The 72,089-nt window shown below is 34.6% G+C and overlaps 1 protein-coding gene and 3 pseudogenes across 1 annotated transcript; 2 read left to right on the top strand and 2 right to left on the bottom strand.

Annotated features, from left to right (window-relative positions):
- LOC100716848 (olfactory receptor 6C6-like) overlaps positions 1 to 580 on the bottom strand; it is a 5,349-nt pseudogene extending 4,769 nt beyond the window's left edge.
- A 28,928-nt stretch (positions 581 to 29,508) lies between these two features.
- LOC100716287 (olfactory receptor 6C1) lies at positions 29,509 to 30,447 on the top strand. The gene has a single exon (XM_003476002.1). It carries the CDS (start codon positions 29,509 to 29,511, stop codon positions 30,445 to 30,447), a length of 939 nt encoding a protein of 312 aa, XP_003476050.1.
- Positions 30,448 to 50,430: 19,983 nt separating this feature from the next.
- On the bottom strand, positions 50,431 to 55,633 carry LOC134477462 (olfactory receptor 6C6-like; annotated as a pseudogene).
- A 206-nt stretch (positions 55,634 to 55,839) lies between these two features.
- On the top strand, positions 55,840 to 59,190 carry LOC111758613 (olfactory receptor 6C3-like; annotated as a pseudogene).
- Positions 59,191 to 72,089: the final 12,899 nt, after the last annotated feature.

Below are 72,089 nucleotides of genomic sequence, written 5' to 3' on the forward strand. Positions count from 1 at the left end.
ATGCTGTCTGGCAGGGCCTGCCATACTCCTGATTAAATAATATAGAAAGGGAGGAGATGTAGGGAGCTGCGCGACAGCCCCATTGCTGCCTCCCTGCCTCTCTCTCACCTATGGGCACAATGCGTCTGCCTACATTAACCATAGTCCTCTCCTGCTTATGTCACATACCCAGATGTGATGATGACACTGTTGTATTCATCCCCATAGCCTCTTCCTGTCCCACCAGCCCGCCCTTTCCCTATAAAAGATGTAATCACTTCCAGAATAAACGGGATCTTAATCAGATTCTGTCTAGACTTGCTTCCATCTCTCTTTGTCTCCCCTATGTCTTTATTTAATCCCCATTCCCCCTCCAGGTACACCCCATGGATTGATCCGCAGGCCGGATCAATTAGTGTCTTAAGGTGAGGATATAATAGAGTGAAAAGAGTAATAACTAAGTTACCCATCTGGCTCAGTGTGTAGTTTAGAAACAGAAATAAGAAAACAATTTGCAAGTGTTGGTCTTCTGTCAATACTAATATGATGAACTCTGTTATTGATTGATTCATCATTTCTCTTTTACGAGTCTAATCAAATCTACAAAAGAGAGGAAGAAAAATTAGAATATATGCACTCATATATGAGTGTATAAAAACAAAAATATATATGCTCAAAGAAACAAGAAAGAAGGCATTAGATTGTATATTATGTAGGATTTATATGTGTGTGTATGTGTACAAGATAGTTACCTATACCAGTAACCTCTGTTAGTTCATCCAAAAAAACAGTTTATGCTTTTATTTTTCATTGTTCCACCATTTTTTCATGCCTCTATTGTAACCTGAACAACTATTTGAAGAGAACTATATGCAGTAGAATAACTAGTGTTAATCTCATATTAATTTGTTTGGAATTCTATATCATCGTTTTTAATCTTTTTCATTTTAAAATAAAAACTATGTATTGGCTGTATGAACTAACAGCCAATTTCTCAAACTGATTTTTTTCTCTCTTCTGTTTGAAAATACTTTCTAGAAGTTACCCAAACAATTTCTGAAACACTTGAGTCTGAAGAGACCATTCTAAGATTCTAGTATTTCAAATTCAAGAGAAGAATGACTCATACTACTTTTCACTCAAAACAACAATTAATTCATTAAGAGAATTAGAGAAAAAAAACCTAAATGCCACATTGTGTGAATAAAACACATATTAACTATATGAAAATAAAAGTAATCTAAAATTAATTTTAACAGATTTGTAAAACATACAAATGAAAAATTTAACTGTAACTTCTTTGAGTTAGATTTAATGATTTGATTAGTTCCTTAGTTTGAAATTAATTTAAATTATAGTAGACTTACCTTATTTGATCTGATATTCACTCTTCCTGTGTGTGTGTAAGACATCTACACTAATACATAATGAAAATGTTTAACTTATTGTTGTGATCTTATTCTATTATTCATTGTGGAAATTTTTACCAGTAATATTTGTGAGGGGAGACATTGTGTACATATTACAGCTATATAAGAATTTCTGTATTACTTTAAGTTCAAGTGGAGTTTGTAAGCTTAGGACTCAAATATCAATAATTGCAATGTATGCCCGTCTTCCACTTTACACATGCTAAATCTTGTAAAATTTTATTGTTACTTTGATAATTTGGCCTTCAAAACATGTAATGGGATATATATTTACTAAAATATAAGAATATTAAATTGGGAAATTAAATATAAAATCCCTGTGGAAGTATAAAAGACCTACCAAGAATGATATCCTGCATAGCCTACTGCAAGCTTATAAGTGCTGCAACTGTATCATCTTCTATCTACTACTAGGTCCAAAGAACCTTTTGAAACACAACAAAAGAAAATCCTCCTGTGGGGATTTAATTTTTGAAAATGAAAGACACCAGTAAGTAAAAGCCAAACAGAATGTATTTCAGAGGAGTAGCATTACATGATTTAGAAAAATGAATGAAATATTTAATAGGAACATCAATAGTACATGGTCTGGGCTAATTCTGGAAAGTACTACACTGGTTCACATAAAGAACTTTGAGTTTTGGATATAAGCAAAAAAGAATTAATTTTTAAAGTGTATAATAAGTGAAAGAAACATACAAAATGGCTTCCTAAGCATACAAAATAAAACAGAATTCGATTTATGTAATTCTGGAAAACTAAACTATAGAGACAGAAATCTGATGAGTGGAACCATGGGCTGAGGCTGAGTGGTGGGTATTGAAACCACAAGTACCATAAAAGAAGCTTTCATGGTTTTAACATAACAAAAATATATTATATTTGATATCAGGAGTGGTTGGACAATTATGGTTTTCATGTTCACTAAAAGTACCATTTAAATAAACTGCAACTTTCTTTCCAACAAAAATATTTGCCTAAAAATTCCCTCCTTTAAATCAGCATTTAGAAGAGAATTTAAGACTCTACTGACTAATAACATGGATACTACCCATATGTGGATATAGACAGACAGATATTTAAAATATTTGAAATAGTACTTTATCAGTCACATTTGACATGCAGTGCTAAATAAAAACCCAATAGATGGAAAGCAATATTTTGTACAATGGGACCTTGAAAACAAGTAAGAGTAGCTATCCTATTATCAGATATAGTGGACTTAGAGCCAAAACTGATGGGAGAGGCAAAAAAGGCCACCACATACTGGCTAAGGGAGCAATTAAACAGATAACTATTAACATATTTACAATAAACAACAGTGCACCCAACTTCCTAAAACTGGACACACAAGATCAGAAAACAAACACACACACACATACACAATTACAGCGAGGGACCTTAATACCCCTCTGTCACAAATAAACAGGTGAACTAGGCACAAATTCACTAAACTATTAAAATTGAAGCAAAATCCAAAGGAACTTAACAGTTATCTGAAGAACAGTGGAGTATGTGAGCATGCAACTTTCTCTAAAACAGATGACATACTAGCCACTGAAGCACGGTTAAGTCAGTATGAAAGAACAAAAAATTATCCCATGGATATTACCTATTGTGACAAAGGCTTTTGCTGTATCTGTTAAATTGGGGGTGTGATTATTTTTATTCTTGATTATATTCATATGTTGCCTCATGTTTACTGATTTATGTATATTGAACCATTGTTTCATCCTTGGGATGAATTCCACTTTTTCATAATGTATAATATTTTAACAACTTGTTGCATACCAGTAGAGAATATCTTGTTGAGGATTTTTGCTTCTGTGATCCCCAAGTATATTGGCCTAGAAATTTCTTTTTTTTTTTTCTTTTCTTTCTTGCTTGCCTGCTTGCTTGCTTGATTTTTTTTTTTTTTTGTTCAATATTTTGCTGCTGTTGTTTGGTGTCCGATTTTGGTGCCAGAAGTAATTTCAGGTGTCATAGAAGTAATTCGGTAGCTTTATTTTCTTCTCACTTTCATGGAAGAACTTCAAAAAGTATTGGTGTCTTTACACTAAAGTTCCAATGAAATTCTGAAGCAGTTTTATTGGGTTCTGGCATCTCCTATTGGGTAGAGGTTTTATTGCTTCTGTCAGTTTTACTGCCTGTTTTAGTCTCTTCAGGGTTTTTATAGCTTCTTAGCTCAATTTTGGCACATAGCAAGTTTTTGAAAACTTATCCATTTCTTCCAAATTCTCCTATCTATTAAAATATTATTATTCAACATAGTACCTTATCATCATCTAGATGTCAGTAGTGTCTCCTCTTGCCTTCTTCAGTCCTAATTGTATTGAGGTGGACCTCTTCTCTTCTTTTAGTACATCTGTTTGCTAAATATTTACCAGTTTTATTTATGTTTTTAAAATATCTACTGTGATTCAGTGATTCTTTGCATTGATTTTTTTTCTCAATTTATATTGATTTCTGTTCTGTTATTTATAATTATTTCCCACATCAGCTTTTGGCTTAGGATTGTTCTTGTTATTCTAGGAATTTGAGATGCACCATTGAATTTTTGTTTTATATTTCTGTTTTTTTTTAATGTGAGCACTCACACTTTTAAATTTGTGTCATGACTGATTTAATTAGTCTTTTTTCCTTTTTTATTTAAAGAAAGAAAGAAAAATAAAATTGAAAAAAGGTAGAATAACATAGAATTCAAAGAAATTAACACTAAGAAATTGCTAGTTGATACATTACATATTGTCATCTTAGAAATAGCTGTTCAAGTTACAAAATCAAAGCATTAAAACTTGGATAGATAATCAAACATTTACAGTACAAACCATTCTATCAATGATCTAAGAAAAATTTAGTAATATGGTCATGTATTTTACACACTTATACATACAGTGATATCCTTTACAGGACTTTCCTTCTAAGAAAAGCCCTCCATTTGTTGTTGTTGTTAGTGGTAGTGGTGCTGGGTTACTTTTTTGTTGTTTGTTTTTTCTTTTTTTTGTACCTGGAACCTCATGCTTGCATGGCAGGTGCTTATACCACTGAGCTAAATCCCCAGCCCCCTAATTAGTCTTAATGGTTGTGATATGTTGTAAGGCCTTTGTTATTTGATTCTACAAGTTTTACGTTTCTTCCTAGATTTCTTCTGTGAACAGTTGGTTTATGAAGAATAACTTGTTTAATATCTATGTATTTGAATAGCTTATATTGCTTTTGAGTTATACTTTTATTTTCTTGTGATCTGAAAGGACATAAGAATTTATTTTAATAATTTTTCATGTATTATGATATGCTTTATAATGAAAGTGATATTCAAATATCATGTGAGGGAAAGTTCTTTGGGGTTCTGGATAAAAGTATTCTGTTGCTCTTGGTAAAATGTTGTATAGATATCTGTTAAGATGACTTTTTAGTGGAAACAGAAATAATAAAATGTCAAATCTTAGTCGATGTATTTATTCATCGCTGAATCTCATGAAAAATGAACACATTAGTCAAAAATGAAACAAAATAAACAGACCCTGATTTTTACTTAGAAGGAAAGTAGTAGGTAATAAAGATTGCAGAAAACATGCATTATCATGGTATTCTTTCAAATGCAAATCTCTACTAACACAGAGTTTGGAGTCTGCAAAACTTCAAAAGTGATGTCTAAAATTTTATGCCTATTGAATTTCAGCTTCCAGGTATTTAAAAAAATATTAAGATGTGAATAAAAGTTTGAGACTAAGTGTTTTGATTATCTTTTAAAAAACAATATGTAATAAATGCTACTGTGATTCACAACATCAATGAATAGCACGTTTTATTTTGAGAATGGTTTGAGTTAATGATAACATATGTATTTCATTGATATAAAAATGAAAACTTTGACTGTGATAGATCCAGGCTAGTGAGCAAGTGTCTGTGCCAAAAAGATCTCTGGATCCATCAGACTGCAACCTGCTTGAACTCATGTGACCTGAATTGCTTCAGAGAATGATGAGGACAAGAAAATAAATTTTCATACTGAAAGTAAAATGACATTCTAAATTTACTTATGCAGTTTAAATCAGGCTTTGACAAGAAGGGATTTATATACCAAAAAAATAAGAAGACGATATGTAATGTATCAACTAGTGATTTTATGATGTTAATTTTTAAATTCCATTTTACTCTATTTTTTCTATTTTGTTTTTTTCTTTAATTTTCTTATCTCTCTTTCTTTAAATAAAAAATATTTCTTCAAATATCTCTCCAAAAAAAGAGAGAGATTAAAATCAGACTTTACAGACACTGAAAAAATTAAATGTCATCTAATCAGATTCCAATATCACATTCCCTTTGTGTCTCTGTCTCTGTTTTTATTTGGTCTCTCTTGCTCTTTCTACCTGATAAACCTCACCTTTCTGGAGATGTGCTGTACCACCAGTGTGGTGCCTCAGATGCTGGTACACCTGCTGATGGAGAACAAGACCATAAATATGAGTGGATGTGCAGTCCCAATATACATATTTACCATCTTGGGACTGACAGATTGCTGCCTGCTGGCAGCCATGACTGTGACCATTTTATAAACTGTTTGTTACCTGCTGCATCACACTTTCTGGATGAGCCCTCCTGTCTGTTTGAAATTGGTTGCATCATCTTGGATCCCTGGGATGGTGGTGGGGTCAGCTCAGATCACCTGCATCTTCACTCTCTATTTCTGAGAGCACAGATGGATCACTTCTTTTGTGATATCATGACAGTGGTGAAAGTGGCTTTACAGATTTTTCTCACCATGGGATTGTGTTTTTTTTTTTCTTTTCTATGATCTTTATTATATTTTCATTTTTGTGATCCTATGTACATATCCTCGTGACCACCTTGAGACTCCCCTCTGCATCTGGCAGATGCAAAACTTTCTCTATGTATTCCTTTAATGTCCTGATTGTTTCTCTGTTCTATGACACAGCCTTGTTCACTTATCTCCAACTTCACAATTCACACATTCCAGAAACAGTCATGGTCATGGCACTTGTGTTCATAGTGGTCACATCTGCTGTGAATCCTGTCATCTATACTTTGAGAAATAAGAAACTGAAGGAAGCCTTTCAACGAGTAACACAGACAAATCCTTTTAGACAGTCAGCATAGTTCAGCCCCAGTAGACAAAACGTTTACTGTAGTGCAGAGGCCTTATCCAAGACTCTATGACTCCTCCAATCCATGTGTCTTGTCACAAATTTTTTATAGACTAGCAACTGAAGGACACTTGGATTTTTCCTTTGATTTCAATGCAAGTAAGCAAAAGGAAATGGGCAGTCAGATTATTTGATTGCTTCACTATTACTCTATTCAGCAAGAGTTAGTAAGCATCTCCTGTGTCATGGTCACTCTTTTAAAAAACACAGGAAAAAGTAAAATCCAGTTTCATGAGGGAAACTACAAAACATAATCCCAAACTTCACTGACCCCTAGATTCATACAATTAAGGAACATATATTCCCTGATCCATAAACTATTGGTTTAAAGTTTATGTTAGGGATTTTTTTTTAAATATCTAAAACAATTATCTTTTTAAGGGCCAACTTCACAAATGCAAATCTATCTTTTAAAAATTAACTAGTGATTAAAAAACAAAATAATATTAATCAAGGATTGACAGTCTTTCACTACAAGGTCTAAGAATATATTCACAGAAGAATGTGTTTAAATGTGATTATTTGTAAAAAAATTATTAGTAAAACCTTTTTACATTTGTAAAAAATTATGAATAAAAAATTATAAGAACTTTTTTCATGACATAAACTTAATAAAATGGATCAGTTTCACTATTTGTGTATTTGTGGGAACTTACTTCTATGACTAAAAATTGAGCATACAAGCATGCGCTTTCAAGAATTTGTTTCCAAAAGCTTACATTATTATAAACATATATGTTTTACACGACTACTACAAAGTTCCTTTTATCTCTTAGGATTAAATAATCCACGAACAAACTCAAGAAACACAAACATGTCAATACTGTACTCGAGCAATTTTAAACATCTTTTAGATTGCATCATACTTTTCTAGATTTTTTTTTGTGCAGTTTCACTGGTTAGAAGTGAGGTTGGTTCATGAACAACAATATAAGAATACAAGCAGCCAAACTGATAAACTTGAAATTTAATTAACTGGACCATTGTATACAGATCCACCCCCCACTTTACAGTCCAAACAAGTGGCACTGACCTGGAAAGTTACAGACTTTTTAAAAGAGAATCACAAACATCTTGTCAGAAACAATTTAGCTAGAATCTTACATTAACTTTTGGTTGAAACTTGTATCCTTCTTTTGTTGAGCAGGTTAATTTTTCTCCTGTGGGTACAGCTCATTCTGCTTTTCTCATGGGACTTATACCCTGAGTAATTTTCCATTTTCCTGAGTACAAGGTACTAGTTAAATGCAGAGTTCAAGATGGCTGTCCCTAATAACTCCTGAATGGTTGGTATAATAGCAACAAGATTTACCAAGGGCTAGGCATAGACCTTCCTATTTTAAGAATAGGTAGTCTAGACCACAGCGGTTCTGAAGAACCATCTCAGCCAGGGGGTTTAGAGACTCCTCCAAGTGACAAACATTATGTTTAAGTGTGCCCAGATCACCATCTGTTTCTTTGCTTAGTATCGGGTAATTTTGGTCTCCCACTATGTGGGCTGTGGTTCTTAGTGCTGCGTAACCAGCTATTCCTAATTCCAAAAGGGCAGGGATTAGGACTGGTGCCCTCTTTTTTCTTGTAAGGTTGTGTAACCCCATATGCTCCCTCCTTCCTTCTCCAGAGTATCAGTACACTTGGGGAAGAACATGAGTTAAGTTACAGAGTTCAGTATTAGGTCCAGTGAAGACAGCCAGATGAATGCAAGGTCATTTGTACAGGCAAACCAAGTTCCCAGAGGGGAGACTAAATGTTTGTTGAAGGAGTAAGACACATATTGTACACACATAGTTGAATTACAATTTGATTCAAAATGTGGAGTGTTTCAAGGGGAAATTTACAGACTGAATACAAAGACTATAGCTCTGAATGTTTCTCAAAGTAAAGGACCTAGGTCCCTGTCCCCACCAGTATGAAGAACTAGAATCAAAGTTTGAGGTGTTTACCATTTGGGTTTGTTATTAGCTATACATATTGTACTTAGCTGGAGTTTCTGGTATTGTTGGCTTGAAGTGGGAATGATTAATCTAATGCTCTTTCTGGCAACCTTGATGGCCATAAGAGTACTCAAGGTGACAATATAGGGTCCTTCTCAGTGGGTGCCTAGGGATGTGGGCCGTATCCTTTTGATGTAGATTTAATCACCAGGTTGAGTGGCCAGGGGTTCATCAGGTATTTCAGAAACTGTCTGGTGGCCCCAGAACAATCAGTGAGTTGACTGCAGAAAGGGTTGAAGAGTCTGTAAGGACTTAACACGTTTCCCATTAGTGACAATAGCCAATTTATCTTCTTGGACATGGGGAATTAAAAGGGGTAGTCAGATGTACATTGCCTCAAAAGGAGTAGAGCCTTGGAGTTAGGGATATATTTTGTACACATAAGGGCAAAAGGAAGGAGGCTTACCCAGTTTTCATCAGTTTCAAGATCCAGTTTTGAAACAGTTTCCTTTATGGTTCTATTTATTCTCTACTTGGCCTGAACTTTGAGGCTGGTAGGCACAATGTAATTTCCAATTTATGTCTAAAGATGCAGCTAAATTTTGAGTGATTTGAACTATGAAAGCTGGGTTACTGTCAGACCTCAGGGTGGTGGACAAGCCAAATTGAGGCACTATCTCATAGAGCAGTTTCTTAGCTATGATGAGAGCTGATTCAATCTGAGTGGTGAATCCTTCAGTCCACCTGGTGAATGTGTCTAACAAGAGATATTTATGTCTCACTCTTCCTGGGCCCATTTCAGTGAGGTTTATCTCCTAGCGGTTTCCAGCAGTAAGCTTTCATTGTTTCTTTCGAGCATCAGTGGGAGCCAGATTGAGGTTCACTTGAAGACATTGTGGCATTTTTGGCTGATCTGTTTAATTTCTACTTGGCCAATTTCATTCCCCCAAGTGAGTGGTCCTATGGGTCTCCTGGATGGTCTGGGGACCCACCAATAAGTCAGCCTTCCAGACAGAGTTGGGCATCTAGACTCTTGGCTGGTCTTAAGTTCTGGATCTGAATAGGATGACTTGAGTAGCATGGGTGGTGGGAGAACTGGGAGGAGCTTTATGGTTTTAGTGCTACCTCACAGAGGGTCCAATAGATCCAATAGATCATTTTCATGATCTATTGGAGTGTCTTGATTTTTGTTCCTGCTGAGGTTAATGGTCTTCTTTCTTGATAAATGGCCCCATGCACGTGGATGGTAGCAAAAGTGTGCCAACTATTTGATCCCATCTTAGGGCTTCAGGGCTATCAGTTCTGCCCCCTGAGCAGAAGTTCCTGAACCTAAAGCTTAGGCCCATATTACCTCAGATTTGATGGTTAGTCTAGCTCTTGCCATTCAAGTACCATGGTGGAGGTAACTGCTGCCCTCAGTAAAAAGGATGGCTTCAGGCTGGGCAAACATGAGTCAGGACATGAGTCAGGTTATCTCACAGGATTGAAACTGAGTCAATAATGTCCATACAGTATTGTATCAACAATGAGGAGTTATCCAGCAGGAAAGTCACTGGATTGAGGACAGAAGTAGACAGGAACTTGATGTGGTCTGGATCCAGTAAAAGGGCTTGGTAGTGAACAATGTAAGCATTGGGAAGCCATCTATCAGGAGACGGCTGCAATAGTGTCTCCATAGCATGTTGGGCCACTATTTGGAGTCTCTGGCCAAGAGTCCACTTAGTGGCTTCCCTGGGGAGTATTGCAGTGGGTGCAGTTGTCCATAGGCAATTTGACCACCCTACAGTTATCTAATCTATGCAAAGAATAGGCAATAGGCCTCTTTTAGGGTCCTAGGTACTGGATCAAGACCGTTTTTTTGTTATCTCATGACTCTTGGACATAGGCAATTGGAAAAGTTTGACTAAGTCAGGGAGAGCAAAGGCTGTTGCATTCATGAGAATCTGTTTTAATATTTCAAAGTTTGTTCTTATAATTCAGTCCAAGTTAAAGGTCTACATGGATTCTCTCCAGTAGAGGTGTAGAGAGGTGTGAGTAGCTGAGCCATTTCAACAAAACTTAGGATCCACAACTGGCCCAAAGCACCTAGAAGTTTTTTAACTTGATGTAGTCTTTGGGGATGGGATTTTTAGGATAGCCTCAATCCTTTATCTGACAAAGTCCATTTTCCTTCTTCTAATACGTGGTCCAGATAAGTGACTTTGGGCAAGCAGCGCTGTGCCTTTTTTGTGGAGACTGGATAGCCCAGTTTGCCTAAGTCTCTCAATAGGGCCTCTGTGGCTTCTAGACAAGAGTACAAGTCTGTAGTGGCCAGTAGTAAATCATCTTCATATTGAAGCACTGTGATAGAGGGATGTTCTGCCTCCAAATTTTGCGGGTCCCTCCTTAGGGCTTCATCAAATAGAGTTGGCATATTTTTAAACCCCTGAAGGAAATGTGTCCAGGTCAATTGCCCTAATTCTCCTGTCTTAGGGTCTGTCCATTCAAAGACAAAGAGAGGTTGGTTGACTTAATAGAGCCAGTGGTAGGGAGAAGAAGGCATCCTTCAGGTCTAATGAGGAGTAGCAGGTGTGCATAGGAAGTAGCAAACTAAGCAAAGTACATGGATTAGGAACAGCAGGGTGTAGAGTCATGACTCTTTTATTTATCTCTCAGAGGTCCTGGACAGGCTGATAGTCTGAAGTCCCAGGCTTTTGGACAGGTAGCAAAAGAATGTTCCAGGCTGACTTATAAGGAACCAGGATATTGGCCTCTTTTAGCCTTTGAATGTGCTTGGAAATTCCTTCTTTGGCTTGTAAACTGAGTGGACATTGGCAAACTGGATCACGCTGGCCCTAGGGATAAGGGTAACTAAATTGGAGGTTGGTTGATTGCAGGCCCCAAGAGTTGGATTTTGTTGAGACATCAGAAATCTCCTTTTGCCATTTTTTGTAGCAACGAAGTTGTAGGGGAGTCTGCCAGGGTGAGTCTACCATAAAGAAGAATCCTTCAGTCACGGGGCAATTAAAAAATAGCAGAAGGAGGAGTGGTGGTCACCTCTGAGTAGTTTTTTGAAGATCTCTAATCGTTCTGTGAAACCCAAGAGTCATCAAGGGGTTCGTACCCTCAAAAGAGATTGAGCCTGTACCTTGTAGAGCAAGTCTCTTCCAATCAGGGGGTAAGGATATTTTGGCATGCTAAGGAAAAATTGAGTGTCTGCTCAAATCCTCTGCTCAAATCTGTAATACTGGCCTGAGTCCATATGTAAGCCTTTGTTCTTCCAGTTGGATCTCCTTTGGGTTTGAGTCAAGGGACCCACTGGCTGTTGTAAGACAGAATAGCTCGCTCCTGCATTGATCAAGAAGCTGACTTTTTGCACCCCTACAGTAAGAGTTAACCGGGGTTCCTGGGGGCTGAAAGAACCCTGACTGGCTCAGTTTTGAATCAAAACCTTCAGAATGGAGGCAATCTTTTCCTGGGGCGCTGGACAGTCCTTTTTTCCTGTGGACCTCTTTTTTACAATAGGCACACTGGCTGGCTAATGGGGCCCTTTTAGAAAAAGAGACATTATGGTAGCAACTGTAGATATCCAGGTCTCTTGTGAAGTGCTGTGTTGCTTGCAATGTTCTGTTCTGATTTGCTTTGTTCTTTTCTCTTTTGTTTTATTCTCTTTAAAATAAAAAAGAGTACATTGCAAAAGCAACAAAAAGCAAAATCAGACTGACCTGATCACATGAATAACACAAATAATAAACAAGAAACTGGAGACAAATAAGATTAACAAAACAGAGACAACAGACTGACACTGAGAACTAGTTTGATCTTATGGCCAACAAGTCCCAGGCAATGTCTTGTCTGGGAAGAATCTTGTAAACTTTAATGTTGCATCCAATGTCTCCAAAGACCCCAAATAGGTACCCCAACAAAAACTAAAACAATCTTACCAGTAAGGATCTGGACTGCCAGCTCTGAATTAGCATCCAGGGGTTTTGGTTTCTCTTTGAAACAAAGAGATTCCTCAGGGGCAAGGAACATCTCTTGGCATCCCCCTGAGGAACAATCACCTCAAACAGAGGTTTGGATCATATAATTCCACCTGAGTCCCCAAATGAGATACGTTTGTGAACAACAGTATAGGAATCCAAGCAGCCAAACTGATAAATTTGAAATTTAATTAACTGAGCTCAGGACCACTTATATACAGACCCACTCACAATTTCACAGTCTAAACAAGTGGCACCTAATAAGAAAGTTTTTAAAGAGAAATTCACAAAAGGCATCCTGTTATTTAGCTAGAATCTTACATTAACTTTTGGTTGACACTTGTATCCTGCTTCTTTTGTTGAGCTGGTTAATTTTTCTCCTGTGGGTATAGCTCATTCTGTTTTCTCATGGGACTTATACCCTGAGTAATTTTCCATTTTCCTGAATACAGGGCACTAGTTAGATGCAGAGATCAAGACGTTGTCAGTTATTCTAAGCTACAACAAGAAATATGTCAATTTTTTTATACGATTGCCAATGCCAAACCTCCCTTTATAATAAACATAAAAGATACTAATAAATCTTCTATGGATTCTTGTTCCAAAACATGATCCAATAACAGATAAACCAATTCTTTTATTTTGGCAATGTTTATTGGTCATGAGCAATGAATGTTTTAGTATTACTAATGATTACCTGGTTCATATCCGGACACTGGTTAGTCACACAATAGCAGAAGTTAATTGCTTCCTTATTTTTCTTTCTTTCTTTCCTTCTTTCATTCTCTGTTTCTTTCTCTTTTTCTTATTTTGGACAGTGTTTTCCTGTGTATCTTAGACTGTCCTTGACTTCACTATGTAGCCTAGGCTGGCCTAGAACTCAGGGTGACCATCCTGCCTCAGCCACTTGAATGTTGTGATTAAAAACATGTGCCACCTTGTCCTTATGCATAGTCACTACATTAATATCAATAATCTTTGATAAAATGAGCATGTTTTAAAGTATTTTGAGGCATTCATCAACACCCCTAGTTAGTTTTTCTTGATGTGAATTTATTGCATGTTTTAGCACAACTGTAATCACAACCATTGGGGTGTGACCTGCATTCCATGGATCCTTCTCCTCAACAAAAGTCAGTTAATTAAAATGTTGATGAAAAGTCATTGTGGCCTGTTGAGCTAAATGTAATGCACTGTTTAAACTCAGAATTCCTAAGGTATGCATTTTACTCTTGTTATAGTTGTAATGCTTATTTAATATACTACTCTCATGAAAAGTCTCCCAACATTTTTAGCATCAATTTCTAAGAAAGGCTAAGAATAAAAGATTTGATGTGAACAGATAGTGAAACAACTACATTTGATATTCAAGAATTGTCTCCATGTTCTAGTAATAATCAAACTGACACATTATTCACCAGTCCTCAATAAATATTCACATAATTGTGTGTGATGGAACCTACACATACACATTTGCTAAACATGAGTAAAAAATGACACTGTGATACAATTTTTTCCCTATTCATTAAATTATGTTAGTTTATTCCAATATTTTTGTCTTCTTCACTGAATGCTAGTTACATTGTTTCATTAAGATGAGTATTCCAATCATATTTTTATAGGGTCCTAGATTTAAAGTAGTGAAAATCCAAACCTGGAATAAAACTTAACACCTGGAGGGATATACCTAGTGATTTTAAACTTAGAGACTAAACATCACTGAAATTAAAACTTGAACAAATATATCCATTTCCTGTCCCATCTTGAAAATGAATGTATTTTCTCCCCTATTTGGAAGAAATGATTACCATTTTATTTGTGATGTTCCTATGCCTTGGGTGAGAGACAGTTCAGAATAGTGGAACGTTGTAAGGCTCTATAAGGCCTGTAATCATAACAGAACTTCATTTCTCCAAATCTATTTCATTGCTATCTCCTACGCACATGCATAGTATTTCACATATACTCAGCCCTCTATACATGTCACATGCATATCCTGCTATTCATGACAGGCATCTGATGTCTTATACTGTTTGCTTTTATATTTAACCATTTATTGCTCTGAAAACTTAGAAAATCTTTGCTGCTCCTTACTAAGCTATAAGGGAATCTATTGGTGAGCCATGAATTAATGTTTCTGGATAATTGCAGATTCCAATCCCAGGAAATTGACCATATTGCTAATTTCTGAAGAATTGTGTCACCTTTAATTATTTTTACTTCAAAGCAATTCTTCTCTACATTAGAAAGTTAACGAGTAATTTCCATACAGATCATTAGCGGGAAATCCATATCAGGTACAGTGGGTTAGAATTTAGAAGATTATGCGTAGGTGCCAAAATGTAACCTCAAGATAAACCCCACCGTTAAAAGTATGTAAGGAAATGCTGATGAATTTTCAGAGGAGTTTAAAGCTGAAGAGCCCATTTCCAAAATGGACTTGATCTTGTTTGAGGTATTGATAATGCTGCTATACTACATGACTTTCTCAGTCTAACATCACTGGTGACACTTGAAAATTAATCTGGGTCAATCACATTCTTATTAAATTAATAGTTGTTTTTTTATACCAATCCAGGTTCCGGCATCAACACTCCTATTATCCTACAAGACTTATAGTAATTATGAGTGTATTTTTATGTCAACTTTCTTTAGCTTCCACATTTAAGAATTATATCACAATATTTGTTGTTTCTGGCTTATGTCACTTAATACAATATCCTCCGGTTTTCTCCATTATGCGGCAAATGGCAAGATTTCATTTGTCATTATGCCTGGATAATAGACCAGTGTATATGTAAGTGTTTTACAACTTTGATTTATTTATCAATCATGAGCACCAAAATTGATTCTGTAGCTAACGTATTTTGTGCACTGGCACAATAAATGTGACACTGCTGGTACAACTTTAGTATTCTGATTTCATTTCCCAAGATATGTATCCAGAAGCAGAATATATGAATCATATACTGAATCTGTTTTAATTTTTTTGAAGAATCTCTAGTGTTCTGCATAATACCTGCACTAATTTACATTCACACTACTAGTGTATAAGAGTTCCATTTTCACAGCAGATGTCTTTCATTATAGCTATTCTTTTTTTTTTTTTTTTGTCTTTTTTGTTTTTATTAGTACCAGGGATCAAACTCATGACTGCCTGCTTGCAAGGCAGGCGCTTATGCCGCTGAGCTAAATATGATGCCCCCCCCTGGGCTTTAGATATACATGTATCCAATACTAATGCTATTGAACATTTTCCACATGTTGTTAGTTCATTTGTATGACTTCCTTTGAAAATATCCTTTCAGATAGCTTGTCATTGTTTAATGAATACTTTGTTTCTATGCTTATTGAGGTTACTTAATGATTCTGAATGTTATTTTCCTTGCCATGCATAATTATTTTAATTTTATATCCCATTTGTTTATTTTTGCTTCTTTCCAGTGTTTTTTGAGACATAATAAAATATTATTCATATGTTGATATTTTAAAATGTTTCTTGTGTTTTTTTTCCTAGTACTTCTATTCTTCAAGTTCTTAAATTTGTTTAGGCTGTAGAATATCCCATATTTAGTTATGTAATAACTTATTTATCCAGCTTGTTTAACTGTGAAATAGATTTTTTAACAATGAATAATAAATATATGTGATTTTCTATATTTCTAATCAATTGTTACGTTACCTAGAAGTTGAAGTGCTTTGTCAGTTGACATGAATATTTTAACACTCTTGAACAAAATTGCATATATTGTATGTCAATATTGTCATTTTATTATATTCTTGTAAATGTAGTAAGTCAACAGTAGTATCTTACTTTGACATTTCCAGAAATGTACTGCTGTGTTATAAGCAGAACTTAGTTTATTAGTATCAAGCTTTTACCGATTTCCTTTAGTACTATTTGGGAATTTTATTCCTGTATACCAGTATTTTTTTCTACTTATTATAAATGTTATGATTTTCTTATTTGTGAATGTTGATGTATTTATTTAAATTGACAAATAATGACTTATTCTAAATACTTATGAGGTATAATATGCTGTTTTGAAATATGTATAGATAATGGAAAGATTAATTAAACTAATATCTATTTCTACAACTTATCCTTTATGTTTATTGAGAGCATTAATATCTATTATTTTAGAAGCTTTTAGTGTACAATGCACTATTATTAACTAGGATTAATGTGCAGTGATACTGATCAATAGAACTTATTCTTCTGTCCAGATGGCACATCACACACTTTTTCAGTATCTTTCCTTTCTCCCATCTCTCCTCCTTATCTTCATTTTTCTGCTAATCACTTTGCATGCCCTGTTTCTAAGAACTTCATTTTTTTAGATTTCACATGAGGTAGTACATTATTGTCTCATTATGCTCAGTGTATTTTAGTAAAGCATTCTCTGTTTGAATCTATGTTGTCACAAATGGTATAATTCTTTTTTTTTTTAATCCGGGTAATATTACATTGTAATACCTAGTGCATTTCCTACATATTCCCATCTGTGGTTGTACACTCAAATTAATTGCATCTTTATCTTATTATAAATAATTCTGAAATGAACATGAATGTGTAGATGTCTCTGTGACATACTGGTATCAATGCCTTTGAATATGTACATAGAAATGGAATTGTTGGTTATATAATAATATTATTTTTAGTTTTAAGAGGAACTTATATACTACTTTACAAAGAATGGCTGCACTATATCACAGCAACTACATACCAGGTTTCTTGTTTCTCTACATGGTTTCAAATATTTATTGTAAGTTATTTTTTTTATAAAAAGCATTTTAACAGTTGTGAGGTCATGTATCATTGTCATTTAGTTAGCATTTCCCTGATGTTGGATATGATTTTCATGAAATATTGTCAATTTTCACATGTGTTTTTTGAGAAATACTTTTTCAAATTTCAGTTTGGTTATTAGTTTTTTTGCCTTTGAGTTGCTTCAGTATTTGACATACTTTATATATTAAGGCCTTATTAATATATGATTTGTAAGTATTTTCTCATCAATCATGTGATGTTTAATCACACTATTTTTATATAGACTGGACGGGTTGTTTTTGGCATAGGTTATTCAGATCCTTATATGTCTCCCATTATTTCCCTAGATTTTTAAAAAATTCTGCTAGTCATCATAAGAGGTGCAGTCCTGGATGCTGCATTGCAAAGAGAAATTGGTTACTACCTACAAGAGTTATTACAGAAACAAAAATTTATTGAGCATAAAGCTTAGAACTTGTTTTAACAGTTAACACTTTATTCTTTCTTAAACCAGAAACAAATAGAGTATTTCAGTTAATTATTATGCAAATATGTAAAAGATGATTGAAGAAGAAAGGAAGAGATTGAAGAAGAAAATAGTTCATAAGGAAAGAAAGAAGAAAAATAAGATAAATAAAAATTGGAAATGAGATGTGAATTTCATGACATTATTAGTAAACCTGTAACCAGAACAGTGCGGTGATTGAGAGGTTAACTGAAGAGGTAGAGACAAAGAGAAGATGGAGAGAAGTTTGATTGATGTCGATTGATGACTGGAGTAACCTTTAAGACAGCAAAACCAATGCATAAAATGGTAGAAACTTATCTTTGAAATCTCTGTACACAATTTTTGGTGGAGGCTGCACCTAATATGATCATGAATGTAAACAAAAGCCCTCGTTAATTATTATGCTCTGTTACACATATACAAAAATTACACACACATGCACATAGATACATGTGTATGTATATATATATATATATATATATATGTGCCTATGTTTATGATGAAAGCAGAAAAATAAAACAAGATAAAGTAGATGAAGGAAAGAAACAAAACACACACACACACACACACACACACACACACACACACACACACATACCTGTATGTGTGAAAAGCTTCCCAGTACCCACCAAGTCAACTTCTGTCTGTAGGCAGAACTCTACCAGGATTCAGCTATATTATTCTCAGTAAGGGTGGCTAAATGTTTTTTTTTTTTTGTTGTTGTTGTTGTTGTTGTTGTTGTTTTGGTCCTCTGATGACACACTTTCTATTGTGTTCTAGGAAGGAAAACAGAGAAGGAGTGATCAAGCACCTGCTCATTCCTTTTGCTCTACTGGTGCTTTCTTGATTCCCATCTCTCTCCATGGCAACCATAGTGTTAGAGAACATTCTCAGAGAATGTTCTGCTCTAACCAGTCACAGTAGGAAGAAAACTAAAACTGGTGGGCACTAGGCACAGAGTGTTCTCACAATGTGCTTGATGTGAATCTCAACTGCTTTATTTAGCTTATTCCCTCTACTTTCTTTAGGAGGTTTGATACTTTTGCAAGATGGATTATGTTCCTGGGTTGATCTGTAAGCATTGCTGGGAATAAGAAGCACTCCTGATACCTGCAATTATCTAGCCAGCTTCTCCATGTCTTCTTCCCATGCCTACGTTTTTTGTTTGCCTCATTTCTGCATAGCGCAGAACCTGGTGAGTGTCCTCTGAGCAATGTCATGAGCACTGCTGTCTCTAATCCTCCATAGTCGGGTCTCCCAAACCAAGATTTGCTTTCAGAGTAAACATTCCAGTTGTTTTCCTTCTCTCTAACTTACGTCTCAATTATTCACTCAACTGGCATATCTAAACAATAAATGAAACACATAACAAGATAGATCAAATTCTAGTCCACAAAATGAATAACTTTAAGGACTAATAATTATACATGCTGAATTTTCAGGCCTTAATAGAGTTGAACTGGCATTCAGTAATAGAAATCTATTTAGATAACCTTCAAATATATGGGGAATAGACAGTACAGTTCTAAATAAGCATAAAATCAAAAGTGTTAAGAAAAATGTAAAAAGATTTAAGCTACATATAATTTTAAATTGTAAGTATTGATCGATTACAATGTTAGCATATTTATTGCTATGCACTTTAATATGATTCACTTATTTTCCAAACACATCAACAGGGCTCTCTATTTTTATATGCCATTTTCAGATATGTTCATGACAATAAGAGTATTTCTAAAAAAAGACTGTTGATATTCATAAAAATAAAAAAAAGCACAAAATCATATTTCTTACTCATCACCTACTGAATCATCTGCTGTTGCTATAGAAACTAAGTACTTACATTATAGACAATGCTGCTGCTCATGGGAAGGAGAGACAAGGACAGATAGAAGCCATAAAGTTTACAGTTTAGACGCTGGCTTCTAAAAATAAATTCTGTGAAAAAAAAAAAAAACTTCTTTATTCTTTACAAGATAGTAAGAAGTTGATTGTATATTTGGCTACATAAATTCACTTGTGACTTCTTTACCTAACAGGAATTTAAGGGCAAAATAATAAACTGAGTATGGTAAAAATTGTTAAACAATGAACAATAAACATCTGCATGTGTGTGTAAATTTTGTATGTACAGCAATATGTTGCAAACTATATTATTAAATTGTGAGCTTTAATTAATTTCTCTGGCCTTGTTTTCTTATCAACAAAGTTAATTTACTATTGTGTACAACCAAGAAATTTTTTTTATTGATTTTCATTGTTTCAACCACATTTTTCCATGATCAGGCTTAGAAGAATATATGAGAAGAAAAAAATTATCATTACTAGTATTAAGCTATTATTGTTTTATCATCAATTTCCACCAATAAATTGTGTAAGTTTTAAAATGGTATCGAAGTAAAAAAAATATACTTCATTTTTAAAATATATAAATTTGAAATTTGTAGAAAAAATCAATATTGTTTTAGAAATCCTTGATTCAAAGCTACATGCATATAAGTAAAGTTTTATTAAATAAAGAGAAATATCAGAACTTTAAAAATGTTTCATGAATGTAAGATTTTTTCATCCATATAAAGGAATAGAAATTGCAAAGTTCTTAAAGATGTAAGGGCCCACATTTTCATTTCACTGGAGATATTTTCTCTTCTATACAAAATTTCAAATCTTTCACATGAAATACAACAAATTTTGCTTCATTTTTCAGCAATAGATATTACTGAAAGAAAAAAATTGACTTGAGAAACACACAAGGATTACTGAATTTGTGCCTTGGGTATATGAGACAACCCAAAACTTCAGATTGTAATTTTTATCTTTTTTTTTATAGTGAACATATTAAGTATCACTGGAAACAGCCATCATTTGCAACTTATTGGATTCGACTCTCATGAACTTCCTCCAAAATTTCTCCTTGCAGGAAATTAAATTTAACAGTGTTTCCATCCCAAGATTTTTGTGTTCAGTAATTATTAAAGTCCAGACCATTTCCTGTAACAACTGTTTAACTCAATTATTTATCTACATCTCCTTGGGCATGTGTGAATTTTTTTTTTTTTCTTTTAAAGACTATACCCTAAGATCGCTATGTGGTCATCTGCAAACCTCTGCACCATAGTACCATGATGAATAAGAAAATCTGATTTTATATTTGGATCTTAGATTCATTTTGACTTTAGTACATGGTGATAGGCATGGGTCTAGTTTCAGCCTTTAACATATGGAGAGCCAATTATTCCAACACCATTTATTAAAGAGGCTATCCTTCTTTCAGGGAACATTTTTAGCCCTTTTGTCAAGTGTCAGGTGGCTTAGTATCTTTGAAGTTGTTTTTGCATTTTCTAATCTGTTACATTGATCTTCAGGTCTATTTCTTTGCCAGTACCATGATGATTTTATCACTGTAGCTTTGTAGTATAGTTTCAGGCCAGGAATTGAGATTTCTCCTTGCCTTGCCTTTGTTGCCCAGAATTGCCTTTGCTATTCTAGGTTTCTTCTGTTTCCAAATGAATTTTAGCAGTGTTTTCTCTAGATATGTAAAGTATGTTAATGGTATGTTGTTTGGGATTGCATTAAATCTGTATAATGGTTTTGGGAGTATGGTCATTTTCACAATGTTGGGTCTTTGTAGCCAAGAGCAAGGAACTCCCTTCCATTTTCTAATGTCCTCTTAAATCTTTTTTAGTGTAGTGCAATTTTCAGCATGTAGAACGTTTAAAATCTTGGTTAGATTTATTAAGTATTTCATTTTTTTTAGATGTTATTGTGAAAGGGATAGTTCCATAATTTATTTCTCAGTGAGTTTTTTTGTTGTTGTTTATGTACAGAAATGCTATTGATTTTTGAGCACTGACTTTCTATCAAGCTACCCTGCAGAATTTGTTTATTACCTTTGCTAGTCTTTTAATGGAGTTTGTTGCGTCTTTATTTAGAGTATCATACAATCTGCAAAATGTGGTAAATTAATTTCTTCCTTTCCTATCTTTATTCCTTTTATTACTCTTTTGTCTGATTGTCTTGGCTAATATTCCAAGAAGTGAACAGGAGTGGTGATAGTGGACATCCTTGTCTTGTTCTTGATTTTAGAGTGAAAGCTTCAGTTTTGTCAATTTAGTATAATGTTGGCTGTTGGTTTGTCTTAGATGGCCTTTATGAGATTGAGGTAGACACTGTGTATTCCGAGTTTCTGAAGGGTGTTTATCATGAACAAGTGTTGGACTTTCTTGCAAGCTTTTTCTGCATATATTGAAATGACCACGTGGTTTCTGTTTTTGGCTCTGTTGATGTGTATTACATTTATTGATTTGCAAATGTTAAATCATCACTGCATTCCTGAAATGAATACCATTTTGGTTGTGATATATAATCTTCTTGATGATTTATTGCATTCTGTTTACCAGTATTTTATTGAAAATCTTTGCATCAATGCTCATTAATGAGATTGGCCTATGGTTCTCCTTTTTGGTTGGGTCTTTCTCTGATTTTGGTATCAGAGTATTACTTGCCTCCAGGAATGATGCAAGGAGGATTGCTTCCCTGTCAATTTCTTTGAAGAGTTTAAGGAGTATTGGCATCAGTTCTTCTCTAAATTTCTTGTAGAATTCAGCCATGACTCCATCAGAAATCTAGGCTTTTTTTTTTTGTTGGTAAGTTCTTAACCACATTTTCAATTTCAACAGCTGCTATTGGGTTATTCAAAATTGCTATATCTTCTTGAATGAGCATTGGTAGTTTATATGTTTCTACAAATCTGTCCATTTCCTCTATTTTCCACTGTATGTGAGTAGAGATTTTCAAAGTAGATATTCATGATATTTTGAATTTCTATGAGATCTGTATTAATTTCTGTCTTTTCAGTTCTTGTTTTAATTTGTGTTTTTCTTTCTTTTATTGACAAGATTAGCTAGAGATTTGTCAATTTTGTTCACTATCTCAAAAAAACCAGCTTTTTGATTCATTAATTCTTTGTATTGCTTTTTTCATTTCAACTGCATTGATTTCTGCTCTAATCTTCTCTGCTTCTGATTTCTTCTCTAATCTTCTATGAGCATTGGATTTTAACTTGCTATTCTTTTTATATAAGCTTGAGATAAAGCATTAGGTTGTCTATTTGTGCTCATTCTGTTTTCTTGATATGACAATTTTTTGCTATATATGTCCCCCTTAAGACAGCTTTCATTGCATCCCACCAATTGCAATACGTCGTTTACATATTTTAATTGAATTGCATGCATTGCTTGGTATTTAGTTCTTGCCTGGCAGGACTTCTGACCATTTTCTCACCACTCATCTTTATCCTCCAGTTGGATTTCTGTGCTTCCAATACTATCAATCATTCTCTTGTGACTACTTCTCAATCTTACAACCCTTGTGTTCAGATACATGGCTTTTGGAGATGACTGGCTTTTATTTTGCCTTTGCTACTGTGCTTTTCACACCGGCACTTATGATTATTTCCTATATATGTATCATTCTGAGAATTCCTTCTGCCAGTCAGAGAAAAAGGTTTTCTCTACCTGTTCTTCTCAGATGATTGTCATCTCCATCTTGTATAAATTTTTCTCGTTTATTTTATGTCAAACTTTTGGCTAATAGAATAGCATCATTGACCCAAGGAGTAGCTGTTCTCAAAACTTCAATTGCTCTCATTTTGAACCCTCTGTTTATACTTTAAGGAATCAGCAGGAGAAAAAACCTTCAGAAACTTTCTTCATAAAGCACTGTCGTATTAAAATAAATGAAATTCACTATTAACAAGAATGAGTGTAACCAGAACGATCAATAGTGGGATGAAGGAATTAAGCTTTCTACTTTCCTCTGCTAGCCATCTCACAATTACCTGCCGTGCTGAGCTCACTGACTTCACCATTCTTAGCAATCTGAAAGGGATGATGATGATGTTTGCTTTTAGAAGCATGCATTGTTTTCATGTAATCATTCATTTTTAATTATAAATAGAAAATTAGTCCATCACTAACACTTTTGATTAATATTAATAATAAAAATATTTTACTGTAATGGCTTATAGAGGTGAACACCATTTAAGAAGCTGACTTGCATTATGTAGTGTCTGTTATAACTACTTGCCTTTAATACTTTATGAGACATAGTAGATACCTATAGCACATATTCCTGCAAGATGTCTATTTGGTTTACTTTTTAATTCTTCATACTCATCTGATGAAATCAGGTCTCTCTACTTAGAATTACAATTTTGTTTTGTACTGGGAATCAAAGGCACTGTGCTTCTGAGCTATATCTTCTACTTTAGAAATGTTTTCCAGTTTATAATATTACATATACTAAGATATACTGGTAACATATGATAAAACATGTGTTAAAACATGTTCTTTTTTTAACTCTATTGTTCACATAAATATGGTAGCCTCTAATACTGTAACATAACTTGGCTATCTCACAGAAATATCCTAAGTAAAAATAGTTTTTGTAAGTGAGAGTGCTCATTATGTGCCACATTACAATTGAATGTATTCTGTGGCATATCTTCTTTAATTTTCACAAAAAATTCTAAAATAAATATTTACACGCTTTGTATATATACATAAAGAGATTTTGGAAAAATCATAAACATTAATATTATTAAGTAACAGTAGTTAAAGTGATATACTAAATTTAGAAAAAAAAACAAAAAAAATTTTCTTATATTTTTGAATTTGCTAATTTTTATCAACAATTTGCAATATTTTATCAGATGCTTTTAGTCACATTAAGTTTTGTCTGGGGGAAAAAAACACCTCCTGATGCTATATATATGTAAATTATATCATCAATCAGCACAATAAGAAACTCATCAACTGTTACTGTTATGTTATTGTTTAGTTAAAAATTGCAAAATGTGAACAGTATTAGAGTAGTAGAATTCTTAATGGAAGTAGATTAAAAATAAAGCAGTTAATGAATGCAATTAATACGATTTAATAGATCTTCAGTTTGAAAATTGTGATGGAATATTTGGGATAGATCTATATTAGGAGTTATAGTTCCATATTTGGCTGGCATCACTGTCTCAAAATAATGTCCAAGTAAAAACTGTGTTGTCATTTGTTATTTTTCTGTCTCATTAGACACTGTAGTGTAGTATAACACATTTTTCCAATTCCATATCAATAAGTGTAATGTATTTTATTCCTTTGTGGCAATTTTGTTTGTATTCTTCTGGCAACTTTAATTCACTGAATTAATCCCTTGAGCTTCTGGTGGAGAAAATTCATAAAATATTAAGAGGCTCATGCTATATAAAATGTAGTGAGAAATGATGCCAAACAATTTTAAAATAATTCAAGACATTATTTGCATTTTATAATAGTCTCTTTTCTCATCTACACAGTGAAAGAAGTATATCCACTGTGTATGAAGAGGACAATTAATACAAAACTTTGTAAGTAAAAATAGCAAACTAGATCAGTTGATAAAAGAGAATGTTCAGTGATGATATTTACATGTAGTTTTATAATACCAGCCATTTTGTTAATTTGTGAAACTATATGAGAAGCAGAAATAAGTCAGGTATATGCAAAACAGTGGAGAACTCCTAAATTTTGGCATTGTTTCAACACTTGACAGTTCACCTTTGGAGTCTCCTACACAGTCTACATTGGGGGAATGTATTCACGCATGATATATGAAAATGTATAAAATGAATACTAGCTTTTTTCATTCTATCAATTTATTTTCTGATGATGAAAAGGAGCAGTACACTATCTTTGTCTGTGTTTGGCAGCTTATGAAGTTCTGTCTTTAATGCAAAACTATAATTTAAGAGGACTGACATTTGCCAGCCCCAGGAAGGAAAGGAAGATAGATGATCTCTGAGAGCTTCAGTTCTTCTTTGGGGAATAAGGATAAAATTCTTTCTCATGTGTTTTAAGAGCTAAGTAAGATATAATATAACAAGTGTTACACAAAGGAAGAAAGATGATGTAAATCATAAAGAGTATGCATGTTCTACTCCAAGTTAAAAAATAATTCCAACTAAAAGAAAAAATAAATTAATATAGCTATGGTTTGAACCTAGATGCCACGTTTATTTAGGGAGGATTTTAATTTTCTAATTTATTTCACTCTCATGAATGCTCTCAAAATTTAAACTGTACTTTAAACAGATAAACTGAAGCTAAAATATAAGCAATTCATCCAAAGTTATAAATCCTTCATATGACCTATTTGCATTTTAATGTTATGTCTTTCTATTGATAAAGCCTGTATGCTTTATATGATACTACGTTGAATTTATGGTGACACAAATAAGAAATTGATCGGGTTTTGACTCTGTAATTTTTTATTAATTTCTTGTTTCTTAATTAAATAAGTGACTAACTAATGAATAAAAATTATGAACATCTGAGGCTCTGTACAAACTCTTGCAAACATATATATTGCTATTTATAAAACTACTATAAGTTTTATTTGATAAGCCTGCTTTTACCTCACTTTGTTTGTATGTACACTAGTATAAACGATGAGGATTGGTATAAATGATACAATAATAAAATTAAACTATTTCTTTCTCTAAACAGAATCACAAATTATAATTACAAAATACAGTAAAAAAGAAACAGTAATAAAATAAGTCTGGTAAGTGGATTCTCCTGAGGAGTCTTTTCTACTTTCAGGCCTGAGACATTCTCGATTGAACACTTATGTCATGAACCAGGGCCCAAAATGCTTGTGCAGTGCCAGACGTATTCATGGGTATAAATAGGAAGCTGACCCACACTTCCTACACATTGCTGTAAATAATTATCCTTTTCTATAATGTATTTAAGGTCCAATAAGCTCTTTAATTTTGTAAGGTAGAAGAAAAATTATGATCCACCCAATAAAGCACCTTTAAGCAGATATGCTTTGTAAAATATCTCTATGATCTTCAAGAGAATTTAACTGAAGATGAGATAATTGAGTAAAACTTGAAAATAAACCTATGTTTTGCAATTACTACTTTATTTAAACATTGTTAAAAACAAAACCAGCATGCATATGAACAACCACACACCACAAATAAATTGAAAGCAAATGCTTTTATCTCACTCTTTCAAAGTGTAGAAGGATCCATTAAATAAATATTTTATCAATTTTTCTTTAAATTTATGTCAATAATTGACATATCATTTGTTTTAAATTTACATTGAAAATTTCAGAGAAAATATGGAAATACCTTTTGTAAAGTGACTAATATGGGAGAAACACATTCCCAAAACAAATATTAAGCTATCTATCTATCATCTATCTTTCAGATGTATTTTATATATTACACACTAAAGAAATATGACTAATGAAAGATGCAACTCAACAACCAACTAAGCACAAATTAATTAAAATGTTTCATTTAAATCTAATATATTATGATATGAACTGAAATATGTTGAAATGGCTTGAAGACCCAGCCCTAATTTTCAAGAATGCACAACATAATAGAGATTTCAGTATAGTCTAAATGTGGTGAGTGGGGAAGAGTATGAGTTTCCTATGCATTTGTTAAGTTAGTAGTTTACACAGTGAAATGTGATTAGGGGAAGAGTGGTTAGAGATGTTATTACAGTGCCCTACTCATAAAACTAATAATAGTCATACATTTTATGTTATTACTGATGTCTATATTATTTTAAAGGTTAAGGGTATTACTAGCGAGGAGCAGAGAAATGATGTGAGCAAGCAATTTTAATGTTCTATGAATATTTACCATGCTTCAAATTCAGTGATCAAATACTAGTTAATGATGGTAGTAGGCAGCGAATGTGTGTGCACACACATATGTGTGTGTGGTAATCAGGCAGAGGAGACAGATATAAAATAGTGGCACAGGTCAGTGCCATTTAGACAAAGTAAAAGAAGGAAAGCTAAATATAATTGTATGAATGTGACACATACTATACAATCAAGTATTCCTATTCTATTTTGGTTTTATGTAAATAATTACTCTTTAGTCCAAAAATTATTTTTAACATAAAAAAATCATACAAATCCCAGAGATTTAGCTCAGTGGTTCGGAACATTTTCTATAAATATACAAACAAATGTATAAAACAAAACTATACAGCTTTCATTAAATGAAAATCATTTTCCTAAATGCTTCACATAAATTAATTTGTTTTATGCATTCAACTATCATATGACATTTACTTCTCTAAGGAAGAAACTTCACAGATAAAAAACCTGAGCACAGAAGATTAAATGATTTCAGACCCAAGAGGTGAAAATTTAAAAATGGACATTATCAATCTTTCATATGAACATAAACAATGGAAAAGTCATTTAAATTTTGTTTTTTTTTTTAAAACAAAACATTATTAAAATTTATTATTCCCTAATTTAAATGAAACTACAAAACATTTTTCTTGAAATATTTTTATCTTTCTCAAATAGCAGTAATGGTAATGTTAGAGTAAACAGAGGAAAACTTTGAATAAGGCTGAGACATAAATTTGAGAGATTAATATCATGAAAATTTGAAAGACATTCGAATGCAATATATATCGTGCTTAAACCCTGCACTTCACATTGTTTTGTATATGTTGCTCCCCTCTATTTCTGATATGTGAGCTGCTCATGATAAGGATTTCAGGATATCTCACTTCTTATATACCAGAAGTCGTAGCTCGAAAAACTGTGTTAGTTTGTAAAAATTAATAGGTCATTAAGGCCAAAGTGATCACTTCTTAAAAGTAATGTATTTTTTTCTATTTTTGATAATTTTCAGTGTAATAAACTTTTACTCAAAGGATTAATGTGTAGAGACTGAAGCAATGACATGAAGATGATTCTATCTGAGAAGAAATCTTAAAGGTAAGAGGTAATATTTGGAGAGCAAAATATATTCTGACACAATTTTGCCTACCGCTTCAAGGTGGAGAATACCAAGGAGTTAAAAAAAAATTAATCATCCACATTTTTGTACAAATTAATAGAGTTTAGTGTGATATTTCCACAGTATGCATTGGTCATATTTAGCTATTTTTCTCCCACCAATCATTCTTAATACCCATTAATCACTGTTTTACTTTCAGGATAATTATTTTAGTTTCCACATGCAAGAGAAAACAAGTAAAACTTGCTTTTTCTGTATCTGGCTTTATCACTGAATATAATGTCCTTCAGTTCCATTCATTTTGTAGCAAATTGCAAAAGTTTTTCATGAATAATACTCCAATTTGTGTATATACCACATTTTCTTTATCCATTCATCTTTTAATAGACACATAAGCTTATTTAATATTTTGGATATGGTTAGTAGTGCTACAAAAAATGTGGGCATACAGATATTTCTTTTCTAGGCTGATTTCATTTCCTTTGGAAATACACAAAGGAATAGGATAACTGTATCATATGGTAGTTCTATTTTTAGTTTTCTTGGGAACTTTTATGGTTTTCTTCATTATGACTGTACAAATTCACACTATAACTAATAATGTCGAAGAGGCAATTTACCTCTAATATTCTGGTCAGAATTTGGTATTTTTCTTTTAAACAATGTATTTTAAAAATGGAGTCAGGTGGTATGGCTTTGGAGTTTTGAAACTAAACTATTCTTCAATGTGCCTTCACTACACAGTTTTACTCTGTAATAACAAAAAGTAAAGGATCATTGTAATTATCAGAAAATGTTTTCATTTGCCTAGAATATGGGCATGATATACTATTTGAGCACAATCCAAGATCCACTCTTGTAAGCTTATCACACTACAAGTCTGTTTTTTCACCTGTAGATTCTGCAAGAGAAAAATAACTACAACTAAAGAATGAGAAACCATTCAGAAATAACAGAGTTTATCCTTTTGGGGTTGTCTGATGACCCGAAGCTCCAGGCTGTCATCTTTGTGTTTCTATTTATCACCTACATGCTCAGCATCACTGGGAACCTGACCATTATCACACTTACCCTGCTGGATCCCCACCTCCAGACTCCCATGTATTTCTTCCTGAGGAATTTCTCCTTAGTAGAAGTTTCATTTACAACTGTCAGCATTCCCAGGTTTCTGGGCACCATAGTTTCAGGAGATAAAACCATTTCCTTTAATGATTGTATAGCTCAATTATTTTTTCTCATTCTGCTGGGAGTCACAGAATTTTATCTTCTGGCTGCCATGTCCTATGATCGTTATATTGCCATCTGCAAGCCTCTGCATTACATGACCATCATGAATCTAAAAGTCTGCACAACACTTGTCTTTGCTTCCTGGCTGATTTCATTCTTGATCATCTTCCCTGCTCTCATGTTGCTCTTAAAACTTGATTACTGTAGATCCAATATTATAGACCATTTTACTTGTGATTATTCTCCCCTCCTACAGCTTTCTTGTTCAGACACAAAATTCCTAGAGACAATGGGATTTTCTTGTGCTGTGTTTACGCTCATGTTCACTTTGACATTAATATTCTTATCCTATATATATATATTCAGAACAATTTTGAAGTTTCCTTCTACTTCTCAGAGGGCAAAGGCCTTCTCTACGTGCTCATCACATATGATTGTCATTTCCATCTCATATGGCAGCTGCATTTTTATGTACATTAAACCTTCCGCAAGAGAAAGGGTATCTTTAAGCAAGGGAGTTGCTGTGTTAAACACGTCTGTAGCACCCATGCTTAACCCCTTTATTTATAGCCTGCGAAATCAGCAAGTCAAGCAAGCCTTTGTGAACATTGTGAGGAAGACTGTATTTTTCTCAAGTGCATAAAATATTGCGGTATCAGGAGTTAGTGTTATGCTGAAGAGAAATTTAAAAAGTAAAAAATAAGCATTTCCAGAAACCCACTCAAGCCAATTTGATCTTTGTCATCCTTGTGTATGTTTAGCTAACAACTTGCAAGCATATTTTTTATACATTTTGCTGCAGTTCACTTTGTATGTGTTCTGACACTCCATTTTTGGGTGCTTACTTCTTACAATCTCTTACACATATACTTTTATAAATAAAACAGTTTCTTGATTTTGTTTGGATAAAAACATTTCTGAAAATAGCAATAATTGTACACAGAAAGAGGAGTTAAATTTTATAAATATTAATATATTTCCCTGACTAAACACAGAAAGCATGATTTTATGACTTTATTTATTTGTTAGAAATATATTTTACTATGTTACAATTGCTCTGGAAACTCATTTTTAAATTGCATATAATTGATTATAATTTATTGGTCACTTAAGAGGGATTGGTAAACAATTTGAGGAGACAATAGTAGGGATGTGAGAAGGCCATCCTCAGAAGCTTAAGCGAAATATCTACAAGGTCAGATCGCAAGAGGAAAAGGCATAATGGAGTGAGGTAACTGCATATTGTAACGCTTATTTTTCCTTCTTAATACCCTATATTTCACTCATACACAAATTCCAGTACTAAGGTGTTGTAGTCAGGGGTTGTGTAGAGAACAATTAGAATCAGGACATGGACTTTATAATATTATCTTTATAATGGTCACCGGGAGTTAACACAAGAAAATGCAGGAAATCTATCCGCACCACCAAACACATAGAATAGTCAAGGGCCTGAATCCCACAACAATGTCCCACATGAGTCCAGATAAAAACCCAGAGCTCATGACAATGCCTCCCACGAGTCCAACTGGAGGTCCAGAGCCCACAAGAAGGACTCAAGCCAGTCTCTTTTACGAATCTGTGCCAGGAAGACCCAAAGGTCAGTGATGTGAAGCCAGAGAGTCTGTGCCAGCAGGATGAAGGAGCTGTGCTGGTGGGATGAGACTTCTATGCTGGGGCTGAGAAGTCACACTCACAACAGACCAGGGATGAAATGCACCACAGCCATGCTTGGCAACACGGAGGCCACGAGCTCCTCTGATGACAATTACAGTCGGGTACGTGCCAGAAGCAGCATGACGAGTTCATCCCAGAGACCAAGCAGCACATGTCTTCCCCTCCGGAGCCAGGAAGCAATGCTGGATGTCTCCAGCAGAACCAGAGGCTCAAACAGCAACCCGTGGGAGAACCCACAATGCCTCAATGCAACAATGCATTAACACCTCAGCACCTTAATACCTCCCTTCTTCTCCACATATTTATCCTGGCAACTTTCCTCAAATGGAGCATATTCGCTCAGTGTCATGCTGATGTAATCCAACTGGCGTTAAGTGGACCACCAGTTTCTAATCCATAACATAAGTCAAAGACTAAGTAAATAGCAGGTTTGCATCATTGTAAATACAATTAGTAATAATTGACTTAAATATTAATAATGCCTTACTGATATTATTAAAACATGAAAATATATGTACTGTGTTTTACTTTATGCATTTACATGGGAATTTTCACTTTTTCAAGTTAAAATGCAGAGAGTAGAGGCATTTTCAAATATCACAGTCCAACAGCTTCACTGTGAAATCTTAGACAGTTAATGACAGTCAGAAATTTCTCTGATTTTTTTCATATAATTATGTGATTTGTAGCTGTAAATTGTTTCTATGAATGGAAGTAGTGCACATTAACTCTTACTTCACAGAAAGACTAAACCTATCTCATTTAGTAAAAGCTACTTTCTTGTCTACTCTGTTATCAGGTTTCCTCTCCCTCCCATACTTTGCTGAACATTAAGCACCATTGAATGGCCAGTATTAACTTAAAAAGCAAACAACAATAACAAAAAAGAAAACATTCAGTACAAATGTCTTTGTCCTGCCTTAACCCAAACTGAATAAAGGAGTAGTTGAGGCATAAATGTATATCAGTTAACAAAATGAAATTTAATTGCTTCTCTAAGATGCTGAATCCAAAGTTGTTGTTGAAATTAAGCAATTGTTATTGCAAAAATAAAGTATTTTTGTTGTCAGCTAATATATATGTATTGAAGAAAAAATTGAAATTTTATGACTCACGGATAGCAACTGATAACATTTTTGGTGGCTTTGTTATCATTTTTCTATCCACATGAATTTCCTTAAATACATGTGGTTAAATGCATATCTTACATATTTACACATTTATGCATATTTGAATTAATTAATAGATTGATTGTATTCCTTCTTTGGAAATTTAATTTATTGTGTTGGAAACTTCTCTGCTAAAATCTTGCAACTCATGGTACTAAAGTTTGAAAAAATGGTTTTGAAATATTATTTTAAGTATTTTGTTTTGGTTCCATATGAATGATTATTATTATCAATAATTCTAGTTTGGTTTCAGATGAATGATCATTATTACCAAAAAATTCTGTGATGCTGATTTGGAACATATATGAGTTTCCATTGCTGTCTAATTTCCTAGTATCAATCCCCAAAATCTGAAACAATATTTGTCGGTGTCACTCCTGGCCGGCAGGAAGGACACACAACAAAGTCTGGCAGTGGACAACCTTTTCTTTTATTTTCCTTCTCCGTACAGCCTGCCCCGGGAATCCTCCCGGCCGAAGCCTCTGTTGGTCCGCTCCCCGCGGCTCCTTGCGTGCTTCTTCTCTACAGTCTGTCCCGAAGCCTCTACCGGTCCGCTCTCCGCGGCTCCTTGCGTGCTTCTTCTGCTTCTTCTGCTTCTTCTTCCGTGGCGGGAGAGGCACTCACTTTTATAGGGTTACAGTGGCCAATCAGTTCAAAGCGCGCGATGCGGGCTGATTGGCTAACATCAGTTGTTGCTAGGCAGACTATCTTACAGCGCGGGTTGTGAAGCAGGAGATCTTACAGGGCGGGTTGTTTACCAAGCAGGAAGCAGGAGATCTTACAGGGCGGGTTGTTTACCAAGCAGGAAGCAGGAGATCTTACAGGGCGGGTTGTTTACCAAGCAGGAAATAAGCGCCATCTTAGCACACTCGATGGGAGGGGTAATCTAGCTCAGGCTTTGCTCTTCCTACAGGCCTCACGTCCGCCAAGTAAGGCGACTGGGCTCGGCCGCGGCTCCCAACAAATATTAGAAAAATAAATTACATTTGCAAATTAAAAAATAATTTATTGAGAGTAAAGAAGAAATACAAATGGCAAATAAAGACATGGAAAAATGTTCGTCATCATTGGTCATTAGAGAAATGCAAATTAAAACCACACTGAGATTCCATCTCACTCCTGAAAGAATGGCTAGGATCAAGAAAATAGACGACAAGTGCTGGAGAGTCTATGGGGAAAAAGGAACTCTCCTATACTGTTGGTGGGAGTGTAGACTGGTATAACCTTTGTAGAGGTCAGTCTGGAGATTTCTCAAAAAACTGGGATTGGAAGTCCTATTTGTTCCAGCTATTCCACTTCTAGGCTATTCCCAGAAGAACTGAAAGCATCACACCACAGTGATATATGTGCACCTATGTTTACAGCAGCACCATTTGTAATCACCAGATCTTGGAAACAACCCAAGTGTCCATCAACTGAGGAATGGATAAAAATGTAGTGGTATTTTTATACAATGGAGTACTACTCAGCTATAAAGAAGGATCACATTGAGATATTTATCAATACATGGGTGCAGCTTGAAACCATACTCATAAGTGAAATAAATCAAAGTCACATCTGTGAACACCGAATAGTTTCCCTAGTGTAGGAAATTATTCAAATATATAAAAGTATGTGGTAACCATGATTCCCCATTATGTGGCCTTGAAGCCTTATAAAGTTTTCACTCATTAATTGGAATGGCTTTATTCTGGGCTGTTCAATATTATGGCCTGTGATGCAATGAACAGATATTTTGAAGAAAACAAGACATCATAATAGCTAGTGTTCATTTAATACCATCTTGTTTTAAAGCCCCACCAAACTACGGCTCTTCTGTCTCCATTGGTTTTATCATGTTATATCTTGCTGGATTTTATCATATGTGGTAGTATAAACAAAAAATTGTTATAGGCAAAGGGACAAAATAGAAACCATTGTTCATTTTTCTGTTAGCTGGTTCTAAATACTCTACAATGCTTTCATCCACTTGAGTGGTGTTACACTGTCTTGATATGTTTGATGCTATAGCATATGAAGTTATATTCAAATATTTCAAGGAAAAAAGACACTATGGTAACTACTGTTAAGTCGGGTTATTTGGTGGTGAAGCAGTAGGTTGCTGAAACTGTCACGTTTGACCTGTATTGTTATGTTGTTATGCCCTCTTTTATCTCAAACTCTCCCTTATTCATTAAAAAATTATTTAATTAAAAATAATAATTTATTGCTTGCTAAAATATACTATTGTCATACAATATTTATATTGATAGTCATAGTCATTAATCATATAACTTAGGTATAGTATTAAATATAGATTTATATTTAGTTCTCAATAATCTCTCAATATACACACAGATAGCATATGCATTGTAGATAATAGTAAAGAAATAGACATTAGATATGAGAGTTTTTTTCTGAAAATCCTTCATACTTTACTTCAAACTAGCACAAAATTTGATAGGGCAATATATTAAAAATCACAAGTGCAATTGTACATATGTTTTCAATGTATTATTCTTATAGGTTTTGAAAATATTATTTCACAAAGGTTTTGCACTAATTTAAAAAATGTATTTATGTTTTCCATAAAATAAAGTTTTCAAGATTTATCATTATGGACAAACCTATGGTTCAAATTCTTAAAATTTTTATTCCATATTCACTATTGAAAACATAAAAGATTTGTCATGTTTAGATAAACAGTACTGTGTGTGCAAAAGAGAAAAAAGAGAAAGAGACAGTGAGACAGAGAGAAAAAAGAAAGACAAGTATAAACAATAATTATGGATGTTAAAAAATGTTCTAAATAACAACCTCTTTTATCAAATAAGTCATTTGCTATAATTGTTATCAGTAGAGCAACATTCTTAAAGATTATCATACACTAAAAAACTAATTTTGAGTTTTGCTGAAAATAAAATGAGTGACATTTGAAAAAGATTCAAAATCATAGATAAATGCTGATTGGCCTATAATTTTCTTCCCTCTTAAATTTAATTCATTGAAAATAATTTTAATTAATTTACTGGTATATAGTTGACAGACTAGAGGCTTTCATAACTTCAAAGAATATAATATATTTTCCTACCCGTGAATTGAGTATGAATAAAATATGAGAGTTGACCACTCCTCCATCCCAAAGACTTCTGCCACTACCTGGATCATCAGTAGCACCTTTTCCTTAAACCTGGAAACCACTGGGTCTGTCAGGATTTTAAGCATCACCTTCTATTTTAACCCAGAGACTTCTGCAGCCCACAGAATCATCTGAAGCTCTGCCCTGTACACAAGGGAGACCATGGACTGGTTGATCATTGTTTGCCACACCTTCTTCACTCCAGGGTTCTTTGGACAGAGAGATCATTGGTCATCAATCTTCTTCATCCTAGAGACCTCAGCAGCCCATGGACAATCAGCCACCATTTCCACCACCTGTAGAAACTAGTGGGCTTGTGGAAGCTTCAGCAATACCTCACCCATGCAGAGAGCTTCAGCGGACCTATGATACTGTTTTGAGTTCTCCCCTGAAATAGAGGACCTCAGTTCAAAGGAAAAGCAGCAAATCCTCCCTGCACTCAAGCTGTAGGACTTTGGTGAGACTGGCAAGAGTGTGGAAGAGTACTTCTTCCATGTGAGAATATTGAGTGGGTTGAGAAGAGTGCCAATAAGAACTTCCCCAACTTGGAGGAAATTGAAAAGGACAAGAAGGTGCCCAAGTGACACAGTAGGGTTCTGAAAGGGTTGCAGGCCCAGACCGGACACTGTAGCCAGAAAAGCCTCAGGTGGAATTAGGGAGCTCCTGCCTCCCCCGCCCCTAGAGATTTACCTGTAACCCTATACCCCCACCCTTTGAAACCTGCCAAACGTGTGCCAATGAAATACCTGTGCATCTCTAATGGCCTTAGGGCACTGCCGTAAGCTTAGGCTACTTATATTCCCCCATGCCACATGTTCCAGGGAGAGATTGCCGGCAGGCCGGGGTGGAGATGCCATGCCCCAGGGGGTCGGGGGTGTCTCTCCCCGCATTCCCAAAATAAAGGTTACTTATATTTTATATTTCTTATCTTTTCAGTCACCAGTCCTCCTCCTCTTCCTCTCCTTTTCACAGTTCTATCAGGTTCCAGCTGAGATGCACAACATAGCCAGGTACATTTGGCAGTGTGGAAAACGTAAAGCCACAGTAACGGTGGAGCTAAGGGTTGGCTTACATAAACACTCCTAGGCTAGTCAGACTAGGGAGAATATAAGACCCACCCAACAGGTTATGCAGGAGGAATTCAGGTAACTGCCCCCCCCCCCGTAATGTAGGACCCAGAAATTGAACAAATATCACCCATACAAGTAGCACCCTAAGACACAAATGATGAACAGCTTATACTACTAGGACTGAAAAGTCCAAAATATTAACCCAAGAGGAAAAAAATGATAAAAGGAAAAGCAAAATGCAATCTCAAACATCCAATTCATCAGTAACAGGTACAGGAGACATTGAAATAGAGGACATTAGATGTCATACACATTAGATTTCCAGAAAGATAGTAAATGAAATAAAGAAACAAATCCATAAGTCTGTAGAGGAAATTAGATTAGAAATAATCTCTCAGGTAAATAAACAAATGACAAATTTAATAAAATAATTGCTCATCATAGTTAGAGAAGACATAGATGTAAAAAAAAAAAAACCCACAGGAACATGGGAAAATGATGGGAACATTGAGTGAACAATTTATGAATAAATAGCATAGATGAAACAAATTCAAATTGATATTCAGGAAACAAAAAATTCCTTTGAAAGCTGGAAAAGCCATTTGAATGAAGCTGACAATAGACGTTCAAACCTCAAAGACAAGAGCACAGCAAATGATCATGAATTTAAAAATACAAGGGAACATGAAATGATAATTTAACAGCTTCAAGATGATGCAGAGAGAAGAAATATATGAATTATAGGCATCAATAAAAATGCAGGATTTGACACAAATGACATAAAAAAGCTATTCACAGAAGTAATAGCAAAAAGTATCCCAAACATGAAAAAGAAAATTTTATATACAGATCAATGAGGCATATACGGCACCATATAGTCATGGCCACAATAAATCTATACTGAGGTATATAACAATGAAGATCCCAGAAATTCATCATAAAAACAGAATTTGAAAAGCTGTTAGAGAAAATACAAAACACACCTATCAAGGAAAGTCCATTAGAATCACAAAAGACTTTTCAGTGCAAACTCTCAGGTTAAGATGACTTGGAGTGAAGTATTTCAAGCCCTGACAGAATACAACTTTCAAACCAGATTGATGATGCTTCAAAACTTTGTTTCAAAATTTATAGAGAAATAGCATATTTCCATGACAAAGAACAACTGAAGAAATTCATGTCTAACAAACCAACCATAGAAAATAACAGAAAGACATACTAGAGAGAGACAAAAAGGACTGCAATTCCCAGAATAACAACAGAAAGAAATCATATGGCAAACACGGGTGAAAAACAGGAAACCAACCACAGGAAAATAAAATGACAAAGTTGAGTCAGTACATATCAATTATATCCATCAATATAAAAGGCCTCAATTCACCAATTAAAAGAAGCAGGGTCAAGAAATGGATCAAGAAACCGGACTTGACAGTATGCTGTTTACAAGAATCACATCTACCTCACTAGGAAATTCACAGCCTAAAGACAAAGGATGAAAAACAGTATTCCACATGACAGGAACCCAGAAAAAGGATGATTAGCTATTCTTCTTGCAGACAATGTGAGCTTCAAACCAAAATGATCAGAAGGATAAAGAAGGTCACTACACACTTGTTGGTGGAATAACTGAAGTGAAAGATCTAACAGTCATATATATACATGTACCAAATAGAGGAGCACCCAATTATGTAAGACAAATTCTAATAGACATGAAAAACCCAATGCACAATAAAACAATTGTAACAGGGGACCTTAATAGTCCACTGCCACAAAGCGATAGATCAGCTAGACAAAAAATCAGTAAAAAACAAAAACAAAAACAAAAACAAAAACAAAACAAAACAAAACAAAAAACAGTGAATTGTTGCGAGTGTCTAGTGCACTCTGAACCCCGGGAAGAGGCACACACACACCAAGTCGGGACACGGGGGGTGCAGCCCGAAGAAAAGAAGCAGCAGAGAGAAACAGCAATTGCAACTGCACACCAAGTCTTTATTTCAGGGCTCTTATATAGTAAACCAAGTCAACTCACAGAGCACAGGCAATTATCTTGAAAAAACATTCTTTGTAACAAGATTTGTGACCAACTACAATGTTTCTCTCTAAGTTAAACAAACAAAAACAGTTCTTAGCCACACTAACCCAGGAGGAATCCCATTAGCCCAAGAATGCTTTTAATTATGTTTGTTCTTTCTAGCCACCTGAAGGTCGGCCACCTCCTCATGACTTTGCAAACAAAGCCAAGTACAGTATGGGCTCAGAGGGGGGAACATGTTCCCTCACTGGGGTCGGGCCTTCCCATCCCGTCTCTGTCCTGCATACCAGGGAGCTATTGTTTATTGCAGGTCACGAGGGGGCCAGAGCCTCAAAGTAACTCTTCATCCTCCACAGTGAATCACATCTGTGAACAAATAGACTTCATAAATGCTTACTGAATGTTCCACCCAAAAACGTGAGTAGACATTCTTTTTAGTTGCACATGGGACATTCTCTAAAATAGACCATATATTAGACCATTAAACATGCTTAAATGAGTACAAAGGGATTGAAACTATCCCATGCATATTATCTGATCATGGTGAACTAAAACTGTAAATTAATAGCAAAGGAAATTGCAAAACTTCTATGCATAATGCATGGAAATTAAATAACAAAACTTTGAACAACCATGAGTTACAGACAAAATTAAAGAAAAAAGTAAACAATACTTAAAATTCAATAAAAATGCAATAACAAACTACTTGAAACTTGTGGGACACAATGAAAGTGGTGCTAAGAAGGAAATATATGGCGATGATTACCAATCAGGAAAACAGCATGAGCACAAATAAACAATCCAAGCCATTCTTCAAATGTCTAGGAAATAAAGAGAAATTCAAACTCAAAGCTCATAGAAGAGAAGAAGTTATGAAGATCAGAGCAGAAATTAATGAAATTGAAAGTATGAAAAGAGTACAAAAAGTAAAGAATGAAAGAGCTGGTCCTCAATTTCATGTAATTAGGAATGAAAAGGGTGAAATTACCACAGATGTCATGGAAATTCAGAAAATCATGAATACCTGTTTTGAAATCTTTACTTACATAGGGTTGAAATCACAGAGGAAGTTATCAGAATCCTAGATATATATTAATTACTAAAATGAAGTAAGAAGATGTAACAACTTTAAATAACCAAATAGCAGCTACTAAAATTAAAAACAATGAAAATTTACCAACATAGAAAAAGTTCAGGTCCTGATGGATTCAGGGCTGAATTCTACAAGAAATTTAGAGATTTAATGCCAGTACTCCACAAAATCCCGAATTAAATTAAAAGGGAAGCAATTGTTGCTAACTCATTTCTGGAGGCAAACATTACTCTGATACAAAATCAGAGAGAGACCCAAACAAAAATGAGAACTATAAGCTATGCTCCCTAATGAGCATTGATGCAAAGATTCTCAATAAAATACTAGCACATATTATGCAGTAAATCAAGATTATACATAATGACCAATTTGCATTTATCCCATAATTCAGGGATGGGTTAACATACAAAAATCAGTAAGTGTAATATACTGCATCAGCAGAGCCAAAGACAAAACTCACATGATCATCTTTATAGATGCAGAAAAATCTTTTAAAGGAGTCCAATACTTCCCTATAAAAGCTGTAGAGAAACTCAGAATAGATGGAATCTATTTCAATCTGAAAAAAATCTGTGACAAACCAACAGCCAACATTATACTACATGGACAAAACTCAAAGCTTTTGCTGTAAAGTCAGGAACAAGACAAGGATGCCACTATTACCATTCCTATTCAATATAGGTTTTGAAACATTAGCCAGAGCACTTAGACTACTGAGAGAAATAAAAGAACAAGGATAGAGAAGAAAGAAGCTAAATTATTGCTATTTGCAGATGACATGATATTCAACATAGAAGATCTTAAAAACTGTAAAAGATTACTAGAGTTAAGCAGATTCAGCAGGGTAGCTGGATACAATGACAACACTCAAAAATCAATAGCATTCCTCTACACAAACAACAAAATTACTGAGAGAGAAATTATGTAAATAATATTTTTGACAATAGCAATTAAGCAATCAAACTAACAAAGGATATAAATAGACATGTGCTGTTAACTATGCTACTCTAATAAGGGAAATAGAAGAGAATTTCAGAAAATGGAAAGACATTCCTTGTTCTTGGATATAAAGAACAAACATTGTGAAAATAGTCATTTTCTCAAAATTGTTATACAGATTTATTACAATTCCATTCAAATTAATATTTATATGTCTCATAGATCTAGATAAATCATTCCTACAATTCATCTGAGTCCAGGAGAGACTTAGAGTAGCAAAGACAATTCTGGCCAACAAAGGCAAGGCAGGAAGCATCACAATCCTTGACTTGAAATTATATTAAAAAGCTACTGTAATAAACTCAGTATGATACAGGGAATAAAACAGACATGAGGATCAAAGGAACAGATTAGAAGATGCAGACACAATTGCCCAGACAGTCATCTTAAATTAGACAAAAGGACTAAATATATTCACTGGAAGAAAAGTAACTTATTTAATAAATGTTGCTTTCCGCATGCCAAAGAGTGAAACTGGACTCATGCCTGTTACCTTGCACTAAACTAAAGTCAAAATGGATCAAACATCTAATTATTAAAACAAAGGCACTAAATCTGCTGGAAGACAAAAAAAAAAAATAGAAATCTGGGAGACACAAGGGTAAGCAAAGTGTTCATGAACAAAATACAAACTGCACAGGAAGTACTTCAAAGAATCAACAGTTAGAATCTCTTATTAAAAACTTTCGAATGAAATCAACAATAGAGTGAAAAGAAATTCCATATAATTGGAAAGAAGTTTAGCCAGCTGTCCTTCAGACAAAGGAATTATATCTAGAACATATAAAGTATTGAAAAATGTCAGGACAGCCAAGTTCAAAGACCCAATCCAAAAAGGCTCATCTGAAGTGAACATGCCCTTCACACATGAAGAAATATGACTGGCAAATAAATACATGAAGACTTGCTCAAAATCACTTGCTCAACATCACTAGTTTCAAGAAATTAAAATTAAAACAACATTGAGATTCCATCTCACTCCAGAAATTATGGCTGTCATCAAACTTCAACTAATATCAAATGTTGGTAGTTAACTAGGTTCATAAACAACATTGAATTCCAAGCAGCCATATTGATCAATTTGGAATTTTATTAGCTGAGCTCAGTGAACACTCACACAGACCCCTGTCTGAGTCCCACCAGGTGGTGGTGAACTGAAGAGTCAAGGCATTTAAAGCAGAAAACCACAAGGCAAGACATGCTGTTGGAAAAAAAAAATCTAGAATCTTACATTAATGTTGCCTGACACCTGTATCCTACTTCTTTGTTGAGCAGGTTTAATTTTCTCTTGCAGGTGGAGCTCATTCTGCTTTTTTAATGGGACTTGGGCTCTGAGAAATATTTCACCCTTTTGGGCCAAATACAGGGAGCAAGATGGCCTCAGTTATGCCAAGCTACAACAGGCAGGGTTATGGGAAAAAGGAACCCTTCTTCACTGTCGGTGTGAGTGTAGACTGGTGCAGCCACTGTGGAAATCAGTGTTGAGATTCTTGAAAAACTAGTACTGCAAGTCCCAGTTAACTCATCTTTTCTCCTTCTGGGTAGAAAAATTGAAATGTCACAGCAATATATGTCTGCCCTTGTTTATAGCAGCACAATTTGCATAGCTAAATCATGGAAACAAGCAAAATCAACTGCAGAATGGATAAAAAGGTGTGGTAGCTTTACACAATGGAATATTACTCAGCTATAAAAATTGATACTCTTGAGGCTTTTGTGAGGAAATTGAGGCAGCTTGAGAATGTAATCATAAGTAAAATAAATCAGACTCACTTTTGTAAATATCGTATAGTCTTCATAGTGTAAAAATAAAGGATAGTAATAAAAATTTAAGCAGTAATAAGATCCAAAATGTATAGTAGATATTGTAATAATAAAAGAGAAAGCAAGTATTCAAAAAGAAAGAACAACTGGGATAGGGGATAGAAGAAATGGAGGAACGTAAAAGATTATATGTATGTAGGTATACACAGATAACTGTATATAGATATATGCGTGCAAGAAAGATAGCTATACTGCTAATACTCTGTTAGTTCATCAAAAAGTAGCCTTTTTTATACCTACATCTTGTAACTTGAACAACTCCTTCTAAGGTAACAATATGCAATATAATAACTAATGTTCATTTCTTATTATTTTTAAAATTCTGTATTATTTCTATCATTTTTCTCTTTTTTAAGTAAAAAAAGAAGAAATAAAAATAAAAGTGAACCTACAATGGACATGACTCAAATCCAGAAGATTATATTATTTGAAATGTATATTCCTATACATTGGATAACCTGGAAAAAATAGATTCACTCCTACACACACTTGAATAACCAAAACTGAACAAAAAGAAAATTTTTAAAAAAGCAATAAATCTGTGTATGGGACATAAAATCAATGCAGTAATAATTTTATTACATGACTTTTACTAAGTAAAAAAATTCAGATATTTTAATGTACTTAACAGAATATTATTCCAGAATGTCAAAAGTATCTGATTCATAAGCTCCTCAATCATTTCCATAAAATTGAGTAGAAAAGAACATTATCAAACATATTCATGACGGCTAGCATTGCCCTGATACTAAAGCAATGTAATGAATTGACATTAAATCAATCAATAAATGAAATAAAACTACAGATCAACCCCAAATTTATATCTCTTAAATAAGATACTAATAAACAAAATACAACTATCTTAGTGATATTTTCTTGAACAACCCCAAATTTATATCTCTTAAATAAGATACTAATAAACAAAATACAACTATCTTAGTGATATTTTCTTTACTGGTACAAAATACTAAATACAAAAAGTTAAAGGAGAAGTGGTTTACTTTGGCTTACAGTTGCAGTCTAAAATCAATTATCTCTACGGTACAAATTCCATAGTGCAAGGTGTTGGCAGAGGAAAATGGTTAAACCATGGCAGTTTGGAAGCAGACTTGAGAGGGAAGAACCAGAGACAAGAATATACCTTACAATTTTTTCCATCAGTGGCCCACATTAAGTAGGCCCCACCTCTTAGTAGAACACTCAGTTACATAAGTCATCAGTGGATAAATCCTTTCATGTTTGTAGCACTAACTTTATCCCACCATTCAATCATCTTCCAAATATATAAGGCTTTAGGAAAAGCCTTATACCTAGAATGCAACAATCCACCCTGATTCCCAAAAGACTCACACTTATATTATGTAAAATGCCTTAGTTTACTGATAAGACCTGCCAAAGTCTCACAACTTCCAATTTTGGTGAAAAATCCAAGTCCAAAGTCTTCAATAATGCATAAGTCAAACTCTTAGCTGTAAGGACATGTAAAACTAAAAAACAAACAAACAAACAAAAGAAACTAATCCTTCAAACACTGAATGGCACAAGAAAAAACATTTCCATTTTAAAAATGATAAAGAGAAGAATACAAAGATTTGGAACCAAAGCAAGTTTAAAAATCAAGCAGGGCAAACCTTTAACTCTGTAATTCCATGTTCATAAACTGTGGCAGGATGTGATGAGATAAGAGTTCCAAAAGGTGTTGGGCTTGCATGGTCCCACCCTTTATGGCATGTTGATTTCAACACTAATGGCCATTTCCTTAATTTGGTGCTGGCCTCCTTAAGATGCTTTATCGCCTTTGTATCTATAGGCAGGTGGGCTCTGTTTCCCTGAGCATCTACAGCAACTGGAAAAGCCTGGAGAAAACGGCCCAGGCCTCCTGGGTCCTCTCTTTTGACTTGATGCCAAAGGTCTTCCTGGAATGTCCCAGGGGATGTCTGGACCCGTTGCGGACAGCTACATAGCTGATGGCAGGGTCTCGGGTAAGCATGATAATATGGCGGGTCAGGAGGTAGAGCCGTAGGTCTTATACGGGGCGGCCCTGGGATCCCGTACTCGCTTTCAGTGACCCATTTACTCTGAGAAATCCTGTGTTGCAGCTCATTTATGGCCTCAGAGTAGGGCCCTCTCGACTGCGTGTGTGTGACTTCCCCTCTTTCGGTGGTGTCTGCATCCACCATTTTGTATACTTCTTCCTCCCCCTCATTATCGGATGAGTCCTCTGTTTCTGGGTTGGGTGCGGTCGCCTCGCCTGCGGCACTGGACTCCCGAGATTGCTCGCAGGAGGATTCTGCCTGATGGTAACCAAGCGCCATGGCGCCAGCCCTAATATGGTCACGACAAGAGGCGTCTGCGAGGCAGCTCCTCACTATTGCCCAAAGTGGTCTGACTCCTGGCTCCAGGAGGCCATTTTCTGCTGCAAAGTCAAGATCTCTCCCTAATTTATCCCTGCTGGGGATGGTAACAGACCCCATGGGACCAAACCAAGGTGCTACCTTATCGACCTGATCGAGGAAGTTTTAAATTTGTTCTCGTTTCATTTTTAATCCCTTTTCTCTCAGTAAGTCGCCCAAAGCGACCGACAGCGGCTGAGTAGCGGTGTTGCCCATGTTAACCGGAATTTCAAGAGTTTCTTTTAATTTTTCTTTTTCTTTTTCCTTTTTCCTTTTTTAAACAGGGACAGCTTAGTCCCCGCTACAGCGCCCCCAAAACCTGCCTCTTTACGGCACCAGGAACTCTCTTTACGAGTTCCTCGACCCTTGCGACGTGTCTGCCCAAGGTTGCCCGATAGCCCCCGCCATCTGGTCTGGCAGCACCCGCTGCCTGTTGCGTAGCACCCGCTACCAACATTGAGCAGTTTAACCTGTCAGCCCCCGCCCGCCGCGTAGCCCCCGCTATTGGGCACTTGACGGTTTTACCTGTTAACGTCTCTATTACGTCGGAGAGAGAGGTTCCCCCGTACTGTCGGAGAGAGGGTCTCAGCACTCCCTGTACTGTTGGAGAGAGGGTCTCAGCGCTCCCCGTATGGGCCACCAGTTGACCAGCGCAGCCCCCCAATGAGACCTGAGATGCTCTTGTGGGCGACAGTTAACTGCTGCTTTATTTACGCGGGCTCTGGTTTACATATTTGGCCGTGACCAATCACAGGCTGCCACGAGGAAGCAGGGCGGGAATGGGACGCAGGCTCTGGCTACTATATCCAGCTGTGGCCAATCAGGAGTTGCCACAGAGTCGGCACGGGGCAAATATGGAGTGAGCACGAAGTGCGCACGGGTTGGCTAATTTAAAGAGGGATGTAGCGCATTGCGGAAGCTGGTGTGGTCCTTAGTCCCGGGTGGGGTATGGTATGTTGAGCGCCTGCACCCAACAGGTTACTTTCTCATAACTGGAACACCCAAAATTTAAAGGAGGAGAGGTTTATTTTTGTTTCAAGCCATGGATGATTGTCTCCAAGGAAGGAGTGTCATGATGAAAGGGCATGGTAGATTAAAGCTCTTTAACTCATGGTAGTCACAAAGCAGTGAGAAAGAGGGGGAGAAGAGAGAGAGAGCGAGAGAGAGAGAGAGAGAGAGAGACAGAGACAGAGAGACAGAGAGAGACAGAGAGAGAGACAAACAGAGAGAGAGAGAGAGAGAGAGAGAGAGAGAGAGAGAGAGACAAATCTGATAACAAGGATAGATTCTTGTATGTCATTATCCCAGTGATCCATCTCCAATGAGGCTTTACTTCACAGCATCACATTTTCAGTGACTGGACTCATTAATGGATAAATCCACTAATAAATGAAGCACAAACATTAAAGGACAACCCAATCAGCTTCCCAACACATGACACCATTGTACAGCATTTTTTATTTAAATCTTTGAAAAGATCATACATCATGCCAAGTTGGCTTCAACCAGGAATACAAGGATGGTTCAACATATTTAAATTAATATATGCAACATATTGCATAAAGGGAAGGATATCAAAGCAACAAAAATATGGATAAAACTCATAATTACACCCAAATACATACAGACACAACCTATCATAAAATCCAATATCTTTAATGAAAAATCTCTGATGAAAATAAGTACATAATGGCAATATATGAAACTGATTTAAGACCCACAGCTGGTATCATACTTAATATGGAAAAACAGAAGTAGTATCCATGAAAATCATAAACAGCATTAGAGAGTCGGTGGCATAGAGAGCTGTGGGTGAGCCAGGAGGAAAACCACTCAGCGTCTCTCAAAATCCAGCCATGTTGGAAAGTAGGGTTCTGAGCAAGAAAGCAACATGCCCACCTTCACGGTAAGCAGTCGAGGTGTGAGGGAACAGCAGGTGAACCAGGAAGAGAACCAGTCGGTGTCTCCTGAGATCCAGCCTTGTTGAAAATTACAGTTGTGCAAGAAAGCAATTTGCCTTCCTTCCTGGTAAGCAGCCCTGGCATAAGCCAGGAAAAGAAGTAGTCAGCATCTTCTGTGAGCCTATAGGCATGTGGGCTGGGAATCAAATATCACATCCCCACTCATTGGCAACCGTGAATCAGAGGTCTGAGCATTTCTTGGGAGGATGACCATATGCAATATACTAAATATGGGAGATTTCCTTCCCTCTGTCCTCTCTTTGAAGGCTAACGTGGTTTCACTGTTTGGCTTTGTTCTGATTAATTGTTTTGCTCTATTCAATATTCTCTTTCAATTGGTTTTATAATTTTCTGATTTTGCTATATCTGATTGAATGGACAACTATTGTGAAGATAACGAGATATACTATGGAACCTATTCCTGTTATTCAGGTACCCTGTTGTGAAGTTCTGTACCACTTTCACTGAATTTGTTTTTTTCTGCTGGTTCTGTGGTATTTTACTAACTTCAGAATTTAAAAAAAAAGATTAAAGTGCCTACTCTGTTACTCCTATTTAATTTAGTTCTCAAAAATTAAGCCAGAGAAGTCATGCAAGAGGAAGAACTAAGTAACACATATAAACAAAGAGGTCAAATTAATCTTATCTACAGATTACACGATCCTTTACATACTAGAACCAGTTAAGTTCTTGAAAATATACTACAACTAATAAAATAAGCACAGTAGCAACATAAAATATTACCACAGAAAAATTAACACTTTCTGCACAACAAAAGAAATAATCAATTAAATGAAGAGATAACATACAGAATGGGAAAATTTCCAGTTATGCCTGGGTATGAGGACTAATGTGAAGAACATATAAAAACATTACAAATGGAAGTCTTAAACTACAAGATGAGAAATTGAAATGTGTAGACACTTCTCAAAAAAAAAACAATTATAAATTGTCATTGGCTACATTAAAAAATGCTCAACATCTTTGCCCATCAAAGCAAAGCTCTCTCTCCCTCCATCTCTCTCTCTCTCTCTCTCTCTCTGTATCTCTCTATATCTATCTATCTATCTATCTATCTATCTATCTATCTATCTATCATCTATCTATTTATCCATCTATCCATCTATCTTTGTGCAGTACTGGTGATTGAACTCATGGTATTTTTTACCTTACCCAGCTTAAATTGTTTTAAAATATATTTTCTCATGTGTGGTAATCTGTTTTCTAACATTTCTCTCCACCAGAAACTGTCTAGGGTATTCTGTTCATGGTTTCCAAAAAAAATTGTCAAACAGTCAGGGTTCACTTAAAGAATATGGATACACTCAATATATTTAAACATACATAATGGCCAGGATATTTAAATAGTCACATATAATGAGTAAAAATTGAACAGAATGATACAGAATGTACCACTTCTATTTAAATCTACATCTAACACTGACATTACTCTGAATAGAACCAAAAATAGAAAGAGTGAAATATAAATTCTGAGACATTGACTTTGGTTATTTGCACAGTCCACACTGAATTTATATTGCAAAGCCAATATAGTATGTAACTTTCCCAGACATTCTTTAAGAGCAGAGGACATACTGGGAGGTTATTTCCAAGTGTCTCTTTTTCAGTAGGATTCTGAATACTACTAATCAAAATGACAACTTTACAAAATTCATAAGTTTGTAGAGCAGTGAATTCTGGTGATCATCAGGTGACTTTGTAGGCAGGCTGAAAGGGAGAAAATGATGTAGAATGATTCTTCATTTCCTCCAGAAACAATTTTGGAAGGTCTCTGCCTAGGAACTGGAAATTGTAGACTAGAGTCCAGATGACATAAGGAGACAATCATTTCCAAAGACAGTTGATTTCAGTAAGAAATAATAGAATATTACATGGTTTCAGTAACTGGGATTTTAATGAACTAGCTTTGCTCACAGATGAAAGTAAATGATGCAGTGTTGTGAAAAACTTCTTCAGGGAATAAAGTGCTAAGTATTGTAATAAGGGAAGTATAACCTTCTCTGGGAAAAAGAAAGCACAAATGTTACTAAATATAATAGCATTAGGAACACACTATGGATGTATGCTATTTATGAAAACATGGAAAACATATTATTGATCAAAAGAAGTTGGATATGAGGTTCAAACTGTGAGATTTCCTATATATGAAATTTTAGAATAGGCAAGACTAATCTATAGTACATAAAGAATTTCAGTAGATATGTGAATTCAATGTTACTTGGAGTTTGGTTAAAAGCGGAGGAATGACTGTCTGGAAGCAAAATAAAACAATTGAAATGATGATCACTAGCTATATAGTTATATAAATGCACATAATTTTTAAACATATTGAATAAAATGACTAGTATTAGATAGGTGAAATGCATAATTAATATGGTAAAATTGACACAAGTAACAGGAAAATTTAGGATACAAGTTATTTTAAGTATATAAAATTTCCTCAAATAAAGATATATATTACACTTTTAATTTTTTAACAAAGTAGTGGGATTTTTATTTATTTATTTACTCTAGGATTCAGAATAAAAAACCATATCCTAATTAGAACCAAACCCAGAGCTTGAACTATTTGTGCCAAATGTTCTAGCTGCTTATATTTATAAATAATTTGCTTATAACTATTATAACACATGTGGAAAAACAATCTGTGGAACATTCTTTATGGTTATGTAATTCTTTTATCTAGTACTGTCTTTACCTATGTATTCATTTTTGTTACCGGGCATGGCACTCATGATCATGCACTTGCCAGGCACGTGCTTAAACCACTGAGCTATATCCCTGGCCTTTAGTACTATCTTTAAAAGTTCATCATAAATGATGATTGCTATTGGAGGGCAAATTTAAACTTTGAAATTACCTACATGTTTACTTATTTTCTATCGCACTATTCATTACATTATAAAATGAATATGATGTTATGTGATTGTTTTTGATAATTCAACAAAAGTCATTAAGGATAGATGTTAAATCATTAACACATACCCTAACTAGTAAACTAAGTATATATAAAACATTTTATAAGATTAAAATATTTAATGCTATGCTTTATTAGAAGTGATCTTTCTAGGTAAAGACAGAATTTAGCATTGTGTATTGAAAGAAGTAATTTTATTCTAGATGCTAGGAAAATCTCAGAAATATGAGCAGAGAGTTGTAAAACACAATATAATGAGATATATAGGCTCAAGCAGAGAAATAGTATATACCAAAATTAATGTAATTGAGCACTTGTTGAATTTGATCATTCATAATTTAACAACATACTATTTATATCTAAATTTGGTCTTACTATTTTGAAAAAAAGAAAACTTATGACACACATACTTGAGGGCTTCTTTTATGTGTTGGTTCTTTTAAATGAAAGGGTTGATTAAAGAAGCAACAGAAGCATTGAGCACAGCTATTCCTTTAGTTAGCATCACACTTTCTTTTGCTGATAGTTTTTTATACAGAAAGATACAATTCCCGTAAGTAATGGTGATGACACCAATATGAGGAAAAAGTGGAAAACGCCTTTCTTTGTTGTTGAACAGATGGAGCTTTTAGAATGGTTTTAAGGATGAATGTGTAGGAGAGGACCACTAATAACAATGTGATAACAAGCATCATCACAGATAAAATAAAAGCCATGAATTCTATGAAATGTGTATCTGTACATGAGATCTGTAGGGTTGGAGAAGTGTCACATAGGAAGCGGTCAATCGTTTTGGAAGCACAGAAATCCAGCCTTAGTCCCATGAGCAAAGGGGAAAGATGACTAAAAGTTCAGTTGCCCTGTAGTGGAGCACAAGTTGCTAGCAGACTTTGCTGTTCATAATGTTTGGGTAATGCAGTTGTTGGCAGGTGGCAACATTGCAGTCATTGGCCATGGAAGCCAGGAAGGTAAAATGCCATAATCGCTAATAGAAAGAAAAAGAATAGCTGAGCTGCACAACCACTGGAGGCAATTGTTCTGTCCCCAGTGAGAATGCTTTTCAAGAATCGTGGAAGGCAATTGTGGTGTAGGAGATTTCTAAGAAGGAGAAATTTCAGAGGAAGTAATACATTGGGGTCTTGAGGTGGGGATCTAGGAGGGAGAGGACAGTGATGATTAAGTTCCCCATCAGGCTCAAGATCTAACTGCAAAAGAAAAACAAGAAAGTTACCATTTGTTTAAAGGGTCATCTGTCAGTCCATGCAGAATGAACTCTATTTTTTTTCTTTTAGTTATGATTTTGAAAAAAAAAATCATGATAAATAATATTGAAAGAAATGTACCATAAAAGAGAAATACAGAAAGGAATGAAGACATCTTATGAGAAACAAAATATACAGTGAAAGGAATGAAAAGATATGGAAGATGAAACAAATTATAATTAACTGAGCTCAAGGAAAAGTTGAAAAAATAAAGGTATAGCAACTAATTTTATAAATATATCACTGAAAAAATAAATGGGAAACCTGTTAAAATAGATTATGCTTCAATTGATAACACATTCTTTTTTAAATATCCTGTTTAGATTAAAGCATAAGTATACTTTAAATCAGCAAGATCCAGAGAATAAAAATACAAAAGCATGTGATACACAGTAGTGTTAGCACTGCAAATGAGACAATTTAGATGTCAAAATAATAATACTTAAATATCAGGCAAACAAGAAGCAAATTTTACATGAATACATATTTTACATGAATACACATATGTTATTAATAAAATATGTTATTCCTAAACTTTACAAATATTACATTGATAAGTGAAATTAAGCCTGAAAATATATACTATGACTTTCAATAAGAGAAGGGAGTCAGATTAAAAGAGGTCATTTTAAGAAATCATGATTTTAAAGTTATATATTTCAATAAAATTGTTGTAGAAACTTTCATGAAAGGTCTACTTTGAAGCCAAACTGTAGATATTTCTTCTGAAAATAATTATTGCTACAAATATGAAAAAGTTCTTAGTTTTTCTTTGACCATCAAAAAAAAGTAATAAAATCCACTTTAAAATGACACTGTCCAGAAGCATGTGATCTAAATTGAGGATTTAACAAAATAATTTCCAACTTCTGAAATTGTTTTTTTAAAACATACATTCTGAATAAATGCATAAAAATAAAAAAAAAACAATGTATATGAGTACTCAAGAAAAGACATACAAAGCAAATGAATCAGTAGAAATTAAAAAAAACAACAGTGACACAAATATGACCTGATTGACAACAATCTTTAGATATCTCCTACTTTGTCATTTCTGCTAAAACTGTATACTATTTGAAAGAAGTGTCCAAATATCTGGAGTCATTTAGTACAATCAGATGATTATAAAACAATAAAATATTTCTCCTTTTTGAAAGCATGGCAAAACTGATAGAAATGTTTATTTAAATATTTAAACTAGAGGTCTTCATGTCAACTGCTGATCTGTTCTGCATTAGCAGTTACTTATATCATCTATTCCATATCATGCACTGTAAGGGAAGGCAAAACAAATCACAGTATGATATTATACAAATAGAGTTCACTTAAAAGAATTATATTTATCCCTCAGAAAGGACTTCTTTCTAGAATATATAAATAATTAAAAAATCAGATACCCAAAATTCAAAGACCCATTCCAAAAATAGGCATCTGAGATGAATATACAGTTCTCAGATGAAGAAATACAAATGGCAGATAAATACATGAAAAAATGCCCAGCATCATTGGTAATTAGAGGAATGCAAATTAAAACAGCACTCCAGAATAAAGATCTCACTCCAGAATAAGGATCCATCTCACTCCAGAAAGAAATACCCAGGATAAAGAAATCTACCAACAACCAATGCTGGAGAGGCTGCGGGGATAAAAGAACTCTATTGCACTGTTGGTGGGTGTGTAGACCGGTGCAACCAGTGTGAAGGTCAGTCTGAAAGTTCCTCAAAAAGCTTGGTTTGGAAGCTCCATTTGACCCAACTATCCCACTTTTGGGCATATTCCCAGAAGAGCTGAAAACATCATACCACAGTGATATATGTGCACCCATGTTTATAGCAGCACAATTTGTAATAGCCAGATCTTGGAAATAACCTAAATGCCCATCAACTGAGGAACTGATAAAAAAAAAAAAAAGATGTGATATTTTTTATATAATGGAGTACTACTCTACTATAAAGAATGATCGCATTGAGATATTTATAAATAAATTGATGCAACTCGAGAACATACTCATAAGTGAAATAAATCAAACTCACATGTCTAAATACCATATAATCTCCCTAGTGTAACAAATGGTAAGAGTATATAAGATACAAAAAACTCAATGATTATAGTGAAAGGATAAGAATCTGCTTAAAAGGTAAAAAAAAAAAATATTTCACGGTAAAAGAGGAAAAAGAAAAAGGAAGGAAAAAAAATGTCTAAAATTATGGAAACACATTTAGGAGAGCTACGATGATTGCACTACAAACTGTAAGTTCTTGGAATAAAATAGTTAACACTCATAGGTTTAGAACAATTATGCATATTATTTTATAGTGATCTGAGAAACTCTTGAATATCATTATGTAAAATAATAACCCTATTATTACCACCTTGTTTTGAAGGCCTATACTGTCAGTGTTCTGGGCTCTTTGCTATTGTTGTTTATACGTCTTTTTTGTTTCGTGTTTTTCTAGGAATTTATTTTGTTTTGCCTTGGTTTCTTCTATTTTTCCCTCTAATACAGAAAGGATAGGTATATATGTAGAGACTCATGCATGCGTAGGACTTCTAAAATGTTTATGAGAATCTGTAATATGCACGATGAAATGAACAGATCTTTTGAAGAAAAAGAGACACAAAGGAAACCAGAACTAATTCCATAGTGTCATGATGTGAAATCCAGAAATCCTAGTGTTTTTTTATTCAGAGTGATTTTAGTCTTTTTTGTTTTGTTTCATTTCAACATACATGAAGACCTGTCCATAGACAGCTATTTTGAAGAGAATAAGAGACATTATGACAGCCATTGTTGATTTCCTTATTGTCTGGTCTTGAAGACCTAAAATGCGTTCATCATCCTGTTCTGATCAGTTCTATACTATTTTGTTTTGTATGAATTCATTGTATGTGAATATATGGACAACTATTTGAAAGAAAACAAGGGACAATATGATAGACAGTGAAGATTTCCTGTTGTTTTGTTTTGAAATCTGTGTCTCTTACATTTTATATTATGATCTGTTTTGTTCTGTTCTGTTTAATTTTACCCTCTTTAAAAATAAAAATTGAAAAGAATCATATTTAATTTTATTTAATACAATATCACACAAGCATAACATTTTACAGCCTTAAAATACTGTCGTATCTTTCTTGTAATCATTCAACATTGCCTACAAATAAAATGTAAAAAGTAGTAAAAACACTAACATTTCATACTGTAACAGCTTTCTTTGACAAATTTTATAGACAGACATGAGCACACATTGATTCAATACCTGGCTCACCATCCTGGTGAACAGTGAATAGTTGTTCATTTTCCTTACCATTTCTTTGTACACTAAAATATATGGCTGATTAATTTTTGCTCATAAAAATTATGTTCACTGATTTCTTACTCTACTATTAGAAAAGTTTATCAACTCACCTTAATTTCTACAAGGTATTGCAATTCCTTTATCTAAGGCATTGTAAACATCACCCAGTGCAACATACAACACAATATGACAACTAATTCTTAGATTGCTGAAAATGTATGCCTTCTGTGTCTTCTGGGAAAAAGATCTAAATAGATAAGATACAGGAGCATCATTTTTAAGCAATTATTTATTTTGTGTTCCAGAAGTGTTTTCAATGCAGGCACACTCAATCTCCAAAGAATTAAAAGTATCACACCACAGTGATATATGAAAAACTATGTTTGTAACAGAACACTAGAATAGCTAAATCTTGGAAGCAGATCAAATATCTTTTAACTATGAATGGATAAAGAAGATATGGTCATTTTGTTGTTGTTGTTGCCTAGGTTGTTTTGTTTCTTGTGTTTTGTGAGGCTTGTGTTTTTTACTGGGAATCAAACAGAACTTCGTGCTTGCCAGGTAGGTGCTGTGTAACTGAGTCAGGTCCCCAGCCTGGCTCTTTTTTATAATGGAAAGCTCACAGCCATAACTAGAGATATAAATGAGACATCTCAAGGTAAATGGATGCACCTTGAAACCACGCTCTTAAGTAGAATAAATCAAACATGCAGGTATAAAAACAGCATAGTTCCTTTCATGTGAGAAACTAAAAGTGAAAATAAGGATTAAAATGAGTAACATATGTCAAAAAGGAAAAAACGTTCAAAATGGAAGGTGAATAGGGAAGGGGATGTAGGAAATGAAGGTAGGGAAAACAAAACAAAGAAGAAGAGAAGGAAAATATGGAATCAAGGTTGGTGCTTGGTAAACAGAGGCAAGACGAGTTGAATGGAGGGAAGGAGAATGGGAGAAAAAAATCAAGATAGGTGATGTAGAGGTACTTACTCCCCATAATGTGATCATCATTATATATGTAAAATGCACCAATAAGCCTAATTAACTAGAAAAGCATGATTTCAGAAAGTCCAGTAGAGAACTCTGTAACATTGGGTTGCCTGCTACATATCTACCTTTCATAGCCATAGATAAATAGTTCAGAATTTAAACAGAGACTGAAGGAAGAATATTTTAAGAAAATATCAAAAGGGAAAGCCTAAGATGGACAAACCCTGCTATAGCCCTAGTGATCTCAAGCTAAATGACAGGTTAACTAAGGAGGTAGAGACAAGGAGATGATGGAGAGCAGTTTGATCGATGATTGGAGTAACCTTTAAGACAACAAAAACCAATTGATAAGATGGTAAAAAAATTATCGTTGGAATCTTTGTATACAATTTTTAGTGGAGATTACACCTAATATGATCATGAGTGCACTCATTAATTATTATTGTCTGGTACACATATACACATATAACATACACACAGATGCACACAGATATAGGTATACGCAGGTGTAGAAGACAGCAGAAAAAAAGATAAACTGGATGAAGCAAAGTAAAACACACACATACATTCATTCATGAACACACACACACACACACACACACACACACACGCGTGTGCAAAGCTCCACAGTGCCCACCAAGTCTGCTTCTGATTCTGTCTGCAGGCAGAAACCTATCAGGTTTCAGTTATATTATTCTGAATAAAGGTAGCTAAATGCCAAAAGTCTGAGACACTTTTGGTTGTGTTCTAGGAGGAAGACAGAGAAGGAGTGATCAAGCACTGGCTCATTCATTTTGCTCTATTGATGCATTTTTAGTTCCTGTCCCTTTCTCTCCTTGGCAACCATTGTGTTAGAGGACATCTCAGAGAATGATCTGCTTTAACTCGGTCCCAGTAGGAAGAAAGCTAAAACAGATGGGCAGGGGGCGCTGAGTAATGGACTTGGTGTGAATTAGATCTCAACTGCTTTATTTAGCTTCTTCTTTCTGCTTATTTCTTTAGGAAGTTTTCATACTTTTGCAAGATGGAGTATTGTGCCTGGGCTAATCTGTAAGCACTGCTGGGAATGTTTTTTCTGTAAACACTCCTGATACTGGAAATTATCTAACTGGTTTCTCCTTCAAGTCTCCTTCCCATGCCTAAGATTTTTATCTGTCCCATTACTGGACGTATCCGGACAGAACCTGGTGAGAGTCCTCTGAGCATGTCATGAGCACTGCAATCTCTAATCCTCCATGGTGGGATTTCCAAAACCAAGATTCTCTTTCAGAGTAATCATTCCAGTTGTTTTCCTCTTCTCTACTTTTTTGTCTCAATTACCCACACAACCGATATATCTAAGGAACAAATGAAACACATAGCAAGATAGATCAAATTCTAGTCTGCAAAATGAATGAATTTAAGGACTAAGAAATATACATGCTGGATTTTCAGGCCCTAATAGAATTGAACTGGAATTCAGTAATAGTAAACTATTTAGATAATCTTCAAACATAACAGACAATAAAGTTCTAAATAACCAAGTATAAAATAAAAATATTAAGAAACATGTAAAAATATTTAAGCTATGCAAACCTAAAAATTTCAAGAATTCATCAATTTCCATTTTAGAGGTTTATTACTATGAACTTTGACATGGTTCACTTATTTTCAAATCATTCCAGGAGACTCTCCGTTTTTATATGCCATTTTCATATATGTTCATGTATCCCTAAAAGACTGTTGATATTCATAAAAATATATTAATAAAAGCACAAGATTACATTTCTTTCTCATCTCCTACTGAACTATAAGCTGTTGCTATAGAAACTAAGTACTTACATTACAGACAGAATGCTGCTTGCTTATGATAAGGAGAGAATGAGACAGATAGAAGCCATAAAGGTTAAAGCTTAGATTCTATAAAGTAAATTTTGTGAAATAACTTCTTTACTCACACGAGCTAGTTACAAGAAGGAAGTGATTGCATATTTTGGCAAGAAAAAAATTCACTTGTGACTTTCTTCTTGACTTCAGAAAGATTTAAGGACCAAATGGCAAACGGAGTATAATGCAAAGAGTTGTTTAACAATGAAAATAAAAACTAAAGCAGCATGTTGCAGAACTACATGATTGAGTTTGAGTTTTAATAATTTCTCTGGTCTTGTTTTCTTGTCAATAAAATTAATTTGCTATTGCATACTATCAAGACAATTTTATTTATTTGTTTTTATTGTTTTAACTGCATTCATCTCTATGATCATGCTAAAAAGAATATTTAAGAATATATATTATCATCACTAGTATTAAGTTACTATTGTAGTTTTGTCATCAATTTCCACCAATAAATTGTGTAAGGTTTAAGAGGCATTGAGTTAAAAGAAAAAGTATTCTTTATTTCTAAAATACATTAATTTGAAATAAAATTCCCAGTATTGTTTTAGAAAACCTTGTTCAAAGGTACATTGCACATAAGTTTTATTATATAAAGAGATATAATGGAACTTTACAACTATTTAGTGAATTTATGATTTTATTCTTCCATATAAGGGAGTAAAACTTTTACAGGTGTAAGGGCCCACACCTTCATTTCACTAGAGATACTTTGTAAATGCTGTTTTTATTGCTTCATTTTTCAGCAATAAATACTGCTAAAAATTAACTTGAGAAACCACACGATTATTACCAAATTTGTACTCTTGGGTGTATGAGACAACTCAAATCTTCAGACTGTAATCTTTACCTTTTTTATAACATACATATTAAGTGTTACTGGAAACTTAACCATCATTCACACCTTGCTGTATTCACAGTTAAAGACTTCTGTGTACTTCTTCCAAAATTTCTTCTTGTTGGAAATTACATTTAGCAGTGTTTCCACCCCAAGATTTTTGTGTCCAATAATTACTAAAGTCAAGACCATTTCCTCTAACAACTGTTTAGCCCAATAATTTTTCATCTCCTTAAGTATTTCTGAATTTTTGCTTTTGATGGCTATATCCTATGATAGCTATGTTCCCATGTGCAAGCCTCTGCATTACACTAGCATCAGGAATAAGAAAATCTGTGTGCTTCTGGTTTTTAGTTCTTGCCTGGCAGGATTTCTGACCATTTTCCCGACTACTGACGCTTATCGTCAAATTGGATTTCTGTGCTTCCAATGTCATCGGCCACTTCTCTTGTGACTACTTCCCCATCATAGAATTCTCTTGCTCAGATACATGGCTTTTGGTAATGACTGGATTCTGCTTTGCCTTTCTTACTCTGCTCTTCACATTGGTGTTGGTGATTTTTTTCTACATATTCATCATAAGCACCATTCTGAGAATCCCTTCTGCCAGTCAGAGGAAAAAGACTTTTTCTACCTTTTCCTCTCAATGAAAGTCATCTCTATATCATATAGATGCTGCATATTTATTTATGTCAAGCCTTAAGTAAAATAGCATCATTAACCAAAGAGTAGCTGTCCTTAATACTTCAACTGCTCCCATGTTAAATCCTTTTGTTTACACCACCAGGAACCACCTAATAGAACAGTTCTTCACAAATTTAATTCAGAAACTAGTGTTTTATCTTATAAAATGAAATCTTTATTAAATAATGAAACCTGTTTTGAAGACTCAATAAGGGAATTGATTTTGATCTCTTATAGCATTAAATATGCCCTGCACAACTTTGGGCAATGCTCAAGTCATTAGCTTCTTCTTTCTTCTTTCTTTCAATCTCAAAGTTACCATACTGTATTTTCCTTTAAAACTACCCAAACAGTCACTTCTATATCTTATCCATTACAACGTGGAAACTATTGGCTATAAATCTTTGTGAACCGGCATTTGCCACTTGCGCCAGGACCCCAGCCCACAGCATTGGCGCTGAGCAGGCCTCCACTACCAGAGCGCCCCCAAAGTCTCCAGGCAGGCAAGAGTATCTCTGCTGCCACCAGGCCTGTGCCACCAGAGTCCCACAGAGCTGCCACCACCGCCACCGCCTCCGCCCCCTTGGCCACCTTCCCGGACCAGGCGCATCCCGGAGGGTGAGAGGTTAAGGGCGTGCAGCACCAGGGAGCTGGGACTGGACTTGCTGTGACGCATCCTCACCTTTGCACTCACCTTTTGCAAAAGGATCCAAGCCCACAGTGCCAGGCACTGAGCAGGCCCCAGCTGCAAGAATGCCCCCAACGTCTCTGGGTGGGCAAGTTGTGCAACCAGAGCCCCACAGAGCCGCTGCTGCAAATGGAGCCCAGAGAAGCTGCTTCTGAAAATACCTCTTCAGACAATAATAAAACATACAGAAACAGAAATTTCCAGTTTCCTGCGATGATCGACCAGCTATGGGGAATTGGGCTTGCCTGCCTGTGCCCTGAACTCTGGACTGGGCAGCCTGGGGTGTGTACCATCCCTAGCCCGTGGGAGGAAGTTGAAGATATCTCAGGTAACAGCAATTTGGTGAGGGCAGCGAAACCCCAGTCAGCATGCTTTGGAAAGACTCTAAGCCATATGGAGAGGGCCAGAGACCCCCCCAGACACACCTTTCTGAAAGAAACCAGAAACATGACAAGAAATAGAAAAAAAAATTAACCTCCAGCCACTGACCCTGGAAAAATAAGCCCAGGAGAGATAAATACAGAAGAGAAACAGTGCAGTAATCATGCAATATTAGATACAGCTTCAGCAGACATAAATACATTCATGACCTCATAGACAAATTCAAGTGAGCCAACATATAAAAAGATTAATTAAAGAAATGATAAGCCCTTCCCAAAAGAACACAGATGGAAGAACAGAGGAAATCAGAAAAGAAAGAGAAACCTATCATGAGGAATATAAGCAAAATCTAGAATACATGCAACAAATACAAAAAGATTACCAGGAAACTAAAAACTCCATTGAAACTGGCAAAATGCCTTGACAGGAACTAAAGTTAGCCTTTCAAAACTTGAAGAGAGATTTATGGTGCATGATTGAAAGAAAAGATCTTTTAAAAATAACAATGAACCGGGAAGAAACAATACAAAGGCTAGAAGATGACAAGAGGATTTATACCTGAAGAATAAAAAGTGTGAGTGAAGAAACAGGAGTAACTACAAATGAACTACAAAGAATATTCACAGATATAATTAAGAAAAACTTCCCAAGCATAGGAAAAAGAAATGATATCAAGATAAAAGAAGCATACAGAACTCCAGCCACCTACAACCAAAACAGAGCTACACCCAGACATATAATAAAGATTCCAGAAATCCACCACAAGAACAGAATATTAAAAGCAGCCAGAGAAAAGAAGCAGATTACCTACAACAGAAAAATTATCAAAACAACAAAACACTTATCAACACAAACTCTCAAATCGAGAAGAGCCTGAGAGGAAATATTCCAAGCCCTGAAAGACAATAATTTGAAACCAAGACTGATGTACCCACAAAAGCTCTCTCTCAAAATTAATGGAGAAATAAGATATTTCCAAGACAAGGAGGACCTGTGGGAGTTCATGGCCACCAACCCAACCCTACAAAAAATACTGAAGGACATTCCAGAGAGAGAGAGGAAAAAATACCAGGATTCCAGCAATAGTGACAGAGAGGCCTCAGTGAATGGGGCAGACAGTGGAATAAAGAAGTCAAGTGGACAAAGAATGACAGAAGAATAAAATAGCAGAAATGAGGCAGAGACGGTAACCTATAATCCTTAATATAGATAGCCCTGATACACAAACAAACAAACAAACAAACAAACAAAAAAACAAAACAAAACAGGCAGAGTATACTAAGAGGGAGGATCCATCGAGATGCTCTGAATAGGAGATACACTCAACCTGACAGAGAGTTAATAAACTGAGAGTCAAAGATGAGAAAACAAAGCTATATGTGGCAGGAAACCAGGGAGAAATAGGGATAACTTGCCCAGCAGCCACAGATACACTGGACACTATGACACTTTTGGGCAGTGTAAAACTACACATCTAGAAGGAAGGACAGCCTTGTGACTTTAGTAAGTAAGGGAGTACAGCTCAACATCAAGCTCAGGGGTAAAAAGATTTAGCAACACTTAGATAGATACAGCTTGGCCCCTTAATCTAGAAACTAAAAGAGCTAGTGGGACTCAAAATATACAAAGCACCCTGAGAAAGGGAAAAGGGAGGAACTGCTAAAAAAGGAAGGCAGAGGACATTGTTAATAGTGTATCAGGATTTAAAAGTCACAATAGTCTTATTGCTCTGTTTAGTTTGATTATATGTTGTTCTGGTCTGTCTAGCCATATTAGATTTGAGGGCACAGACAGCTAATCCAAAAATAGCAGGTTATACCATGGCAGCTATCCTTAATTTCCTATTAACTTAAACTGAAACCCTCTATTACTTACATTGTCTTTATATGACTGATCTTATTTGAAGCTGGTTCATTAGACCGCTGTTTAGTGGTGACTGATTTAATTTGAATATGGTATCCTTAATAGTATTAAGTCTGGGAGTGGAGACAACTACTCTGAAGATGACAAGATGTAAAAGATATCCATTCTGGTTTTGATTATTAACTGATTTCAAATCCTACAATATCTTCAAAGTTGTGTCTTTAATAAAATAACTATGTAACATTATGTTCAATTATATTATGCCTAATGATGTGGACAATAAGCATAGTAACTACTGTAGATCACCTAATATTGTGGTCCGATATGTCTTTTTCATTTCATGTTCCTCTAGGAATTTATTTTGTTGTCTTGCTTTGATCTGCTTTTCCTTACAATACAGACAAGATAGATATACATGTAGAGAGTTACACATGGGAAGAATTTTTAAACTATTTATGGGAAAATATTATATAATACACTATGTAATGAATGAATGCTCTGAAGAAGAAGAGACACTAAGAAACCCAGTGCTAATTCTGTAACGTTATGATATGAAATCTAGCAATACTATCATTCACTGTTCAGAGTGATATTAGTCTAGGGTCTTATGTTCAGTTTCAGCATATGTAAAGATAAATACAGCTACTATGAAGAGACTGAGAAACATTATGGTAGACATTGTTCATTTCCCCAAAATCAGGTCTTGAAGACATAAAAAAGCCTTCATCATCCTGTAATGATCTAATTAGTTCTATAATGTCCAGGATATATTCAATTTATGTAAAGATGGGGACAACCATTTAGAAGAAAACTAGAGACAATAAGATGGACAGTGAAGATCTCCAGTGGGCTTGATTTGAAATCTATGTTTCTTTATATTGTTTCTGTATAAACAATTTTGTTCTGTTTTGCTATGTTTAATCTTACCCTCTTTAAGATAAAAAACAAGTGTGGAGACTGTTCGGGACCCTCTGTTCCCGGGTGCAGTGAAGTAGATAAGTGGGTTTGAGGCATATACATCTGCCTCCCCATTCCAACTGCACTTGGAGAACTGTGGAGTTTCTAGCAAGCAGGCAGGCGTCACTATCCCTGGAGCCCAGCCTATTTGGGACTCCTGCGCTGCACCATCTGGGTGCAGAGAAAGGGCTGGGCGGATCTGGGGTGCCTGCATCCGCCTCCCCGTGTGTCTGGAGGACTGTGGATATCTCAGCAAGCAGGCGATCATCACCAGTTCTAGAGGACCCGTGGCTTGCATAAGTGCTCAGAGCACTCTGCCCCAAGCCCAGACTGCTCAGGACCCTCCAGGCTTCTGGGTACAGTGAAGGATATAAGTGGGTTTGAGATATCTACATCTGCCTCCCCATTCCGGCTACACATGGAGAACTGTGGAGCTTCCAGCAAGCAGGTGGGTGCACAGTGTCCCTGGAGCCCAAATTATCTGAAACTATGGAGTTCTAAACAGGCAGAAGAGGGCCATTGGTTCTACAGGCCCAGTGGCTTGGGGGAACTTGGTGGCAGAGTCCCAGGAGCTGCGAACATAGAAGTGGATTTCCAACAGATGCTGAGGAAGCTTTCAAATAACACTTGAAACACAGAAATATAGGAAAATGACAAAACAAAAGACCAAATTACAACCTCAAACCTCGACCGCATCTCAAGAAACCCTAGGAGCGATGCATATAGAAGAAAATATATGCCATTCACCTCAAATATTGGACATAATAGCTACTGAAATTAACAAGCAACCCCAGGAAGCTTTAAAGGAATTCAAACTCGAAATAATCTCCCAGGTAAAAGAAGAGATGATAAAAGAAATGAAAGATATTCTGAATATATCTAAAGAAAACACAGTTAAAAAATTGGAGGAACTAAACCAAAAGATAGAATCCCTAGATGAGCAATATAAAAAACAAACAGAATACACAATGCAGATGCATAGAGATACACAGGAAATAAAAAACTCCACTGAAAGTTGTAAAAACCACCTCAATGAGAGTGAAGATAGAAATTCAGACCTTGAAGACAGGATTGTAGCTAGTGAAGAGGAAAGGAAAGATCTTTTAAAAATAACAAGGAATCAGGAAATAACAATTCAACAATTGCAAGATGATGCAAAGAAAAATAACATAAGATTGATAGGGATTAATGAAAAAGAAGGAGACAACATAAAGGATGTCAAGAGGATATTTAGAGAAGTAATAGCTGAAAATTTCCCAAGCATGAGATCAGAAACTGACATTAGGATCAGTGAAGCATATAGAACCCCAAATAGCCATAACCAAAATAAAACTACAACCAGACATATAATAATCACCATCCCAGAAATCCAACACAAGATTAGATTATTAAAAGCTGTCAGAGAGAAAAGACAGATAACTTATAAAGGAAAACCTATGAGAACCACAACAGACTTCGCAGCACAAACAATAAAGTCAAGAAGAGCATGGAGTGAAGTATTCCAGATCCTAAAGCAAAATGATTTCCAACCTAGACTGATGTACCCTGCAAAACTATCATTCAAAATTGATGGTGAAATACAATACTTCCATGACAAAGAATAGCTGAAGAACTTCATGAACACCAAGCCAACCCTGCAAAAAAAATATTGAAAAACAGTTCAGATACACAAAGGAAAATACCACTAAGCAAAGCAGATAATTAAATAGAACAGAAAGATAAAGATGCAAGAGCAGAGAGATAACATGTCAACAATAAACCAGTATTTAACAGTTATAATCATTAATGTAAATGGTCTCAATGCACCAATCAAAAGAAGCAGACTAGCAGAATGGATCAAGAAACAAAATCTAACCATATGCTATTTACAGGAAACCCATCTAACCCAGAAGGATACTCACAGACTGAAAGTCAAAGGATGGAAAACAATACTTCATGCAGCACGAATAAAAAAAAAAAAAAAAAAAAAAGAAAAGAAAAAAGCAGGAGTATCCATTCTGTTTGCAGACAACGTGAATTTAAATCAACAATGACCATAAAGGACAAAGAAGGTCACTACAAACTCGTAAGAGGAAAACTCCAAGAGGAAGAGATAACTATCTTAAATATACATGCACCAAACTCCAGAGCACCCAGTTACATAAAACAACTATTAATAGAAACGAAAACTTAAATTATCAGTAACACAATTGTAACAGGAGACCTTAATATGCCACTGACACCAAGGGACAGATCAACCAGACAGAAAATGAGCAAAGAAATAAGAGAAGAATCACACCTGTGAACAAATAGATTTGATAGACGTGTACAGAATATTTCACCAAACAACATCTGAATACTCATTCTTCTCAGCAGTACATGGATCATTCTCTAAAATAGACAATATATTAGCTCACAGAACATATTTAAACAAATGCAAAAGAGTTGAAATCATCCCTTGCATGTTATTGGATCATAGCACTCTGAAGTTAGAAATTAATGATAAAAGATACTGCAAAAATCACGCAAACACATGGAAACTGAATAACACACTCTTGAGTAATCAGTGGGTCACAGAAGAAATTAAAGAAGAAATTAAACAATACCTACAAGAAAATGAAAATGCAGATACACCTTACTGGAATCTGTGGGATGCGATGAAAGCCATCCTCAGAGGAATATTTATTGCACTGAGTTCCAACATCAGGAAAACAGAATGAATAGAAATAAATAACCTGATGCTACAACTAAAACAGCTAGAAAAAGAAGAGCAAGTCAAGCCCAAAGCCAAAAGAAGAGAGGGAATTATAAAAATCACAGCAGAAATCAATGCAATAGAGACTAAGAAAACCATCCAAAGAATCAACGAATCAAAGAATTGGTTTTTTGAAAGAATAAATAAAATAGATAAGCCCCTAGCCAAACTTATTTTAAAAAGGGAAGAAAAAGCTCACATTCATGCAATAAGAAATTAAAAAGGTGAAATCACTACAGATTCTACAGAAATACAGAAGATCATCAACACCTATTTCGAAAACCTCTACTCTCAAAGTTTGATAACACAGAAGAAATAGACAGATTCTTAGAAACATATGAAGTACCAAAGCTAGATCAAGAGGATGTAAAACTGTTGAATAACCCAATTTCAATGAAATTGAAAATGTAATTAAGTCCTTACCTACAAAGAAGAGCCCAGGCCCAGATGGATTCACTGCAGAATTCTAAAAGAAATACAAAGAAGACCTAATGCCGACACTCCTCAAACTATTCAATGAAATTGAAAGGGAAGCAATCCTTCCTAAGTCATTCCTGGAAGCAAATATTACTCTAGTACGAAAACCTGAGAAAGACCCAACTAAAAAAAGAGAACTATAGACCAATCTCCCTAATGAACACAGATGCAAAAATCCTCAATAAAACATCGGCAAATAGGATGCAGCAAATCTCAAGAAGATTATACACCATGACCAAGTGGAATTCATCCCAGGAATGCAAAGATGGTTCAAAATATGTAAATCAATAAATGTAATTCACCATATCAATAAAGCCAAAAGTAAGAATCACATGATCATTTCTATAGATGCAGAAAAAGCCTTCGATAAGGTCCAACACTCATTCTTAATAAGAACTTTACAGAAAGTTGGAATAGATGGTCTTTACCTCAATATAATAAAGGCCAATATATGACAAATCAACAACCTGTATCATACTAAATGGCCAAAAATTGAAAGCCTTTACTTTAAAATCAGGCACAAGACAAGGATGTACTTTATCGCCACTCCTATTTAATATAATACTGGAAGTATTAGCCAGGGCAATTAGACAACACGGAGAAATAAAAGGGGTAAAGATATGAAAAGAAGAAGTTAAATTATCATTGCTTGTAGATGACATGATGCCCTACATAGAAGACCCCCTAAACTCCATTGAAAGACTCTTAGATATAATAAATAAATTCAGTAATACAGCTGAATACAAAATCAATACTCAGAAATCAATTGCATTCCTATACACCTACAATAAAATCACAGAGAGCGAAATTAGAGAAACCACACTCTTCACACTAGAAAGCAAAAAAAAAAAAAATTTAGGAATTACTCTTACGAAAGAAGTGAAAGCACTATACAGGGAAAATTATAATACACTGAAAAAAGAAATTGAAGATGATCTCAGAAAATGGAAAGACATCGCTTGCTCATGGATCGCTTGCTCATGGATAGGAAGAACAAACATTGTGAAAATGGCCATTCTCCCAAAGCTGTTATACAGATTCAATGCAATCCCAATAAAAATACCATCAACATACATTATAAATCTATAGAAATCACTCCTAAAATTCATCTGGAATCAGAAGAGACCTAGAATAGCAAGAGCAAATCTAAGCAGCAAAGGCAAGGCAGGAGGCATCACAATCCCTGACTTGAAGTTATACTGCAAAGCAACAGTAGTAAAATCAACATGGTACTGGAATCAAAACAGAGACAAAGATCAATGGAATAGATTAGAAGATACAACCACAACTACAAACACACTCAACTACCTTATCTTTGATAAAGGAGCCAAACAGGTTCACTGGAAGAATGACAATCTCTTTAATAAATGGTGCTGGAAAAACTGGCTCTTCATTTGCCAAAAACTAAAGCTAGACCCATGCCTATCACCATGTACTAAATTAAAATCTAAATGGGTCAAAGATCTGAGTATTAAAACAGAAACATTAAATCTATTGGAAGACAAATTGGGTAGAAACCTTGAAGACATAGGGATAGGTAGAGAATTCATGAACAGGATTCAAACCACATGGGAAATACTTCCCAGAATCTATAAGTGGGGCCATTTCTTATTAAAAAGTTTCTGCATATCAAAAGAAATCTCCAGCATAGTGCAAAGAAAACCCACAAACTGGGAAAAGATTTTAGTGAACTCTCTCTCAGACAAGGGACTCTTGTCTAAAACATATAAAGAGTAAAAAAACTCAGACCCCCAAAATTCAAAGATCCAGTCCAAAAATGGGCATCTGAGATGAATATGCACTTCTCAGATGATGAAATACAAATGGCAAATAAATACATGAAAAAATGTTCATCATCATTGGTCATCAGAGAAATGCAAACTAAAACCACAGAATTTCCATCTCACTCCTGAAAGAATGGCCAGGATCAAGAAAACCAACAACAAATGCTGGAGAGGCTGTGGGGAAAAAGGAACTCTCCTACACTGCTGGTGGGAGTGTAGACTGGTACAACCTTTTAGGAGGTCAGTCTGGAGATTTCTCAAAAAGCTGTGATTGGAAGTCCCATTTATTCCAGCTATTCCACTTCTAGGCATATTCTCAGAAGAACTGAAAGCATCATACTACAGTGATATATGTGCACCTATGTTTATAGCAGCACAATTTGTAATCGCCATATCTTGGAAACAACCAAAGTGTCTATCAACTGAGGAATGGATAAAAAAGTCATTGTATTTCTATACAATGGAGTATTACTCAGCTATAAAGAGGGATCACATTGAGATATTTATCAATAAATGGGCGCAGCTTGAGACCATACTCATAATTGAAATAAATCAATGTCGCATGTGTGAATACCGAATAGTTTCCCTAATGTAAGTAATGATTCAAATATATAAAAGTATTTGGTAATCATGATTCCCCATTATGTGGCCTTGAAGCCTTATAAAGTTTTCACTTATTAATTGGAAAGGCTTTAGTCTGGACTTCTTGATATGGAAATATTTGAAGTTATAGTATATGAAGTTATATTCAAATATTTCAAGGAAAAAGACTGACACTATTGTAACTACTATTAAATCAGGTTATTTGGTGGTGAAGCACTAGGTTGCTGAAACAGTCATGTTTTGACCAGTATTGTTATGTTGTTATGTCCTCTTTTATCTCAATCTCTCCCTTATTCATTAAAAAATTATTGAGTTATTTTTATGGTTTTTTTAATTAAGGGGAAAAATTAAAAAAAATTACCAGGATATATTATAGTAACTTTTTGATTTCCTATTAACTTGATTTGAAGTCCTGTAATACCCCCACTATCTTGTTTTGACTGATTAGACTCTGTTCTGTTCTATATGACAGTATCAAGTTTTAGGGTATAGGCAACTACTTTGAAGGCAATAAGATTCACTAAGATGCCCATTCTGGTTTGACTATTATCTCCTTTGGAAGTCCTGTAATGTTTACAATGTTTAAGTTTTATTTGTCTCGTTCTCTACTGTTTTGTTCAACTTTATAATACCTAATGAGATAGACAATTCTTTTTAAGGAAGCAAGAGGCATTATGGTAACCATTATTGATAACCTTGTACTCTGTTTTTACATCATGTACTATGTCTAACCTTGGTTTTGACTGACAGCTTTGTTTTGCCATATTTGACTTTATTATCTTCCAAAAAAAGTATTAATAACTAAGGATTAATGAAACCCAAAATGTGTAAACTTTGTTGTAAAAAAGAGAGTGAAAAAAGACTGCTCTAAAGGATACAACTGCAAGTGTAGGGGTGTTAAATAGCTGACCATATTAATGTTTTTGGTTGGATCATTGAACACAACTGTTTGCAGTCTCTCTGTTTGAATGTCCACTTTGTATGCTTTGATACTGTAACTTGAGCAACTATCTCTAAGATGATAATGTATAATTTATTAACTGGTGATTTTTTTTGTAGTTCTGTATTACTTGTACCCTTAAACTGCTTTGTTTTGTTTTTTCTCTTTTTCCTTTTAAATAAAATTAAAAAAAAAACACAAGTGTGTAGGAATTATAACCATATTACTAAGTTCTTGTTGGATCATTGAACAGAACTGTTTGCAACATTATTGTTTGACTATCACTTTGTATGCTTTAATTTTGTAACTTGAGCAACTATTTCTAAGTTGACGGTATGTAACTTATCGACTGATGATTTCTTACTGTTTATTTTTCAATTCTGTATTGTTTCTACTCTTTTTATGTTTTTTCTTTTAAAAATTTCAAAAAAATAAAATAAAACTACCTGAAATTTTCTTATAATTATTAATTTTAATTCCTAATAGAAAACCAGCTATTTATAAAACATAAACTTGTTCACTGGTTATTATTAATAAAAAATTTAGGTGTTAAAGACTGAGAGGAATAAACACTTCTTAAATGAATTTATTATTTTGTGTTACTACCCTATGTTTCTTTTTAATTATTATATGAAACAAGAAATTACATTTACAACCAAGTTTTTTTTTGCATTTTTTAATATTATTTTTCTAATTTTTTCCATCCATTTTATGACCTTGAATATTTATTTTTCTTCATACAGGGAATCTGAAGTTCATAGTATTCTCTATTTTTCTAGCCATTCTTAATGCAGATTTTTATGGTCTATTTTACCAGTATTTGTTGTTGAAAGTATATAAAAAGATGAATATTACAAAGTCATCCTGTTTCCTGCAACTTTGCAGTATGATGGAAAATAAATGCATAACAAAAACCTTCCAGGGAAATTACTTATTCCATGGTAAGTTTGCATTAAGTGGGTTTTATATCATCTGACTTCCGTTACACTTTTGCTTTTATTTTACTGTATGGCTTGGCATTCCAGAAAGATATATAATAATCTCAATGCATCTCTTGAATTTATTTCTGTATTCACCTTTCCTTTCTTCAACTTAGTTTCTTGGGGAATTATCCAATGACATGAGAGGTAAACGTATGTGATTTTTGTGTAGTATTCTGTCAATATATTATTTCGAGATTTCAAAATGTTTTCCATTGTAGTATTTTAATATAGTTTTCCTTGAAAATTTATTGAAAGAAGTCTCAGATCTTTCCCAGGGAGGAAGGAGATCAAAAGGGATGAAAAAAAATATGGACAGGAAAAAGGGATTAAAAATGAATTAAGGTACGTTATATACATGCACCAACTACACCAACGGAATGTAAACATTATGTATAACAAATATGTACTAATAAAACATTAAAGCACTCTTAGGGTTACCATAAGAGGTTTTGAGTTCATGTCGCAGCAGTGATTTTGTTTTTTTAGAAAAATAAAATGTACAGTGATTTACTTTTACGTGTAACAAAGTCTTCTGTAAATCTTATATGTAATTCAACCTATTCTTTTCCTGCACAACAAGATTTTATATAATAGACCCATGTAAGAATAGACAGCATGACAAAATTTTCTCAAAATTTATAAATGCATTAAATTTTATATTTTCGTGAAACCTAGAAAACCAAGGATTCCATTTTTGTTTGGCATCATAATACCATATGAAAAGTATGCTCAATAGTATTAAAGAAATTTATTTTTATCTGTTTTCCTAGTTTATTTGATTATAAAAAATTGCAAAGATCCAACATAACCATGTTATCACTCATATTAACACTCAGGATGATTAAATTTACATTTTAATATATCTGAAACATTCGCCAAACCACACTAACAGTTTTTCTAGTATATTAGTGACAAAATGGTTCTTTTACTGAACAAAAGAAATGTTGTTTTAAGAAAAAAGAAATGTACAATCTTAGTTTTAATATCCTATACAAAGTGATACAACAAATATTGCTTGAGAATTTATATCACAGTCAGATTGCTCTGTGCTAAAGATAAGGAGAAAACATGAGACAGAAGTGGTATATTTTATATTTCACAGCTTTGTGATTTCCATAGTCTAAAGCCTATAGAAACTTATATTTATTTTGTTTGTTCAAAAAAGGAGGCAATGATGTACTTTGACATCAAAATCTCCTTTTTGAATTTCTTCTCAAAAAATTTAAAGGAAATACAAGTTACTGAGAATTAAAAATAAAATTCATTATTAATTTAAGGGGCATACAAGCCATACAAATACATCAGTATGTTGTAGATATGTTACTTAGCCCAGCTCTGTGAGTTTGAATTCAACAGTCTGGCCCATGTTTTCTTTTCAATAAATCAATTTTAATTTTGTTTACAACCTAGGCAATTCAATTCTAAAGCTCTGTGACTGAAACCACATATAATTCTACAATTCTATTTAAAAAGTATATAATTAGTATAAAATTACAATCACTCCTATTAATCTTACTAATTATAAGTAGGAATCAATTTACAACAATAAATTTTGTAAGTTTATAAGTGATATGAGAATTAAAGTTAATAATTAGATACTTAGTCCTAAATACACAGGATTTTGGAGAAGAAAGTCTTAGTATTCAAATTACATATATA

The sequence above is a fragment of the Cavia porcellus genome, unplaced genomic scaffold (assembly GCF_034190915.1).
Source record: "Cavia porcellus strain 051 isolate PalLab524CR breed Dunkin Hartley unplaced genomic scaffold, mCavPor4.1 scaffold_8, whole genome shotgun sequence".
Taxonomy (NCBI): domain Eukaryota; kingdom Metazoa; phylum Chordata; class Mammalia; order Rodentia; family Caviidae; genus Cavia; species Cavia porcellus.

Bases quoted from the DNA above. Each gene is read 5' to 3' on its own strand.
- LOC100716287 (XM_003476002.1), top strand. From the start codon at position 29,509: ATGAGAAACCATTCAGAAATAACAGAGTTTATCCTTTTGGGGTTGTCT.